The sequence below is a fragment of the Spinacia oleracea genome, chromosome 3 (assembly GCF_020520425.1).
Source record: "Spinacia oleracea cultivar Varoflay chromosome 3, BTI_SOV_V1, whole genome shotgun sequence".
In the NCBI taxonomy this organism is placed as follows: Eukaryota; Viridiplantae; Streptophyta; class Magnoliopsida; order Caryophyllales; family Amaranthaceae; genus Spinacia; species Spinacia oleracea.
Genome location: NC_079489.1, coordinates 28,274,865 through 28,335,812, shown reverse-complemented (window position 1 = coordinate 28,335,812; position 60,948 = coordinate 28,274,865). Strand labels below are relative to the sequence as shown.

Sequence of the window (60,948 nt, the reverse complement as noted above, 5' to 3'; positions counted from 1 at the left end):
TTTTTTGTTTGGACATATGAGTTCTGGTTTGAACATGATCTGGAGACTAGGACAAATCGGTTATGATCTGGATAAATCGATTCTGACCTGGACAAACCGGTTCTTATCTGGACAAGATCTGAAATTATCGTTTTGGTCAGATTACATAGGTTCTAATTTGGACATGATCTGGACAAGACATATAGGTTATGATCTGAACATGATCTAGACAAATCGATTCTAATTTGGACAGAACGGTTCTGATCTTGATAGATCGATTTTGATTTCGACATATGGTTTTGATATGGACCTATCGTTTTTGAGCTGGACATGATCTGGACAAATTAGTTCTGAGCGGGACATGATCTGTATAAATCGGTTCTAAACTGTACATGATCTGTATAAAACTGTACATTTTGATTTAGACATATAGGTTGTGATCTGGACATGATTAGACAGATTAGTTGTAATATTTACAGATCGATTTTAATCAGAATATATGGATTTTGATCTGGACATATCGATTAGACAGATCATTTCTGATCTGGTTATAATCTAGACATTTCTACACATATCAATTATAAAGTTTAATAATAATAATAATAATCATCTAATTTGATCTAAATTTACCAGATCAGAAATAAGTAATAAGGTTCTAAGTATGAAATTAGTATGAAATTGATTTTGAACCATAACCGAAAGAAATAAAGAAAATCTGTTTCCCAGTCATTTCGGAAGAACCCTAAACCCCTTAATCACACACTTCCAGACTAATTTGTTACATCAAAATTAATAGCAGAGATTCAGGAACAGAAATGGCGGGATCAGAAGCAGTAGGAGGTGGTGAAGTCTCTCTCAAAGATCAAGGCAATGGGTTTTTCAAAGCTGGTAACTATCTTAAAGCCGCTGCCTTATATACTCAAGCCATCAAGAAGGACCCTAACAACGCCACCCTTTTTAGGTTAATTTCTTCTTCATTTTTCGCATTGATTATTCATTTTGTTGATTCGTTTGTGTAAATTATTGAAAATTTGATACGGAAATTGTGACAGGACAAAGTTTTTGGTTAACAATTTATTGCTAAAATGCCACTGCATTTTTTGTTTTTTTTTGTAGTGATTGTTAAAAATGTTGTTTGTTGGTCTCGCTGACTATGGAATGAACTTGGGGAATTTATTTTCTGTTGTTGGTTGAGCTGGTTGATTATTGTGAACGTGGACGATATGATTTTTTGGTTGATTGATTATTGTTGTCTTGGCCTTACTGCATTTTCTATTGGAGTATGAAATAGCCTTGGGAAATCTACTGTTTTCTGATTGCTTTGCCCGGTTGAGCCTGTTGATGATTATCGGGACATTGATGAGAAAGTGTTCGGTTGGTTGGTTTGCTTACTCTATGTGTCCGGACCTGCAAACACATGTTCTAGCATTGGGACATTTGCTGTTCGAAGATTGTTGTTTGGTGTGAATGTGCTGTTGTTGTTTTGAACTGGAGAGATGATTTGTTACATAGAGTAAGTTGCCCTTTGATCCTTAATGCATATTGGAGGTTGTTGTAATGGTTATTAGAAAAACGAGAACTATGGGTTGTGAAGCAAATTTTGGTTAGTCAGGATAGAAGGGTTTACTCTTCTGGGCTAGAAATCATAATACCCTGTTTTCTAAGTCCTAACTCTTGAGCACAAATACCTTTCTCTTTGTTTCTGTTAACTTTTCTTTTCTGCATGGAGGACGAGGCTTGGCTTTTGTTTTTCCACATATGGTTGTGAAGCCTTGTGATCAGTGTAACATATTGTCCGTACTCATAGTAGTTTCACTAACACTCTAATCTAGTTTTCCTACATAAGCCTCATAAGTGGTTGAACTTGGAAGTTGGAATCTAGGGTCTTGATTCTGAATAGAGGAAAAAGAGGCAGATGGAAACTTTGATTCTGTCCATGGGCTTTGACAAAAAAAGAAACTTGCAGTCCACTCAAAATAGAAAAACTTACGAAGGTATGATTCAGTAGCTGTGTTAAGTAATAAGGTTAATATCTCATTTGGAAATTGGCGCACCCTGTGTTTTAAAAGGAGACGCTTAGAGCATGGTTATCAAACACCTTGCTTTGGTATTTAGGAGAGAGAAGTGAATAAAAAATAATAAAATAGGTAGAGGGATGAGTGAGAAAGAAAGAAAGAGAATGGAACCAAAGAAAAATTAGTGTTCATGAACACCAAATGGAAACCATTCTCTTGTATGGAGAGTTTGACATGTGGCATATGGGGGACCAAAAATATTAATTATATTTTTTATTTAATTGCAAAGTGATTTCAATGACCTAAATTTATTGTGTTAAATAAATGTAGATGGGTATGGATAATGTAGGAGAGAGATGATACTTTTGGTGTTTGATAAATGTTGTTAGTGTTGGGTTTGGTGTTGGGGAGAGAGAAAATGTAAAATATTATATTTTATTAGGTTGAAGCCCAACCTATTGGTGTTTGATAAACATGCTCTTAAATATCAAGGTGTTGCGCCTCTTCCACTTCTTGAAGTGCTACATATGGTTGTGGTAAAGAAATAGAAAAAAGAGAGGAATGGAATTAAAACAAAGAGCATGGGAGTATGTGATCATCTACAGTTATTAGTTTTCTATGCACACGATACGTGCTTATAATTTAAAAATGCACGCATAATAATACTTAATTGTTTAATTACTTTTTTCTTTTTTTTACTAATATGTTTTCTAGTTTTAATATCTTGAAATTTTGATAAATATGTTTTAAATTGATTCCCTAAATGTTTTTGTTTTTATTTTTCTGATTTAAGTGCAAGGTAAAATAAACAATCACTTTTTTGACGTCGCCTCAGACGTTCCCTTACATAATAGAAACACTCATCCCTCCTACAGTCCTACCTAGAATTAACTTTTATGCAAGGGAAATTTAAACCCTAACACCCATTTTAAAGGAAACTTAAAGGGAAAATTGAAGCTTCTTGTGGGAAATGGAAATCCTAAGGCTCGATTGAAGGGATTCACTAACGAAGTAGGTTCTTCTTTTTGCGTCCTGTTCTCTGTCCCTCATCATGAACCATCTACACCTGTTGGTTTTTGAACTGCCATCTGCCTTTGAGATTTCCTGTTTCCCAGTTTGATTCTTCTCACTTATCTAATCGATTCTCTTTCTCAGTCTTTTCATTGATTCTAGTCACTGTTATTGATTTTCCCGCTGTCTCGTCTCCCTTTATTCTCTTCTTTTTTAAGGACGGAGGAAGATGCTGATCTATATTGCTAATGAGATACACAAGGATCTTTAAATGGGTATGGAAATTAATACATGCCATGACATGTGGGGCCTTCTGCTTATGGTCAGCTTCCCCATAATCAATCAGGATATTCACTTTGCCTTCTCTCATCAATGGTTTCAGGGTCTTTTTTTTTTGTTTCCCATTTAAGATTTGTACATTAGTACTACTTTCTGTTCTTTTCTCACATTGTTTTGCTAGTAGTGTAAGTAGTTCTTGTAAGTTTCACATATTGCGGTTGTAAGCTTTTGCCATTTACTTCATGTATACGGGGTGCTTTCAAATCTCATCAAAGGCATTTCAAATAAACTTCTGATTGTTGATGTGTCATAGCATTACACCTGCTATTGGGAAGTCATTGCTCTTTTTGAAACAAGTCCTTAGTGGCTAAGCCTAAGGGGTTGCTTTGGCATAGAGGTATTTTAAAGTGGTGTTGTTACTGGATAAACAAATAATGGGTATCGGTCACCATAACAAAATTTGTACAAGGAGAATTTGTTTGACAATTTGTTGCTATGTTTGTAGAGAATCTAATTACTCCCTCCGTTTCACATTAATCACGACACTTTACTTTTCATCCGATTTTGATTAATTGCAACACTTCCCTTTTGCTTCACCAACTCCACTTTAAATTATAAAATTCCACTCTCCCCTTTCAAAAAATAAATAAATTACTCCACTAACTCTACTTTATATTATAAAATCCAACTTCCCCTTTTATAACAATATAAAAGCCTTCCGCTTACTCCACTTTATATTGAAATATTACCTACGTGATTCACACCCTATGTTTTTTTTGAACTCTGTGCAAGACCTACTATTGCGATTAATCTGAAACGGAGAGGTAGTAATTTACTTGTCCTTTTCAATGGTAGGTGAGTAGGTCACTAGGTCAAGACATGTCAACATTATGATTGATGATTAAGCATATTGTTTATTTGATGAGCTACTCCTCTCCATTACCTATTGAGAGTCACTGAGCTTTGATACCTGAAATATGTTAAACAGAGAGCCCCAGTAGGCTGGGTGATGAATAGCATACTGCCAAGGTGTAAAGTTATGTTATTGTTTGAGATTTGATTGATCAACCTAAGAATCTAAGATTTAATGGTAAGCTCCAAATTTTGTAATCAGCTTGAGGAAGTAGTTTATTTAGGATATTATATAACTTTGCTATCGACTCAAGCTCATTACTGCTTGAATGCACGGAAATTAATCATTCTCATTTATTCATAATAGTGATTATTTGGTTCGAGATAGACATAGGTGGATAACAAATATCAAAGTGGGAAACACATACTTGTAACTGTTATCATGTTAGATTAAGGAGTATAAGGGAAATACAAAGGAATTGGGCTAGCTTGTAATTTATGTTGAGTTTTTTTGTGAGGACACTTTGTCCTCTTTCTGTATAACCTTTTTCTGAAGATTAAATATTTATTTTTCCATATGAAAAAAAAGATGTAAATATAAAATCATGCTTCATAGATGGGGGACAGAGTTTGTTTGATTTGTGCTTATTATGGCTCCTTCCCCTTTGGTGGGATAAAAATAAACCATGAATGTGAACCTATTTTTGTGAATTTGAAGCCATATATCAACTATGATAAGCGTACTTTGAATGCGTTAGATATTTTTGGGGATTTCCATTTAGTAAGCTTGAGGTTTAATGGAATTCACAAGGTACCCAGGTTTTTAACTTTATGCATCAAATGACTAAGTTATTTCTTTATTCCTATAGTGCATCAAATACAAAATTTATCAAATGACTGAGTTATTCTTTGTTCCTACAGCGCAAATACAAAACTTAGGAAGCTGTAAAAGAGAATACACCGTTGTACCCTAAATATCCTGTAATGAACTAGCCTAAGGGGAGAGGTAGTCTATGCAATGCATAATTAGTTATTAGATAAAGTTAAAGGTAGCTTGAGAAACAACAAGAGCGGTGTTAGCTAGTCTATTAATGAAGGAGTTTAGGGAGAAAGAAAACATGATGCAAATTGATGAGAGTTAAATTTTACTTGTTTTACGCTAGCTAGTCTATTAATGAAGGAGTTAGGAGAAAAGAAAGCATGATGCAAATTGATGAGAGTTAAACTTTGCTTGTTTTATGCTAGCTAGTCTATAAATGAAGGAGCTTAGGGAGAAAGAAAGCATGATGCAAATTGATGAGAGTTAAATTTTACTTGTTTTATGCTTAGATTTTGCTAGTGTCCTGCCACTGCAAAGCTGGGATTGTAGATTAGGTGATTAAATCGCATCTAATTAATCATTCTTCTCCATATTGGAAATTTGGGACGTCATTATGTCAACCAAAGTCCCACTAAAATCAAGGAAGATTTATCTTGAATAAGAGTGTCCACCTATTCCATTAGTATTAGGCCTTTTGGAAAGGTGCCCAAAAGTAAATCCGTTTGGAATAGGCCCAAAGCGGACAATATCATACTAATATGGACTTAAGGTGACTTTTCGGCCATAATGCTCCAATTTCTCACTTATCCTTAATTTTTAATTATTCTGATAATTCCAGTATACAACGTAGCTGTTGTTGGGTGGAGCTTGCAATATTGATCAACCACACGTTTTATTTATGTGCAAAAGGTGCACAAAGTTGATTAAATTAAGGGTAACTACTAACAACAGTTTGAAGAATGTATATGTTGTGCCCAAAAGAAAAACCTCAGGAGTTTATTTTGCAAAGTTAAAAGGAGTGGGTAGTTAGGTACCATGTGAACTTTGTCGAATCCCAGGTACCCTATGAATTGTTCCAAAAGCTTTTAGTGCCCTTCTCTTGGTGTTTGGCTGAATTCCAGTGTTCTCTTCAGCTATTTTTTTTGTGATGTTTGTATATTGATACTTCTCTCCTTTCTTTCTTATTATGCATCAGCAACCGTGCTGCAGCTTTTCTTAACCTTGTCAAACTCACCAAAGCACTGTCTGATGCTGAGATGACAATCAGTCTTCGTCCAAACTGGGAGAAGGTATTTGTTGATTAACATAAATTATGAAATATTCAACGAAGTTCTAAAAGTATGTTTCTTTTCCATATAGGGTTATTTTAGAAAAGGATGCATTTTGGAAGCCATGGAGAAATATGATCAGGTATGCCTTATAATGGATGGCTCATAATCATAAAGTGCTCTAGCTTTGTCTGTTTGTAACGATTTTTTTAACACCTTGTAGGCTTTAGAGGCATTTCAAGTCGCATTGCAGTATAATCCACAAAGTACAGAGGTGTCTAAGAAAATCAAGAAACTTTCACAGTTGTCCAGAGATAAGAAGGAAGCCGAAGAGATCGAAAGGATGAGATCCAGTGTTGATGTGGCAAAGCACTTGGGCACAGTGAAATCTGAAATGGTAAGTCAGGGTTGCTTCTAGGTATTGTTTGTTTAGATTGTCTAAGTTGGGGTCATGTATGTATGAAACTGTGGTTCTTTTACTGCCTAGCAAGTGAAAAAACAACTTGACTTGATTCATATGGTGAGCATGTTTACTCTTATTCTGAAGACTTACGGATTCTTAACCATGGGATCTTTATGAAATAAATTTTTTTTGGTCACTAGACCACATGGGTTGGCCTGTGAGATGTGAAATGTTGAATTGAATTCCCGAATTCACAATAGGACAACAAATGATTATATGGACAAGTGTTGATGTGGCAAAGCACTTGGGTACAGTGAAATCTGAAATGGTAAGTCAGGGTTGCTTCTAGGTACTGTTTGTTTAGATTGTCTAAGTTGGGGTCATGTATGTATGAAACTGTGGTTCTTTTACTGCCTCGCAAGTGAAAAAACAAATTGACTTGATTCATATGGTGAGCATGTTTACTCTTATGCTGAAGACTTACGGATTCTTAACCATGGGATCTCTATGAAATAAATTTTTTTTGGTCACTAGACCACATGGGTTGGCCTGTGAGATGTGAAATGTTGAATTGAATTCCCGAATTCACAATAGGACAACAAATGATTATATGGACAAGTGTTGATGTGGCAAAGCACTTGGGTACAGTGAAATCTGAAATGGTAAGTCAGGGTTGCTTCTAGGTATTGTTTGTTTAGATTGTCTAAGTTGGGACTTGGGGTCATGTATGTATGAAACTGTGCTTCTTTTACTGCCTCGCAAGTGAAAAAACAACTTGACTTGATTCATATGGTGAGCATGTTTACTCTTATGCTGAAGACTTACGGATTCTTAACCATGGGATCTTTATGAAATAAATCTTTTTTTGGTCACTAGACCACATGGGTTGGCCTGTGAGATGTGGAATGTTTAATTGAATTCCCAAATTCACAATTGGACAACAAATGATTATATGGACAAGTGGTCATCAACTCATCACCAAGGTCATATCATTCACCAACTGTGGAACAGTTTTTGTTTCTATTGCCATTTTGAAATGGCTTTAATCTCACCAAGGTTATATCATTCACCAACTGTGGAATAGTTTTTGTTTCTATTGCTATTTTGAAATGGCTTTAACCTCACATAAGAGCTTGTCACCCCTGCCTGTCCCTCCTTAGACGACTTAAAAGCATTATATTATTTGAAGTTGAATTAAAATCACGATACTGCTGGCTAATTGGAAATCATCACTAGAAAAAGGCTTCAAAAAGCCTACTTGTCTACTTACAAGGACATCTTCCTACTTACAAGGACATCTTCCTGTAAAAAGCTTCGAGTTTTTGCTCTTCCCAATATACAGTGTAAATTTTCACTGTCTTCAGATGATGGCAACGGAAAATTCCTTTGGCTCCATTGTCCTTGAGGCTTGAATAATGCATGTTAGCTAGACCCATAACCCATTAAGAGACAAAGTCATATGTTGGAGGATAAAGTTTATAGTGTTTGGAGTTCAGACTTTAGAGTCTTTAGGCCTTTGGTCTGGGTATAACTTTTCAACCTTTAAGGCTGTAAATTTGCGTATCGTTGGGTTCTGTTTGGGTGCTGTCAAGATAGATCATACTCAGAAAAAACCATCCACTTTGTTCCATTTTATGGATGCCTTGCGTATCCTTGATTTTTTGTGTCATGGGTGATTCAAGATGCTAATGAAGAATGAGCCTTTTGAAAATCTTATTATGTGGATGCCAGCTCAAAGCAGATCTGGGCGACCACCTAATATGTGATATTAGATATTTTCTGATAAATTCGTTCCCTGTTCAATGTTAGGAAAATATATTGGTTGCAGTTCTGAGGTGCTTGTAGGCTCATCCATGTTAAATACTTCTGAAGTAAATCTCATGTCTAACTTGTTCTTTCTTCTACCACGTAAGCTTTTTGTTTTACTGTTGTGTCGTGTCACTAATGAAAGCTTCAGAACTTCAGAAGCTGTTAAGTTTACAGACTGAATTTGATGAGTCAAGTTGCTGTGTCCTTCTGTTCCAAAGAGATGTCCTGATCTGACTTATAAGGTCAAAGTAATAAATGATTCATGATACTTTTTGTCACAAAATGTGGTGAATTTATGTATCTGAAGAGTTGCAAACCAGACTGACAAAGTCAACTTTGTTATGCATGTTGTAAAATATTACAAATTATATTTTTTTTGACAAAAAACATTTTTCATTTCATCTTGGATATTGCAAGAAGTATATGAGGAAATTCTTTTTGGAAATATGAAAGTATATTTGAAGTTAGGGTTTTCTCATATGCCTTGATATAAGATATTATTCTATTCCCTCGTTCTTCTTGACATCAAGTTTACTGTGCTTGATTTCAGTTAGTCTATTTTTGCAGGCTGAGAAGTATGGAGGTGAAGAAATTGGCGGAGTATTGTTCTCATTTCTTGTTGAAACTATGGAAAATGCTGTCAAAACATGGCATGAAACCTCAAAAGTGGATCCACAAGTCTTCTTCCTTCTTGATAATGAAAAGACAGATACAGAGAAATATGCCCCTGCTGTGAACATAGATAAGGTTTGAACAGTTTTCATTTACTTATTATCTATTTTCTTTTTCTTTTTTGCCTTATCTTCTTGTGACTTACATTATTTCACAAGTCTTCTTGTAACAGTTTTCATTTACTTATGCCTTATCTTTTTGCTTATTGTTTTTCTGTCCCTTCATATTCCAGGCATTTGAATCACCCCATACACACAGCAATTGCTTTTCATTTCTTAGGCAATATGCAGTGGATTCATTCTCCAAAGCTGCTTGCTTAATCACCCCCAAAAGCATCATATCTTACCCTCAGGTACCTTGGAGTTGAGTCAGTTGACAGTAGGTTTTCTTGTTAATGCCTTTGAATGTCTCATGAATTCTTTTATACCAGAGTCTCTTTTATGCTCTGTTCATTTTCTATGAAATTGAGAATTTCGTTGTTCTTTGTCGTTGGATTATATTTGGCTTCATAAATTGATTTGTGTCATAAGTCGTAACTGACAGATTATTGTGACTAGTGGGCAGCTGTTGTTTTTCATGAGGATCTAATGGCTTCTTCTGATTACCTCTCAAAAGGCATTTAGAAAACGTTGCTTCTGATAATGCTATGTCATTTTTATGATAATCCGAGAATCACTTTTGTTTCAAAAAGGAAATATCTTTGATGACTTGTCTATAGGAGAGTGAGCCTGCGTTTTGTTTACGTTGAGGAAGATGAAGGTCATATCTTCTCACTTTGTCGATGACTTGATTTATCTGTTACTCCTTTTGTGTCCTTTTGTTTGCTCCATTGGGGTGAAATCACTTTTTTAGTTTTTGGTTGGGAGGAGTTGATGAGAGAGAAAAGTGGTGGAAGCAAATGTAAGTAGACGTGAGAGTAAAGTTGTGGTCCTCTACTGGTATTTACAATATGGGGGTAAACTCAAAGGGACAAACCAAAATGGAAACTGGAGCAAACTTTAAGGGACAGAGGGAGTAGTCAATAATAGAACAGTGTTAGGGACTAAATATTGAGCCATGGTGAACTAGACACTGACCCCTGTCACGCCTATACTCAATTTTTAAGATTAAATAAAATAGAATAATATATGCTGAACTTAGAGAACAGTGTTAGGGACTTAGGGTAAATCTTAAAATTGTACTTCGTAGCTATAAAGTTGTACTTAAACAAATTATTGTTGTCACAGACCACAGTATACAATTTGGATTTTATACAAGGGATGAAATTTGAATGGAGTCTTTCACAAAATATTAAACATCATTGCTTCTTTTTAAACGTTGAGACAATTCATTGTAGTCGAGCTAAATGTAAAACATTGAGACACTTTTTATCCTCTATTTATCACGTTAAATTATGTTTATTTAGAAAGTGTATAGCATTCTGATACAAAAAGGTTTTTAATTTACAGGTTTGGAAAGGTCAAGGATATAGGAAATGGAAACATGGGCAGAATGATGGATTCTTTGTACAATTTGAGTCTCCCTTTCTACGACATCTATGGTTCATCCCTTGTAACAATGAGAAAGGAAAGGCCTTGTGCAGGTGATGCTTTTTGACTTCTTTTTTAGTTTCTTAGTCTATTCTTTAGTCAGTGCATATGTGTCATTGTTCTTTTAACTGTTTTGACTTTCAAAAACTTGATTTTTGTGGCTCATTTTGATTGTTAGACGAGATAGAACGCTGTAATTGTATTTATTCTTTTTCAGTGAGGTCATCCTAGTATTTTTTGGTCACCCTGGCCTCGCTTCCTGTAACCGTGAAAACTTTTGTGATTGATTCTATAGGACAATAGTTATGTTTATGATGTACTCTTTCAGCGCACAGTTTTTCGTCCCTTTTATTACAATTGTCTGAATGTGGATTGGAAATGAGTAGAGATTTTCATGTTCCCATGTTTGATATAATTTTCAAATGCATATTAATATTTTTCAAACCTACATGATGTTATTTGTATTCAACTCATGGATTTTATGCTAATCATCTTCTTAGGGATCCTGAGGCTTTGGACATTGGCGCCCATGAACTGCTTCCACGTCTATTTAAAGAGTAGTAGCCGAGCAACCCTTAACAGTTTGACGTGGGTATTTTCATGATCTGGATTCAGATGAGACTGCAAATCTGGTTGAGTGTCGTAATTCCATGTTGAGTGTTTGTTCCGTGTTGCGGTCTTGCCATTTGTGGACGATCTTGGTGGATTGCAATGGAGAAGAGCATCACTTTTGAGTCATTGCTCAACAATTAATATTATGTTTGGTTGATCTTCCGTCTCATGGTTCATACTTTCTGCTGATGATTTGGTGTTTGGGTGAAGGGGTAACGATCTGATATTTAGGTTTGTCCATTCAATTTAGTCAGCAGGGTGCATTGTATATGAACTCAAAATGACGTAAGATACTTTTACGTGCATATCTGAGACGATACTGCATTGATGGTGATCAGTTTTTGAGGCTTTGTTTATGCAAGCTGAGGCAGTAGTTTTAAGAGCTGATATATTTCTTTCTACTTGCATTCTTATTGTTGTGATTTTGTTGTCAAATTCCTGTATATTTTTTACCAAATATATTTGTACCCGTGCATTGCATTAAGTCCTTATGTTTGGTCTTAATGTCTTATGTGACCAGATTCCTGTTTAACTTTGTTCTGAATTAAGACCGCCAGCTCCGAGTATTCAAGGACAGGACTAGAAATACACTGGGATTGATATAGTTAGTTGAACAATTTAGCTTTGTCAACTTTGTACCATCACTACTTAGGAATGATAAATTTTCCTAGACACCGGATTACCAGAAAATAGAATATGTGATGATTAGTTACAGTGAAGGAGTATCAGATTTATTCAAATGCCCCATTCTATTGATAGTCTTGATACTGCTCGTGCACATGCGTAATGGTTGGACAAGCATTCCCTGCTCCGCCACATGTGTATCACACATATTTTAGTAGCATTCTTGCAAAGTTGATTCATCGATAATCTTGATACGAGGTGGGCTACATCGTTGGTTACCAGCGATTGCATTTGTCCATACCCAGCCAAAAAAACAATAGTAACTTAAAAGAAATCATCTTCAACCTCCATCATCTTCAACCTCTTCCCCTTTACATTTTCTTTCTCCATCATCTTTCACTCTCTCTCCATTTTCCTCTATACAACTAATTTCATCCATTTCTAGTTTAACCCATTTGATTAAATAACAATCTTCTTGATTTATTTGCATCATTTGAGCTTTTAATTTTGTGGATGAGGTAATAATTCTTGTACAATTGTGAATTTCAACAAATTCATTATGCTTTAACATCACTTGTGTAAATTCGTGCCTTTTTAACTCGGTCTATTATGATTTTCATAATGGTTAGATCTTGAATTGGAATGATAATATATATGGCTACAATATGTCATTTGGATATACTGTCATTGATTATTTGGTTATTGTCATTGTTGAATTAATTTAGTCATTGATTATTTGGTTATTGTCATTGTTGTATTAGTTTGACAATATTTAGTCATTGACTATCTGGTTATTGTTGGTTTGTATTCGTTTTCTAGATGTGTTCTAGAATAATTATGTTTTTTAGTATGAATATTGTCATTGTTTTTATAAATATTGTTATTGTTTTTATAAATATTGTCATTGTTTTTACAAATATTGTCATTAACTCATTAAGGACAGGAGAAAGCATTCGTTGACTTGTCAACGGAAATACGCGAAATGACCAAAATACCCCGGGTATGGGGAAATACACCCACTGGTGACCAGCGATGTAGCCTGCCTCATCTCGATACTGCTTCACGCCCCCTGGCTGAGTAAGAATTCCCTTGCAGTAGACCTGTTTTGCTTGAGCTTTAGCTTAAACGAGCGATGAAATAAATGAGCTTTACCTACTTAATTTACCTTTAAAAGAAAACTATTAAAATACATTTAACTTGATTCAAGTCTTTTCCGATCTTCCTATCAAAAAACTACTTATTACAGAATTTTCATAGAAATGAAAAAAAAATTAAATTCATTTAAAAGATAAAGATATTTGAAAAGTAAATATTTTTGGAATTTGAACGAGCTTTACACAAGTCATATCCGAAGAGATGAGCTTACATGAGTTGTTGATGAACATTAGAAGTCGAACATGTACGTAGTTGTTTCCGCTTGGCACATTTACTTAACGAGCTAAATGCATGTTTCGTTCAAACTTATTTATTAACAAACAAGTTTGCATCGAGAGTAGTTGACGCGCGAATATATCAACCCATTTACACATCTACTTGCACCACGAATGTGCATGCTTTGACTGCTTCAGCCACCGTGAGATGTATGTGCTCCTCACCAAAGGTTTTAATAGAGTTGGAAAGATGTATTTTCTTGATCACCTCACTTCCTGGGTTTGCTAGTATAAGCTGCAGCAATAACATCACTTAGTAAATGTGAAATACAGAGAAAAAGTGTAGTATAAACTTTCAAGCTAAGCATGAAACTGTACCTTTATACCCTTTCTTTCGATGAATTTCTGTACTTCTTCCATTAGGCTGATCCCACTAGTATCGATGCTGCCTACGGCTGTGAAGAAACGTCAGATTGTTATGTAGGTATTGTATTCAACTAATTGATTTGTGTGTGTGTGTGTGTGTCTGTGCGAGAATCAGTTGGCGCAAAACAAATTACAAATTACAAATGGGGGAGGGATGACTTATCACTAGACTAAGATCTTATTGGTAAGGAATTGAAACATTTAAAGGGGTATGTATATTTACCTCCTAAATCAAGTATCACATATTGCAGACTTTTTTCTCCACAAGATTTTATCCTATCTTCTTCCTCGTCAACCCATCTCATGATTCTGCATGTGGTTTAGAGCATCAGTATGAATGTGACAACTAATTTCCGATAAGTTAAATGATACAAGTACCTTTCTCTTAAGTAGTTAGTGCAAGCGAAGTTGATAGGGCCATCAATTTGTAGGATGAGAATACCACTAACTCTTTGGGCAAAATCATAGTGTTGGATGCTTCTGTAGGACGTAGTGTTTGGTATGTTTCCTAGCACCAAGGTCTTAGGCCTTGCCACTACTAGTAGAAGTCTTACTACAGATAGGCAAACCTGCAAATATACATACATAATTTATTTATGAAAAGCTAGAATATCTTATACGAATTGAAGTACTCCCTTGACATATATATATATATAGTCATTAGTCACATACCGCGGTAATCAAGCCATTCTCGACACTCCCAAAGACGACCCCGACATAAGAACATATACAAATGACGAAGTCGAATTTGTCAACCTTCCAAAGATGAATGACTTGTTCATATTTGATCAGTCCAAGCATAGCATTCATTATAATTGATGAAAGAACCACAAGCGGTGTGACACTAAAAAATGGTATTAGAAATAACAACGTCAACATCACTCCTATTGACATTATTATGTTCGATACCACTGTTTGACACCCTGCGTTAAAATTCACTGCTGTTTTTGAAAATATTCCTGTAAAACACAAAACCAATTTAAGTTTAATTTGTCTGATCAAAACTCGACAAACATGCATAAAATCAATTGAAAGATGTTAACCTGAAGTGAGATAGCAGGAAGTGGTAGAGCCAACAATGTTCATTAGCCCAAATGCTAGCATCTCTTTGTTCCCATCGATGTGGTAGTTCTTAACCAGTGCAAAGCTTCGACCAACTGCCACACCTTCCTATTGTTACAATTGTTAAGATCTAGCTACAGCTTTTCAACATAAACATTTAGGTAAAACACTAAAGGTTTAAGACGTTCAAAAATTATTGCATTATGCGTACTAATCAAAGTGTTAATATATATACTTCGCAGTAGTGAGATGGGGTGATCCGAATGCAATGATTCCAAGCTTGTTAAGAAGACTTACAGCTAATGCAATGATTCCAGTAATGGCACCCGTTTTAATCGCAGTAGTGAGATGGGGTGATCCGAATGCCAAATCCCTATAAGATGGTGGGTTTAGTCCTTTCTTCAAGTGTCCAATCTATAAGAATATTACCGACAAAATTAATTAATAAACTGTTTTCAAAATCAATATGATTATTTACAACGTATGTAGAATATTGTATTCTGCGTTTTACTTACCACTTGGATGCCATGTTTCTCGGCGTGAGTCAAGTAGACGATCAAGCTTCCTAGAATAACAGATGTAAGGGGAGCCATTGCACTTATCCAAAAATATATCGGTTTTCTCTTACTCTGTTTATTTCAATAAATTCAAAACGATTAATCACTTTACTCTAACATAAACTATACATTAATTTCATAACTTTTGTGATAAAATATTGAGCAAATTAAATATGATTTACTTATAACTATAAAATACTTTACTCTAACATAAACTATACATTAATTTCATAACTTTTGTGATAAAATATTGAGCAAATATGATTTACTTATAACTATAAAATGGGTAGAGAGAGCCATAAAAAATAAATGGTGTAAACGGGATTTGATCTCAAGTCTTGAGTATCACCTTTCACATTTTACCAATTAATTAAGTTAATTTGAAGTTGACATCTACAAAACAATTTATAACTTTCGTCCAACAAAATTCAGTTTTAATAATCTGCTATATATTACTATCTCCGTTTCGTAATAGATGCATCGTTTCTTTTTTTTACGTATTCCAACATGTTTCTTTGAACATTATCAATACCTCTAATTGCGTGTAAGTAAAAGTTATAAAAAATTGATATTTGAAATCCTCACATTGATACGAATTTAACAACATCGAATAATTATCAAAGTTAGTTAATAAACAGTGTCCAAAAAAGAAACGATGCATCTATTGAGGAACGGATCGAGAAAGTATAAATAAATGATTGATAACTTTAGCCTCGCAAAAACTTTAAAATTATGCGTACTTAAAACAACATTTTTTGACCTTTTTTTTATACTAAATACGTAGTGCAAGAAAGTGATGAAAATACTCACGTAGAATCTTGCCAAGACCATATAGAAGAGAAAGCCACAACCTAGAATCGCAGGTTGCCATCTCCACTGTAACAAAAAAAAAAAAGCAATTAAAGTCAATTGCTTCATAATTATAAAAAGTCAACTGCTAAATCGGAAAACGTTGGTTGACTGAGTAGTGGTCAGTAGATTTTTTTTCCCCTTTTAAGCCCCTAAACCCTGCACATAACTACCCTTTTTTCTTACATAATTTTGAACTTTTTCCAATTATTAATTAATAGGATTTTTTTGTTGTTGTGAATGACCATTTAAAGTCGAAAATTGTAATAAAGGATCTTATACAAAAACTGTTGTAAGATGATAACTTTACCCATTTTTTTTATGGTTGACTCTTATTTCTCGGCGTTGACTCGCGTGCCGGTCACGCGCTTGTTAAAAAATAATTTCAGATAGAACCCTAACTTTGTGAAAAATTGGGGGTTTTGCTCTTAACTTGTCCAAATAGCAATGAATTGTTATGGAAAACAACAATTTTGTTTAAGGTATCGTGCAACAGAGTTTTGGGAAGGAGAAAGCAGAGGTTTTTTTTTTAAGTTTTTAGTTTAGGTAAAGGGGCGGGGAATTGGAGGAAAACTTATGGAAAATAATAATAAAAAATCATTTTTTAATAAGTACGTGATCGATATTCGCGAGTCAACGGCATCGAAAAATGGGTAAAGGTCTTATCTCACAAAAAAAAAAAAATCTATTTTAGGTCTTACTCTGTATTTCACAACATTTATTAATAACGTCAAAATTCTAAGTGAAATATATTGTGAAATGGAGATAGTATGAGAGAATTACCAGATGAGTTTGGGAAAAAATAGCCTTAAGAACAGAAATGATATCGGATTTATGTGTGAAATGTTGTAATCCCAAAATGCCTTTAAATTGCTGAAAACAAACATTTGTCGCAACTCCTCCCATGAAGCCTACTATGGTTGCGTGCGATAATAGGTCCACAATAAATCCCAGTCTGCAAATTCATAAAACAAGTTAAATATTAAATATAAGAATGAATTAAGAAGGGAGATAATATTAATTATTAAAATAATGAATTACCTGAGGAGGCCAAGAGAAGCTTGAATAAGTCCGGCAAAGAAAGTAGCTGTAAAAGCTAAGTGTAAATATTCTGTAGGATTATCAGTAGGACTGACAACCTTACCCAATATATCAGTAAACAAAAGAGATGCAACTGCAACTGTGCCTATTGCCAAATCTCTTGAACTTCCCATCATTGCGTATACCAATGGTGGTACCAAGCTTGAGTCTGCATCCGCTCCCACAATACTATCAACCATTAGCATTACCCATTACCTTGTCAACAAATGCGGCAACTCGGTGTGCAATAAATTTATTGTAAATAGAGATTATTTATTTTCATAATAAATACATCATTTTCACTATTAATTAATACTAACTTTACCACATTTTGTTACTCATATTCAAAGATAAATTTTGTATTTTTTTTGGGTTAATCTTAATATATATGTTAAATACAGGACTTGGGTCGGCCCGTCATCAAGAGAGAGTCCACTTCACAAGTCCAAAGGAGATTTCACCTTAAATCATGTGACAATAAGGGGAGTAGCAATTTCGCCTTATTAAGTGATTAACAACGTGGGACATTCACATGTGTTGTTTAGGAAGACTTGCTTCAACAATATAATTTCAGAATATCTACGGAGTATTAATTTTGATCAATGTGTAATTAAAGATATTGATGGTCAAAATTAGTATTCCGTATATAAATATAGCAGAAAGTCAATGGATGTAAAACAGAGGAAGTACCAAAAAATTACGTAAACGGATGTAACATGTACGCGAATTTCTAATTAAAAGTTTAAATATACTGAAAGGTAATTGTGGTATAAATCGTCCAAATTCCAAAACTATCAACTTGTGGTATATTTTCCAATTTCCATGTTTGATGACTTTATCCTATAATTTGCTGGTTTATTTCCATCTTTCAATGCAAATTATCTTGCAAATTCCAACACCCCAAATACAAACATAAATTTGGATACATTAAAATAAATAAATTGTAATAAGATTCTATTTAAGTTAAAAAATGAACTTGATAAGATAAATTTAGGAAAAATAAAGGTTATCCAAATACAATTACGTAGTAATAATTAAAATAAGGGTATATTTTGTTAACCTTATTTCACTCATTTCAAAAAAAAGTTCAAATAATTTCAAATAAGATAAGAGCAAAAAATAAGAGTGGATAAGTTCAGATAAATGCTGTTAGGTTCAGATAAGTTCGGATAATATATAACTTCCGGAAAAATAAACGAAAATTAGATGAATATAATTTTATTTTTTTAAATTTAGCGACCGTTTTTTGGGTCGGAGATAATATATAGGCGGTTATTAAAATTTTAAATTTATTTTGAAAATAGTCGGAATTTACCGACTGCTCAATAGTCGGAATAAAGGTAAAAGCAGCCGATAAATTTACGACCGTTGTGAAAGCGGTTGGTAAATTTAAAATTTACCAACCGCTCTACATTCAATCGGTAAATTTAGCGACCATTTCTTTTTCGGTCGGTAAATTCATTTTTACTGACTACTTTCACGGCGGTCGATAAAATCAGTTGGTAATTAAGCGCTTTCTTGTAGTGTAGGTTCAGATAATATATATTCATGAAAAATAAGTGAAATACACGTGAATAGAAGGCATTCTAATTACACTATAATGACTTTTGACTCCATATATTTTAAATGTGTAGATGAGATTAATTAACACTTCCTAATATGTCTCCTCTATGAGTCTATGATTCGGAAAAGAACTTTGAGATAAATAAAGTTTATATGATAGGAAATATATTAAATAAAACATGCAAATTTGTTTTCTCAAAATGAGTGTTTGTAGATGAGAAATTTGTGTGCATTATTCTCAAAATTTGTAACGTAACTCCTATGTTCAATTAGTCCTCTAAACTCGTCATGAATCCAAATAACAAAAAAAAAAAGAAAAAGTAGTCACCTAAAAGTTTCACGAATTGAATGAAAGTCATCTTAATTATATTGCATCGTATGAATCTTCATATATTGGATTTCCTATGGAAAATGTATACGCAAGACATGTAGAGAAAGAAGTGTCTAGGGTAGGAAACAACTTACAAAGGCCAATAAGGGGAGGTAAGGTAGCCAAATTAGCATAGCTAATTCCTTGAGGAATAGCAAGACTAGCAATTGTTACACCCGCAATTAGATCTGCTCTAAACAACTTGAATGTGTAACGAGGTGCCCATTCGAATATTGGTACAAAATATTGCAATCCTAACAACAATTTTCTTTGTAATGGTTGTTTTTTCAATCTTCTAAAAGGATCATCAGGGAAAAATGTCTCCTTTAGGTTAGCCTTCAAGGTTGTAACGAACGGTTTATTATCAGGAATCGGCACTCGTGTACCGCTTCCTGTACCCATTCTTCGTTTAAACTAATTGGCTAGCAATTCAATGGAGGTTTTGTGTAATATGTTTATCCAGAAAACAGCAAAAGGAAAGAGATTAAGGTGAATTTAACGAAACTGCTAGGCTAGCCAATTGCTGTATCTATGTGTATATATAGGATAATTGTTTCGTAATTGATTTTGCCACATCATTAAGTCGTACTTTTATCTATTTGTTTTACCATAACATAACAAACACTTATCCGTAAATTTAACCCAATGGAAATTTGTTATTGATTAAGCTAATATTCCTTATGGGATAAACACACAAATTTTATTAATATGGGAGTAGTGATTTTCTTCTATTCTTGATTTCATTGTGTTGAAGTAATTTGTTAAGCCATTTGGCCATCAAAAATACAAAATATCTTAAAGTTTTTTATATTTCATCTTGAATATAAATGCCCTTAGTTTTATGTTCCATATTTCCTTTCATATGATAGAGTTATGAGAAAGCTTGATTATATTGATTTTTGTGAGGGAGTATTTATACACCCATCAAAATATTACAAAGATAATAATTAACATAAATAGGAAGATTACAACTAACTATATATCGTAGCAAATACATTAGAATAAATCTATATACTAAATTAAGTTATTTTAATTGATTCTGAATGATTGTAAATAATCAATTAATTTATTCTAAGTCTATAATCAAGGAGATGGTATCTCCTTGATATTATCCTCAATATCATACACTGAAAAATATTCAAACTAAGGGTGAGTTTATCCCCAGACTCACCTCCAATCTTCAGACTCTACCACATCAGCTTTCCACTAACTTTTTCATTATCTAGACTCACACAAAACTCACCCTATTTTTACACATTATCCCCAGACTCACCTCAGACTCACCTAACTCCTAAAACAATATTTTATGTATATTTTTTGGGTACATTTTCCAAATAATATTGAAATTATGTTTTCTTATATACAAACAAAGTAATTTATAATTCGAGAAAAAAATGAAAAAATAAAATAGAAAATGTTAATTTCGAAATTGACATATATTCCGTACTAATTAGAAACAATAATACAACATATTAAATTAAAAAGATCTAGAACATAAATTTAAAGGCAAATGAAACAAAATAATACATAAATTATCAATAATTTAGTTAGCCGCTCCTCCAAAACGAGACCAAATGTGTTCCATCAAGTCATGTTGAAGTTGATGACATTGAGTACGATTACGAATTCGGAAATGATTTGCAAAGTATTGTTCCCGATTTGCATAACCGTTTAAAGTTGCAGAAAAATGAATTAAAAATATAATTAACTTTTTTTTTGGGTGAAATAAAGGCAAATTTGCCAAATACAACCTAATAAAGTTCTCCATTTGTCAATTACAACCTCAAATTTCTAATTCTGCCAATTACAACCTTAAACTTGTACATCTATTTTAAATTACAACCCGAAACCATTTTTCGGCAAAAATCACCGGAAGATGATGTCATAACGTTATTAAAAAAAATTACGAAGTACATAATATCTATAAAAATAATTTTTTTTTTCGATTATTTTATTTTATTTGTTTTAATTCTTATGTATCGATTTAATTTTTTCATAGACATTATGTAATTATTATTTTTAATAACATTATGACATCATCTTCCGGTGGTTTTTGCCGGAAAATAATTTTGGATTGTAATTTAAAATGGATGTATAAGTTTAAGGTTGTAATTGGCAAAATTAGAAAGTTGAGGTTGTAATTGGCAAATAGAGAACTTTATTAGGTTGTATTTGGCAAATTTTTCTGAAATAAAATAAATTAAGTTTGATGATGTGGCATGATTTGATTGGAGGGAGAAAAAAGTGGAGTCTTAAGCGAGTCTTGAGTGAGTCTTGGATTTTCAAACTCACTTCAAGACTCGAGGTAGTCTTTTACCACATTATCCCAAGACTTAAGCTTAAGACTCATCTTGAGACTCATCTTAAGAATAGGGATAAACACACCCTAAACTACTTATTCCCACGCCCCAAAAGGAAGCTAGGCTCATTATATTTCAAACTCTTTGGAGTCATTGTGCTTTTTTTTACGCATAGCACACCCGGTTCATCGGAGCTTAGCTTCGACTACATCCGGATCGACCCGTGTCGCACACCTTGCTTATGGTGGGTGAGTCTCCCAACAAGAGTTTCTGCATACGGTGTAAAATCTACGGTTTTTTTCACTGACCAATGTAGAGATTTGTTATACTCAGCAAATATTCACTACAATATTGACATTACACGGACCAATTTTTGTATCATAGTAAAAGAAACACTGAGAATATTTATCATAAACTACGAAAATTATAAAGGTCGCAACTTGCGACTTTTAAGCCGTTTTACAATAATGACATGACATTCTTATGTGTTATGAACGTAATTGAGAACTAAAATATTTAATTTATATGACCTATTATACTGTTATAAAAAAGGTAGAAAAATATTAACATTCTAATTTATTATAAAAATAGTAAATATTTGTTTCCTTTTTGTATCTTCTACTTTATTTACATATTTTCATAGTAAACATATTATGTTGATAGTAAACACATTTTGATGACGCATGACTTACATGACATCTATGTGTACCATTTAAAATCCGACGCGTAGGAACTTGCGACCTTTATCATCACCCCATAAACTATATGAAAGGATTTGAGAATACAAACTCTCATTGACGTAGGATTGAGGATTTTAATTTACATATTTTATAGGATAAAAATGGAAAGATTTGAATTGTTATTTAGTAAAAGAATATCAAAACCTTTTACGTTTTATAATACCATTACGTATACTACTACAAAAATAGGCAAAGAGACCTGTCCAAATTGTGAAATAGAGACCCGTGATGTTAGACAAGGGGTCTCTTCTTTTTTTCAAGACAATCTCTATGTGGATAAGAGACCCGTTTTTTCGAACATTAGATCTCTTATATTAAAGAGACCCGTTATGCCGATCAAAGGGTCTCTTATTAAGTATCTCTTTACCCATTTTTGTAGTAGTGCACCCACATTATTATATAAATATGGATACATAATACACCACATATGCTTTACGTTTTTGCAACTTGCAAGATATCTCATTGTTTATTAAGGGACGGAGGGAGTATATTTATTACAAATACCACTTAGATTTTTCACATTTCCCAAAAAACCAAACTATCTAAAAATGGGCCAAAAAATTGTAGAAGTGAACATTGACTTACATTGGCTCTTACATGAAGTGATGAAGTAGTTTCTCTACATCAAACTATAAGAGGTGTCTGAACCATTCAAGAATTAATTTTCCATTAACAATTAACAAAATTGAATAAACCAATCAATAAAAAATGAAACAAAATAATATATCTAGCTCACCTGTTTATGGAGATTTAAGGCTCACGACGTCTTTCCCTTTTAGTTGATCTCCTTCTAGAAAATATCATTTGTAAAATGGGGGTAGCTAGGATTGTATTGATATCGCGATCCTATGTCGATCCTAGAGATCTCTATTTTATAGAGGTGACACGGCTAGAAATTTTATACCGCCTTCTGATCCTAAATGTTGTGGGATCTTTTACGGTGATGACGTGTCACGCGTTCCTCGGAGGTATCAAGTATGACCTGGCACGAACTTCTGGCAACCTGCAAAACAAGAATATTCCCGTAGGAATATTCCCTCCGATGCTTAAGTAAGTATATGCTAGAGAGAGAAATAAGTTGTAGAGAGAGGGCAGAGCAAAGTTAATGCTAAGTTGGTGGGAATGAATTGATTCCCCTTTCCTTGGGATCTGAGCCCTATTTATAGTGCTAGGGTTTTTTGGGAGCTGGTCCTGCTTTGATTGCATAGTTTCTTGAGATCAAGACACGTGCCTTGCGTAAATACTGGGGGATTGATATGAGTCTGGCGGGCTTATTAAGCGTTTTGGGCTTCTTGTAATCAGTGGAGATGGGTCCCTTCTGAGTAAGAGAGCCTAAAGACCTTCTAGAAGGTCTTTTAGACTTTGTTAATGGGCCTTTACAGTTTGGCTTAGGTTGCGTTTATTTTAGGCCACATCATTTGCCCCTCAAGGAGGATGCCCCTCGCCCATGTGGGGTAGGCTGCTTGTCTTGGGACCGTGCCACGTGTGAGGGATTTTCAGAGCTCAGTTTTTCCTTTAAAACCTTCAGAACTTCTTTCATTTTTCCTTTGTTACCTCAGAGCAATTTTCCTAGAGAGAGAAAGAGAATTCGATTTCCAAAGATCTGCTTGTATTTGCGTTTGAGTGTTCTTGGATTCTTTGTTCAGTGTTCTTGAGGATTTAGAAGATTTGCCAAGACTTTTCATCAGTTTGATCATTTTCTGGTAAGTTCTCTATCAAAACTTTTGTTTTCTGCATGCTCATGGGTCTCCTTTCTTTTATCGTTTATAGTGTCCTAGGGAGGCGTCCTGTGGGTTATGACGCCCATCTCGTTCTTTATTTTGCTAAAGTCAGACGTCTTGTTCCTTATACAGGACGGCATGGCTCGAATTAGGCAAACAACCAACGTGCGTGCATGGGATGCACCGCGAGAGGGGGACGATAGGGTTCCTTTTTCGAACCCGTCCCATGGAGATAGGAGTGGAGTCCTCTCCGCTCGTAATATAGGAGACGGGGCCGTAAGAACGACACATTCTTCTAGGAGAAGGAAAAATGTAGCTTGCCGTCCTCGCGTTCCGCGCGAGGATTTGAAGATGACTTCTCTAGCTCTTCGGACGAGGAGTTTGCAAAAAAATCTTCCTCCTATGGTCCGGGGGAAGGAGGATGTCAATTTGTTTCCTTCTGACATCTTTCCCAGCATGAAATGGCTAAGGTATCTGAGGGAGCAGGGACGTGACTTTGAGCGTTTTCTTCTTCTTCCCCCAGGTTTTAGTCTTAGGAGCCCTCGACCCCATGATTCCGTGGACCAACTCTCTCAGGGAGAGGTTGCTGTCTATACTGCTGCCTTTAGATTGGGTCTTAGATTTCCTTTGCATCCTTTGTGATGGACGTCTTGGAGGGGTATGATATTGGCCTTGCTCAATTGACGCCTAACTCTTGGGCAAACGTTTTTGGATTTATTGCCAAATGTGCTTTGAGCGGCATCGCCCCTTCCTTTCCTGCTTTCCTTTGTCTTGTAGTTATTGCCCCTTCCTCTCGTTCTCCCCAGGGATGGTTCACCCTTTACAGCCGTCGGGGATATAAGACGGTGGTGGGTAAGACTTCTAGCTGGGTTTGGTGGAGGAAGAAGTGGTCTGTTGTTCGAATGGAAGACCTCTCTCTTTCAAGGCGTCTTTCTAGGTGGAACCGTCGGCCCCGTTATTTATCTAGAGACGACGCCTTTCCCCGCCTTTCGTCAAGGGATTGGGGACTAGTAAAGCCCTTGTTCCAGGCCGAGATGTATCGGCTGTCGTCAAAGAGCCATGCCTGGGTGCCTAATGCTTGGCTTCCCCATGTAGGCCAGTTTACCAACATAGTCTTTCTTTCGGCCGTCGGTCTTTGTTCCTATTTAAGTAGAGGTAGGTTTTCATAGACTTTCACTCAACTCCGTTCTTCTTTTTTCTTCTACTAACCCTTGATGGGCTTATTGTAATCAGTGGAGATGGGTCCCTTCTGAGTAAGAGGGCCTAAAGACCTTCCAGAAGGTCTTTTAGACTTTGTTAATGGGCCTTTACAGTTTGGTTTAGGTGGCGTTTATTTTAGGCCACATCACTAAAGATGAAGAGGACATAGAAGGTGCTTGTTCCTAATTAAAACGGTTCATTTTTACTGGGAAATTGTTGTAGTTCCATGGGAAGCCTGATCTTGAAAGTCCTATGCCTACAGTTGTCCAAAAGCAGTACATGATTTGCTGAATGGTTAGAAGCCATTAGTCGATGGAGCTTTGAAGCTTTCTCCCTCCTAGCTTTCGTGGCTTTGGCTTCTACCGATATCATTTCTAAAATGTAGTACCTTGGAATTCACAATGCAAATTAAAATATTTTGTTAGTAATCTTTAATGAACCATGCTATGAAATGTTGACTTAGACTCATGAGTATAATACTACCTCTGCTCCCCTTTGTTTTTCTCAGTTGGAATCAAGGAGGGGATTAAGAAAAATTCATGATATAACTGGTGTAACAATAATGATTAAAGTAAGAATATTATACTTTAAGAATAAATGAAAGAGAGATAAAAGAATAAAGAAAGTATGTAAGTGAGAATAATGAACTAAATAAGGCGGGTGGGAAAATCAATAGGAAAAAGTGGGTAGATGAATGGAATAAAGGTAGGATATGGCAGGAAAATAAAATGTAAAATGAGGTACTTTAGGGAAAAAAGTTTGCCAAAAAAAGAAAAAGATTCACAATGGGAAGAACAAAAGAGACCGTCAGTTTGAGAAACGGGAAAAACTTTAAGGAAATGAGGGAGAACCCAAGTGTAATACCCCGAATTTTTAAAACTCGATTAATTATGCTTAAATTATTTTTATTTAGCTTAAAACCGTTTTAAATCCTAATTTCGAACTTTATTTTAATTAACGAATCACTTGAATTTTTAATATTGTTACACGATTTTTTTTATTCAGATTTTATAATTTAATATTTACGAGTTTAAGCTACATTTTAAATCTTGATTATTTCATAATTAAAAAAAAAAAAGATTTTCAAAACGTTTATATTAAAGATAAATTTTATTTTAAAACTAAATTTATTCTATTAACACCTTGTATTAAGAATTATTTTGGAAATAAATTTTACCCAAAGTCATTATTCTATATCCCTCTAATGTCCAAAAATTAGCAATAGAAATTCTGAAAATTGTCTAACAAATACACAATTACTAGAATGCCCTTATTCTACCAAAGAAACAAAGTCAGTTTCATCATCCACCTTCTTCTTCTCCTTCACGACACTTCTTCAGCCATGGAAGTCAAAATTCAACTTTCCATTTGTCACCACCATTTTCAATCTCGTACTGACTCATCAATTCATGGACACTAATCTGAATTCTAATGCCTTAGTCACCATATTCTTGATTTTTCTCTTGACATTTGTCATCCAAATAAGCTTCAATTAGCTCATCAATTATGTCATTCAACCCCATTAATCCCTATAAATAGCCTCCTAATTGAGCAGAAATTCAAGCTCAAACCATCAACAAACAATAAACATTTCAATTTCAGTTTCAATTTTGATATTGACTTTTGATTTTAATTTCTATTTACCTCTTAAATTAAATTCAAAAATCCCCACCGCCACCACCGAATGTCGTCGCCACCACCACTACTGCAACCACCAGACCCAACCACAACCACGGACTCCCTTCCTCCGCGCCCAAGCCCCCCTGCCTCCCTCCTCACTCGACCCTCCCTGCCTTCGCGCCCAGCCTGCACCACCGTGCTGCTGTGCTGGCGACACTCCACCCCTTTCCTCCCTCCTGCCGCCGCGCCACCCAGGCACGCCGCCCTTACCCTGCCGCCGGCCACCACTCAGCTCCTTATTTTTCTTCTCCCTCTGTCGTGAGATCGCTTTGCTTCCCTCCTCTTCTTTGCTCGACACCTAGAATCCCAATATTTGGGTTCCTGACTTTTGTCTTTTCTATTAAACCCAAAACAAAAGGGTTGGGCCCAATTTTAATATATGGGTAAGTTTATTTCCTATTTCTTTTTCAGATTTAAAAACTTATCTTTCATGTTTTTCTAAACGAATAATTTTGGTAAAACATTTCAATACTTTGTTTATATAAATGATTAATAATAATTAATTATCATTTTCGGGTATATATATATATATATATATATATATATATATATATATATATATATATATATATATATATATATATATATATATATATATATATATATATATATATATCGATTTTACTAAAATGAGTTTCTTGCTTTATTTATTAAGAATGAAATTTAAATAATATTCATGTAAATCGTTTTATGAAATATATATATATATATATATATATATATATATATATATATATATATATATATATATATATATATATATATATATATATTCTGATTAAAATTTCGTTTAATAATATTTTCATCAAATTATGAAATTATATTCTTTTATTAAAATTCTCTATTTATAAAAGTCATTACTTATAAACTTATTATTTATAAAATATTGATTTTTAAATTATTTATCGTTTAATACTAAGTCAATAATTTAATATTTTGAAAGAATTCGGACTCGGAGCTCAGGAAGAACGAACCAACGAAAATGCTTAGCAAATCGTGGAATTGAGGTAACGGTTATTGCTAGTACCCGCAATCCCTTCGAAATGTATTTATGAATGACGTTATGAATGATTGGTGTTTTATAATGATGTTTTATGATTTTCGGGATTACAAGTATGATTTGATTGAATTGTTTTACGATAATGCAGCTTTATGCGAAGTATTGATTTAATGAATTATTATTCCTGAAAGAATGCTTTTATGAAGTAACAAGATCTACTGGTTTTACTGAACTATCCTGATTGAATAAGATTTTCCTGATTAATGTTCCATTAAAAGAAATGTAAACATGATAAATGAAAGTGTAAGAACTGGTCAAGTTCCCCCGATATGGAGCCCAAGCTCCCCCTGATAAGAAGCACTGGCTTCCCCTGATATGGAACCAAGGTTCCCCCTGATAAGAAGCACTGGCTTCCCCTGATATGGAACCAAGGTTCCCCCTGATAAGAAGCACTGGCTTCCCCTGTTATGGAGCACTGGCTCCCCCTGTTATGAAGCACTGGCTTCCCCTGTTCGTATGAGACGTCCTACCATGTTTCCTGTAAAGTCCTGACGACCAGAATAATACTGTTAAAAGGAAAAAGATTAATGAAATGATGTTCCTGAAATAATGTTCCTGAAATGATATTCCTGAAATAATGTTTCTGAAATGACGTTTCTAAAATTATGTTTCTGAAATGTTGATGCTTCTGAAATGATGATTTATTAAATGTTTTACTATATTCTATTCTCCCTGTTTATTAAATAAAATGAATTGAAACGATGTTACGATGCTAGGGTAACTCGTTACTGAGTCTTCGGCTCACCGTTTTGTTTTCCGTTTTAGGTACTGCTGGGGACCGCGGAAACGAGTAGTGGCGAGGATTTCACTATTACAAAGTTCACCTAAGTTAATGTTAAGTTGTAACAAGTTTAAGTACAGATTCTTGATTAAGTTACGTACTTTTATTAAGGAAATAAAAAGGATTATTATGTTAATTTTGGAGTTTAATAGCTTATGATTGATAGTTTCCTTGTAATTCCCAAGAGGGAGTTATGGCAGGTAATGTCCCGACCGAATTAGGTTAATTCCGCTGCTAAGTATTCCTTATTAAGTGAATTAGAGGTCGGGGTGTTACACCAAGTCTAACAAATGTTATAAAATCTATGGCATGGGTATTATGTAAATTGGACTTTTGCATTTACTGCAAATTACACAAAATTATTTAATTTAGATTTCTTTTTAGTTGAAATATGAATATACAATCATGATATATCATTTTAATTATTCCTTTTATCAAATTTGTAGGATTGTAACAATCCAATCATACACCCTCACCGAATACAACCTCATAAAGTTATCTATTTGTAAATACAACCTTAAAATTTTAATTTTGTCAATTACAACGTTAAACTTATACATCCATTTTAAATTATAACCCGAATTTATTTTTCAGCAAAAATCACCGAAAAATGATGTCAAAATGTTATTAAAAAAAAATTACATAATTTCTATAAAAAAAAATTAAATCGATAAATAAGAATTAAAACAAATTAAATAAAATAATTTTTTTTTTAATAGATACTATGTACTTTGTAAGTTTTTTTAATAACGTTATGACATCATCTTCCGGTGATTTTTTCCAGAAAATGGTTTCGGGTTGTAATTTAAAATAGATGTACATGTTTAAGGTTGTAATTGACAAAATTAGAAATTTGAGGTTGTAATTGGCAAATAGTCAACTTTATTAGGTTGTATTTGGCAAATTTGCCATAAAGTTACCCAAAAATTGGGTAAAGGTGAAGTACAATAATTCAATTTATTGTACACCTATTGCGTGTAAGACCTGTTGAAACTTTATTAGTTATGAGTTAATCATTATCGATTATTAAACTAAGTTATATACAATATACTCACTAACTTATACTACTGATCTTTAATTGTTAATACTTTTAAAAGTTAGTTATTGCTTTTGTCCCCCTAATTAAGTCATCGATAATATAATTGCAGTCATATTGAAACATAATGTGGAACCGAGTTGACCCTACCAAGATGACAACCTACCCAACACGATATGAACCCGAACCTGATGTAACATGGCTAAACCTGTTTTAATTCCACCATTTTCAGACTGCTACTTGATTAATCCGATCTAATATATGAACTCAACCCATTATGAGTCTTACCCAATATGAACTTGAACCCGGTATAATCCGGCCAAATATGTTTACAAGCCAACGTGTTCCAACCCGATCTGAATTGATCAAACCCTACTACAACCCGATCCATGTATAACCCAATCTGATATGAACCCGAGAATAAAAAACCTGACTCAATCAATCCGCTAAGTTTCAAACCCGATCTGATCTGGCCCGTTAACCAAATGAATCCATTTCAACCCAGATCCGATAAGCCGGACCCAAACCGTTGATCCAAAATGACTTCCCTATATGTAACACGTCAATTTGGGAATAGTGTTAATAAATAAATTTGGTAAATTGGAGAAAGAAATGTCACAATCCGTGTTTTTGGTGAGAATTGGGTGTTTTAATTTTTAGAGGAAGAAATTCAACACGCCAACTAACAAACTTTAAATTTCAACCATGCATGCCAGCCAATTTCATTCCCTACTAATTTAATACAACAAGATTATGTTTTAGTAACTGTACTCTTATTAATATACACAAGATCATCTTGCTGATCTTGTCTTCTTCAAAACTCCATTTTAAATGTATTGATGTTTCAACTACTATAGTACATTCCACATTTCCTTTCGAATAGATGAAAAACCAAAGTAGACTTAGTCACATTATGTGGACTTTTTATTAAATATTTAATTATTTAATAATTAAATAGTTAACTACGGGTATTAATTTATACTTTCTTTGTTTTTTCGTAATTTACACAATTTGTCTTTTCACACTATTCAATTCACATCAGACTATCTATGTAGTATTATCCAATCACAACTTACAAAGACTGAAAGACTCTTTTGTGCATGATGGTGCACCTTTCTCCCGTGTAATATATGGTGGTGATTTATTCACAAGGAAAAACATATGAGGTTGGATGTTTTCTCATATGAGGTTGTTGTAGTTTCTGATAAAGTTTGATTTCTGATAAGTGGATGTTTTCAGGATGTCCTATGTGGGATGGCCTAATTTGAAAAGCTGGAGTAAGAGTGTTAGGTCCAGGAATAGGTTTATGGAGGTAATCTGAATCAATGGCATTTCCTTGTTTGGGCATTGGAGTTTTTAGGTGGAGGAATGTCCTTGTGTGATGTTAGTAACTAACCTTGGAATTTTGGGTGATATATTGAGGAAAGGAGGCATCTGAGGGAGAGGGTTTGGGTATTTATGGGACATGGTTGTCAGGTCGTCTTTGGGATTAACTTGCGTTAATTCTCATTTTAGGTTCACGATGATTTTATTTGTCTCTTTCAAAACCTTATATTTCAACGCTACTTCCAATTCTATGGGGGCTCATATATAGCATGCTTTTCGAGTCACTTTTATTTACTTATGTCGCTTGTGAGAAAATCAGAAGTCGTTTGCAACTGCCTCGTATCGTTACTACTATTCCGGCTCTTTCCTTGGATTTCAAGATTTACTGGTTCTTAAGGGAGTCTCTAGTTTATCTCCCCAACAATCAATCTTTTACAAGGAAACCATTCATGTCAATAATCGGGGTCCAGAGGAGAAGATCTTTTTACCATTTAAGTTTTAAGTAGTTTCTTATAGTTTGTTATGTAAGCTCGTTATGTAATTTATAGACCTTGTTTATTTATGCAAATTAAGTTTGTGTCAAATAATAATAATAATAAAAAAATAAATCATTGTATGGTATGTGGAGAATAATTTAAGATCGTATTACTCCTAACTCTCATCATATGAATGGTTTTGACTTACATTCTTAAATAGATATAGAAGGAAAAGACGACCGTATTTTATATTATATTGCCTACTCTGGTATTCCAAATGTTCTAAATACATAAAGTGACAAACTTCCTTTTTATCAAGAACTTGTCAAGTGTTAGTATGTTACTTTAGCTATTTAATTTTGGCAAATTCGTCTACAATTAACTACTTTTAGTAGAGTAATTAGTGTGACCTGAATTAACTACTTTTAATAGAGTAATTAGTGTGATCTGGACAATGCCCCGATTGCTATTTTGAATAATTAAAATTCGAGATTATTTTTCAACTCAATATTTGACCAAAATGCATTTAGTCTATAAGATTGAAAAGATTCATTAAGTTCATCAATTATACATGTACGTTACGTCATTTATCATGCCAAATAATTTTTCAGTTAGATCTTCTTACAATTCATTTAATTTATTTTCTAATGGAACTACGTGCTTCAAATTAATAAGATTCCGGAAAAAGGTGGTCTCTAAAATAAATAAATTATAAATCAGGTTTATACTCATGACTTTTTTTTAAAAGGTGATTTCTTGCAAAATCACTCTTCTGAAATGTGGTTTTTCACAAATTCGTCTTTAATTTTCAATATAAAATTTCAACCGAAACCGATAGTTTTAACAAAATTGAATCCAAAATCATACCGAGGTAAATTATTGGTCAAAATTGGCACTGTTGTTGATTGATCAAGGCATTCAAAACTAGGTGATATTTGGTTGCACTTGGGAAGTTATATTTCCTTTCTATTTTCAATTTTCATGTATTTTAACTTTCTAGGAATTGAGTATTCTTGTTTGGTTGAATATATGAAGTTAGAATTTCCATGGAAAGTTCTACTTACATAGGGTGGACTAGGTAAGCAACTTCCCCCATTTTGGGGAAGTAGAACTTCCTAGGAAGTTTCACTTCCTATGCACATGTCAACCAAACAACTTCTTTGCTCTTCACTTCCTAGGAAATGAAACTTCCCATGTATTAGAGTGTCAACCAAACTAGCCCGAAGACTTACTACCTTGGAAAAACCACTAGTTAACAAAACATGGTCTTAAGCTCTTATTTTACCTTATGTACTCCCTCCGTATTTTAAAAAGAGATACACTTTCCTTAAACGATCGTATTTTAGAAAGAGATACACTTTCCTTTTTTGATATGTCTTGGTCCCACTTCCAATTATATTAATAATTCTCTCTTTCTTGTGGTCCACACACTTACTCACATCATCTTTTTACTATAATAAATATTTCACCCACAACACCACTTTCATTTTATTTTAATAAATTCAACTCACACGGCTAAAACTACGTAGCGATCAAAGTATATCTCTTTTTAAAATACGGAGGGAGTACTTTTTTCATACCATGCATGTCAACTAGCTAGAGAGTGAAAGATTTTACTAAGAATTCAATGGAACGAGGGTATAAGGCTCATTTAGCTCCCTCCTCCCAACTTATGCCATTTGCCATGTTCGACCAGTAGGGTTTTGAATGACAAAAAAATATGGGACAAATATATTATCTTATAACTTGATCCAAAGGGAGTATATGGTACTCTCTTTGTCTCACAAATTAAGATTCAAAAGAGGAAGAACGAACGAACGAAAGATTTCTTTCTCGAAAATTAAACTAATGCTATTTGAAAGAAGTTGATTCATATCCTCTTGGAAACTATAGAACCAAACACATCCATGACAAATTTCTTTTGTCCACGTGATTCTTTACTAAATAGTTACGACATTTAGGACAGTAGGCATGGAGCATATATACTTGGCTTGTCACATTTTCAAAATAAATTATAGCTCAGGAGTCAATTTTAATTTTACGATAACATACGGTAGTACATCCTAGTGGATAAAAACAAGTGGACATATATATACTTTTTTCCTGTATTTGGCACACGCAAAAACTTGTGTGATATATATACTTAGCTTCAATTGTTTAGTTTAATTCCAAATTGCTAGTCAACAACAACTCTCCAAACATATACTCTTCTATATAAATCCCCAAAACACAATTAAATCCTTCATCCCCATAAATCATTATCCCACTACAATTATGAGGACTAACCTTAAACCACCAGCAATCATTTGGGTCAGTTTCTCTCTCCTACTATCCCTCCCAATTCCATCACTACAACAGACACCAGTCAACAACCAGGCCTTTCCCGGTGGCATAAGGCTACAAAATGCCTATATAGCCCTTGAAGCATGGAAAAAGTCAATAACCTCGGACCCAAACGGGTTCACCTCAAATTGGAAGGGTCATGATGTGTGTAGCTACAACGGAGTTTATTGTGCAACATCACCTGATGACTCTTACGTTAAGACAGTTGCAGGGATCGATCTTAATCACGCAAACATCTCCGGTTATTTACCCGAAGAACTCGGCCTTTTAACTGATCTCGCCCTCTTACACCTTAACTCAAACCGCTTCTTTGGTGTCATACCTTCTTCTTTTGCTCATTTTAAGCTCCTACATGAGCTTGACGTGAGTAACAACTTGTTTTGTGGACAATTCCCTAAGGTTCTTTTATGTCTTCCTTCCCTTAAATTCCTCGATATTCGTTACAATCATTTCGATGGTTCCATCCCCTCAGCCGTGTTTGACTTAAAACTCGACGCTCTTTTCCTAAACAACAACAACTTCTCCTCCACAATTCCTAAAAACATCGCCAACTCCTCTGTTTCGGTTCTCGTTGTTGCTAATAACAACCTCAACGGGTGTTTCCCAACGGAAATCACGAAAATGGGAGCAACTCTACAGGAGATTATTCTCATGAACACCGGGCTTAAAGGGTGTTTGCCTTCGAGCATTGGGGAGTTAAAGCAAGCCACGGTTTTCGACGTTAGCAACAATGATCTAACCGGGACATTGCCGGAGAGTATGGGGAAAATGGAGAGCTTAGAGCAGTTAAACGTCGCACATAACAAGTTTTATGGAGAAATACCAACCAGCATTTGTAGTTTGCCTAAGTTGGAGAACTTCACGTACGCAAACAATTATTTTTGTGGAGAGCCAATTCAGTGTAAGAGGGTGCAGGATAAGGATGATAACTATAATTGTCTTCCTTTAAGACCATTTCAACGTTCTCTTGAAGAATGTACACGCTTCTTAGTACACCCCCCAAATTGCAACTCTTTTGGTTGTCCAGGAAGTCCACTGCCACGGCCAACACCACCATCACCACCAATGAAATATATTCCACACGTTCAAGTTCAACTACCATATATTAATACACCTTAGAATTGTGTACAAGTTATATTATTATGTGTTGTCCAGCTAGTTATTAGTTTAAACTACCATTTAATTTGGGATTATTTTAACCAAGAAAAAGTAAAAGGGTGGTGGGGGGGAATGCTATGGAATGAAAAGGTCAATGTTGGTTTGCAAATACATTGGTGTGTTATAATATTTTTTTGGTTTCTTCGTAGAAGGAGGTTGTCTCCTATATTTTGATATTAATAAGAATTTAATGTAAATACATGAACTATCAATTACTGGCCGGCCTATTTTTTTTTTTTTTTAGGACTGGGATACTCTTCTTTATTGTTTTTAATGTATTTGCGGTGGTTAGTTAGCTTGGTTGTCTTGTTTGTTAGAATTGGGGTCCGTTGTTTTTGGTTGTTGTCTTTGGGTGCTTAATTTCTTGGCGAAATTGGGTTTTAATTAGTGCAATGCAGGTGTATGTGTGTATGCCTCAAGTGGATGAAAGGGATGTGGTTCTTGGTTTTTTTAGTTGGGTGTGTGTTTAGTTCTTGGTTTTAGGAGGATTGTAGGCTCTCTGTGATGTTCGGGATTAATGTCCTTGGGATGGAAGGTGAAGGAGATGGCCTTTTCGAATATGGTTTGCCTCCTATTAGGGTGAGTTTATCCCAAGTTTTAAGGTGAGTCTCAAGTCTAAGTCTTAGGATATTTTGGTAAAAGATTACAACAAGTCTTGAAGTGAGCTTAAAAATCCAAAATTCACTCAAGACTCACTCAATACTCCACTTTTCCCCCAACCAAATCAAATATAATTATACCACATCATCATACTTTATCCTATTTAATTATCTTTTTTTAGGAGCTTAGTTGAGTCTGGAGCGAGTCTGGGAATAATTTGTAAAAATAGGGAGAGTCTTGTGTGAGTCTGAATAATGAAAAAGTTACTGAGTGGAAAAGTCAGATCGAAGATGGGAAGTGAGTCTGAGGGATAAACTCACCCTTAGGTTCTGTTGGTTTGGTGGATTGATGAATTTCAAGTCTTGGTCTCTAGTCGTGGTGTCTGTTGACTTGAAAGGTTCAAGTCAAATAGTATGTGGAGAGGGTTCTTTTTTGAACTCTCGATTTAGCTTGATTGGCAATGGTGTTGATTGCCTTCTAAAAATGTTGAGGGTTCATAGCACTCCAAGGAGTCTAAGTCCCTTTGAGGAGAGACATACAATATCCTGTGTTAAGGGTACCAAGTCACAAGTTATTGTGACTCTGTTTGACATCGCGCAATCAGGCTGGGTTGAATCAATCCTACCACTCCTTCCATCTCCTAAATCTCGCGGTTAGTCTTTTGTTGAGTTATGTTTGGCCATCCAAGGAACTTCATTATCCATGTCTTTTCCCCAATTGCATCCCAAGCGTCATGGTTATCGGATAGCAATGATATGGTTGTTTTTGCAGGTGTTATGTCCAAATCAGGCAAGCGTGGTTCGCTTATAGCAGCCGAGCATCCTCGATCAAAATAATACTAAGCTTATGTTGATATTTTGTGTTTCAGTGTGTAAGAGCTAATAAAGGTCATAGTGGTAGTTTTAGTTTACTCTTTAATTTGTAATATATACGTTTGAGCCTATAATAAAAAAAAAAGCCTATATATCCTTTCAAACGTATGAAATGGAAAATGTCCTTTCAAATAGTAATGACATGCATATTACACACTGAAACACAATAATGACATGCATATTACAAAAATAACACTAAGTACGTTTCCATATATTCCTTTATAATGTAAAATGTTTCCATCATTGAGAGAGTTAGAAATAAAAAAAAATCACCCCTAGCTATACCAAACAACATAAAATCAGTAAACAAAGGAAAATCGTTTTCCATTAAAACGTTTTACGCCAAACCAAACACTCTTATAGCCATTCTCGTATACACACCTCAAGTCGAAACTATGCAGTTCAGATCTTGAACTTTTTATTTAGTGCCGCCAATAGAAGAATTAAGGTATAGTAACATGAGATTTACACAAATTATACTCAAATTTTAGGGGGAGGGGGCGGATGAACAAAAAAAAATACACTATAAAATTTTTCACCAAGGAGGTCAGCCCTCTTAGGCCATCACTAAGATATGCCACTTGCAACTATGGATGGCATTGGTCCAAGACTTGACAAGATCTAATTGGACCTGGGCCATTTTAACGGGTTGGGTCTAAAATAATTAGACATTGAATCTGGTTCACATATGATTCTATCTCCATTTTATAAGGAAAACTTGAGATCTATGGATTTTGGTGTCCCATCTCAAATACCGAGTACCTGGTATACCTTTATTAAGTGTTAATTAAATATAATAAAATGAAAAAAATTCCTATTTCTATTAAAGATCATTTCAAACCCAAAAACACAGAGTCTTTCCATTTATCTAATCAGCTACATACTTAATATGCCCTTTATTTTATAAAATTACAATATTCATTTAAAATATTATGCACACATCACATGCATAAACACTAGTATTCAATGGGATTGGTTTTGGTCTGAGACCAGGAAGTTTAGACCCAAATCGGTCAATGTCATCAATTTGAGCATTAGGAGATTCCGGACAAGATTTTGAAGATTCACAATGCAAGGAGTTTTGAGAATCGGCATGGGGGGAACGGTTATCATCAAGCTCATGAGCATTAACATTAGAGACATGAGGAAAATCATTTACATTCATGCAAGGATGCGACAAATCGTGAGAGTAAGCATGAGTGTCAAAATATTGAACTCTAGCGAACCATGAAAATAAAGGCATGGCATCTCTCTAATGCATGTTTTAAAGCTCTCCATTACAATTGGATTGAATAATCTCAAAAATTTCCCTATTCACACCATTATATATGACCTTACAAGTGTCCCATGCCGTTAAACCACTAAGAGTTTCATGGGTGCGACGATATTCAATCACCGCATTCACTCTATTATAATACATCCAAAATGGTTCATGAACACCTTGAGGAAATGAGAACACTCTTGACATTTTTTTGATTTTATTTGACAATGAAAAGAATAGAAATAGAACTAGACTAGTGTAGAATGAAAAATTAAACAATGATGCCATTCCTCGGCAACGAGCTTTCTCTTTGATTGAGCGGTATCCGTCCATCCAAGTGGTCGTCCGGTCGAGGATGGCTGTTTCCACGATGTCGATGCTTTTGTTATGTTTTACTTCCAAGAATACATGACGTGGAGTATCACAAGATGATGAGCTGGCCAGTTTGGAAAAGGCATCTGCTTTGTTGTTCTCAGCCCGGGGTATTCGCCGTACCGCAAAGTTCTTTAGTGGTCGTATCTCTTGATGGACGATCTCCAGATATTTGATCATGGTGGCGTCTTTTTCCACATAATCACCATTCACTTGGCTGACGATTAGCTGGGAATATGATAAGGCTAAAATTTCCGCTGCCCGGTCGCCTTGCTCATTTGGATCCCACATATTAGTGCTTTGTATTCAGCCTCATTATTTGATGCTTGGAACTTAAAACACATGGCATACTCATATATGTCTCCTTTTGGTGATTCACAGATGATGCCTTCCCCACACCCATTTTGAGTGGCGGATCCGTCCACGTGAACTATCCATTGCGTCCTGTCATTTTTTGCGTAGACATGGCGAGTCATTTCTACAATAAAATCAGCGAATGCCTGCCCCTTCACCGCTTTCCTTGGTACATATATAATGTCAAATGCATTAAGTTCGATTGCCCAGTTCAACATTCTCCCAGACGCCTCTAGCTTGGTGAACGACCGTTTTAGAGGATGATAAGTGTAGACTATCATTCGATAAGCCAGAAAGTAAGGGCGAAGCTTCTTGCTCGCCAAAAATAGGGCTAGGCCAAATTTCTCCACAATGGAGTACTTGAGCTCGGCAATCTGTAGTACATGACTTAATTATGAAGTAAACAAGCAATTGTATTCCATCCCTTTCTGTGAGAAAAACGGCACTAAGAGCGTGATCTAAGATTGCTAGGTATATGCATAAGACTTCTCCTTGGAGGGGACTGACGAGGCGAGGTAAATTATGTAGGTGGTCTTTCAATCGGAGGAATGCGGCTTCTGCATTTGGGGTCCATTGAAACTGAGCACCCTTTTTAATAGTGCTGGAGAAATAATGACATTTGACCCCTGCTCTTGAGAGAAAACGTCCTAAAGCGGCCAGGAAGCCCGTTAAACGTTGCACATCTTTAACCTTCTTTGGGGACGCCATAATAATGACGGCTTGCACCTTGTCAGGCTTCAATACCTCGTTCGTCTATAAGAAAACCCAAGACCTTGCCAGAGGTAACTCCGAAGATACATTTTTTGGGGTTGAGTCTCATTTGATATGTTCGAAGTGTCTCGAAAGTTTCCCTCAATTCATCGAGGTGTAACACTCGCTGCTTTCTTTTCACTATCATGTCATAAATATAAGCTTCTATGTTTCTACCGAGCTGTTTAGCAAAGACTGTGTTTACCAGGCGTTGGAAGGTGGCTGGTGCATTTTTTAGGCCAAATGGCATAACCTTGTAACATTACAAACCTTGCTCTATGACAAAGGAGGTTTTTTCTTGATCATCAGGCCACAGGGAAATTTGGTGAAAACCAGAGTAGGCATCCATAAAACTCATCATTGCGTGACCGGCGGTGGATTCTACGAGCCAATCTATCTTTGGCAAAAGAAAGCTGTCTTTTGGGTAGGCCTTGTTTAAGTCAGTATAATTGATGCACATCCTCCATGTTCCATTTGGTTTAGGCACAAGAACCACATTGGCCACCCAATCAGGAAACTGACAAGGACGTATAAAACCCGCTTCCATCAGTTTTTGTACTTTAGCCGCGGCAGCTAAGTTCCTAGCTTCACCGTGGTTTCTTTTCTTCTAATGTACTGGTTTCGTGGTAGTATCCACGTTTAACTTGTGCACTGCCACAGCTGGGTCGATGCCCGACATTTCTTCCACTGTGAAGGCAAATATTTCCTTACATTCCCGCAATAGTCGTACCAATTTTTCGGCCATTGGGTCATCGGGAGGAATTCCTATCGGAACAGTTCGAGACGGTTCTTCAAGGTTTAAGACCACGTCATAGTGAGTCCCCACCGGCTCGGTGCGCCTATCAGTATTGTGGGCCATGGGCAATTCCATAGTTCTACGTTCTTTCTTTGGCAAGCTGGTGTATCCATCCTTTTTAGGGGTCGCGCCCCAGGCTGTGGGATCCAACGTAGTGAGATAGCAATCCCTGGCTAGCTGTTGGTTCCCATATATGGTGTCGATTCCTCCATTGCTTCCCATAAATTTGAGCAGTAATAAATGAGGGGCTATCACTACTCTCGTATTGTTAAGCGCTGGACAGCCTAATATAACATTTGATGCAGTAAGGTCCTGCACAATCACAAAGCGGATGACGTTGTCGCTAATTACTGGGGTCGTGGCCCATCAAAACAGGGAGGGAAATCGAGCCTATAGGACGGATGACGCTTCCCCCGAAACTCACCAGTGGCTCATGGACATCTTCTATTGTGTTCGGATCGTGCCGCAACTTTTGTAGACACTGTAAACTTATTATATCGGAAGAGCTTCATATGTCGACTAGAACTCTTTTTACTTTGAGGTTGGCCACTTTAATTTCTACGACTAACGGGTCGTCATCATACGGGGTGGCGAACTTGCGGTAGTCATCTTCTGATATTTCCATTCGGGGCATATTTGCTTGTTTGTGGTGGAAACCAGACGCATAGGTTTGACGTCCCACATTGGTAGGCCCTTCAGATGCCATCCCTCCTGAGATCACAGCTACAAATTCTCCATCTGAAGGGATGTCATCATTAACGGGAAAGGACGTCCGTGACCTCGTGCACTTTTGAGTATTTCCCTTGCTTGTCGAGCAAAGGTATTGCTTTAGATGACCCCTGGCTGCATAGCTATCTAATGTCCTTTTTAATTTCCGACAGTCTTGGGTGTCATGTCCGATCCCCTCATGGAAAGTGCAAAAGGAGCCTGGATTTCGGCTTCCCATAGGTGACTTGATTGTAGACGGTCGTGCTATCCCCAGGCTAGTTCCCTCTTTCAGGAGGATGTCCCCAAGGTCGTTGTTGTAGTCGAACAAGCTATCGTCTGATGGCCATTTTCGTTTCACCCGAATTGACTCCGATATTTCTATATTCATGGCCCAAATTTTGCTAGTTCGAAATGTTAAGAGATTACTTTTGTATTTCAGACACTCGTCGGGATTGGCGTTCATGCGTGGAGGTTTTATTTTGAAATCTTTTGGTGCAGACATGATGGTGGCACCACAAGGGGATGTATAGCCTTTTTACGCCGGCAGGGTGTGAGGGGGTCGAAAAAAGCATGAGGCTAATGCGTGACCTCGTCCCTCGTGGGCGTGACGTCTCTTTTTGTCAAATCAAGTGTAATTGGATTTCCTGTGAGTTTACACCCAATTGACTAGTAATATAGGAGTCGCCATTCAGTTTTTAACGACAATGATTAAAACTGACAAAACCCGGTTATCGTGACATAAAGGGAGTGCAATTATGTTCGACCACGACGGCCATAGGTTCCCTTGTGATCCCTGGTGTGGTGATCGCTCAACGTACACCCGCAGGGCAGAGATTGAGAGTTCGGGGGACTGTAACTACCGAGAGGAGTACTCGCTCTTCGATAACTCCAGAGGCAGGATATCCTTACTAGCTCAGCATAAATAATTGAAGGGACATGCGTTAACTATTAAACTAATCTGAATTGATTATAACAATATGCAACACATAGTACTAGATCGATCGTGATTATCTTGTTTAGATTGATTTAAAGGACCTAGCATGATAGTTCAATTTTCCAAGATATTATCTTTATTAGGCGTGATAGAACAATCAGATTTAATAGTTTAACAATTTTATAAAAGGGTGATGAAAGCGATTAAATCATGCGAAGGGACACATTACGACGCACCCTTGAGAGGTGCGTCGCGGTTCTCAGAAAACTAACCACTTTGGCTTTGCTATTTCTCCTTTTATTTAACGAATCTCAAGTTTCCGGGCTTAATTCTTCAGCTACAAGGGACAGGATACGTTCTGTTCGATTTTCGGATCGATTGCGACAGAACGCGGGATCAATTTCGCAGCGTGAGGCTTAGGCTTTGGGGTTGGAGTCAATACTCAGAATATGAATTGTGTCTGTTTTCACGTCGAATTTGGGGCTGTATTTATAGAAAAGAGTTCGTGGAAAGATAGAATTTTAGAGCACTAATCCAAGAAGAATTAGGAGAGAACACGTACCCAGGTAATTTCAGCGCCCAGGGCTGGGCGCCGAAGATTTCGGCGCCCAGAGCCAGGCGTTGAAAATAGGGTCTGGGCCGTATTTCCTTGTCAGATTTGGACTCGTGGAATATGGAGTCTTTGAGACTTATCCGAGTTTTTTAGTGCGTATTAACTTTATGACGGAATGCGTCTGGGCCCGTTACGAACTCTAGGTTCGTTAGGATTTTAATTAGTACGTAACTCTTATTTTCGAATTATAAGAGGAACAGGATTCCTCTTGCAAATTCTATCTCTTTTAGGATTTATGTTGGAGTGCAACACCTAATTCTGACAGGTTTCTATCTTTTATGACTTGCCACTTTTAGCAACTACCCGTTACGTTAGTTACTATTTTTAGCAGGTTTCTATAAATAGCAGGTTCGGGTGAAATGAAAAGGGTGATCGAGATTCGTTATTTTATAGGAGATGCGTTGCCAAGTGGAGATTTTATGTTCTCATCATCGAACCTTCCCTTTCGGGAACGGGGGCAAAAGTAGGTGTCTACACATGGTCCTTTCTGTGCTGAGCTCATCCGCCGCCTTGGGTATTCTTCTATTATGTGGTAGCTAAGTGTCTCATTTGGACGAGTCGCCTGGGGTACGCCGCTGACTTCTATCACTTCGTCTGCAATCTGATTGTTGAGCCAATATGGTTTTGATGATGACAAACTAACGTAATCAACTAACGTGGTTTTCAAGTTGTATGTGTGCAAGGATGATTAATGAATAGTTGTGCCCAAGTCATCAATAATAAAGCTTACTGGAAGTTGATGATTGTGAGATGCTTATAACAAAGAAGCATAAAATCAAGAGCTGAAATTGCAGAGCAGTTCCTAAGGATGAACTCTAGAGAAGCTGGGAGTTATAAAGTTCCTTCGGAAGAACTAGAACTCCAAATGAGCTAGAGGAATCCCGAAAGAGATGGTTGATCCTCAAAGACGTCTGTTCCCAAAGACGGTTGTTCCTAGAGATGGTTGTTCCTAAAGATGGTTGTTCCTAAAGATGGCTGTTTCTAGAGATGGTTGTTCCTAAAGATGGATGTTCCTAAAGATGCTTGTTCCTGAGGATCAACCATTGTTCCCGAGGAGCACTTGTTCCCGAGGAACAACCAACATGCGGAGCACTTGTTCCTGAGGAACAACCAACATGCGGAGCAGCATGAAACATGAAGACAAGAAACAAGATTTTATTTTCTAGGATTCATGTGAGTATGTGGAAACGTGAAAGGTAATGGAACAAGGTATCAAAAGGAACTCGTGGAACTCGTGTCTAGGAACTTGGTCTGCATCCTAAATATAATGTCAGTATGCATTAATCTAATTGTCAGTAAGTTTAGAATATAAACGTGATTTAGGATAGTTTATTTAAGAGTTTTAATTTGATTAAAAGTCCTTAAATAAATAGGTAATTGACTAAGTCTAGGATTCTTAATAAGATAAATATGTTTTATATTTTGGAATTAATTAGTGAATTAATTGGAGTCCTATTAAGTTGGGTATCTTGGAATTAACTAATTAATTAATTAGAGTCATATTTATTTGGGTATCCTAGGTTAGTCAAATATTAATTTACGTTCATCAGTAGATTAATTAGGTAGGTTCCTATTAACTTGGGCATCCTATGAAATCAGTTATTAAATCACGTTTAATATATCACGTTTAATATAACTGACATATTAGTTATTGATGTTAGGATCACGCGTAGAAACTAGGATGCATTACTTGGTATTAGCTTGTTCCCCAAGTACATTATATCCACGTTCATATACCACGTTCTCATGAACTATAGAGGTCATGGGTACATACCTAGGAACATGGGAATATGGTTGTTAGTTGAAGAGATTATGGGGAAAGCAGTTAGGAGTTCCAACACTATAAAAGAGGATCTTAACATTCATTCCAAGGTGTCTGACTTCTCACTCATTCCACAGAGTCTGGTTTACGTGGAAGGTAATTAAAGTAAATATATTTGTTCCACGTTTATGAGTCAGTTCCTCAGTTCCAAGTTCCTTCAGTTCCTACACTAAAGTTCTTGTTCCTTTACAGTTCTTCTACGCTTCTCATATATTGTAACAAGTTTGGGTTAGGAACTTGAGTGAGTTCCTATTGTATTTGGAAAGGCTTTGAGTGAAGTCTTGAGAGAGTATTAAACACAACTGAGCGTGAATGTTATACTCTTTGTATGGGATCCTAAGTTCACGGGGAACTTGGGTTGATAGAGTTTCCAATTAAGTTAGTAACAGGGTCGTTCGCTTGATGAATGAGAGCTCGTCGTTAAAATCCCCCGTGGTCGTGGTTTTGTCTTCTTGATAATTTTCAAGAAGATTTCCACGCTAAATTCTCTCTTGCATTATTTTCTATACTTGATTTTAAGTTTCTTTTATAATTCCGCAAAAAGTTAGAAGCAAGTTCCAAATTACAATTCACCCCTCCCCCCCTCTTGTACGTGTTCCATTCGAATAACAGTTGGTATCAGAGCCGGAACTCGCTGATAAGCAGGCAACCCTGTTGAGTTAAGTTCCTGGAAGGAGGAACAATTACAAGAAACTTGACGAAGGAACTCGGTCCTACATATTCAAAGGAACAAGGGGAGATCTGAATTTCATTGTTAAATAAAGGTCACTCAAGGTGTACGTAACAGACGATCTTCTAAGGTAAATATATCTTCCTTTAGACTTTATTTGTGTGCATACATTAATTTATTGCTTGTTCCTTGCATTGTTTCTAATGGAACTACTGTTTTATTTTGATTTAAAATCGAATTTGAAAAATATAAAATATGTTTTTATTATACAATTTTTCAATTTATTTTTAAAACTCCAGTATATTTAAATTAGTTCAAGGAAACGACTTTTGAGAAAATGCACACAAGAATCTGTTTAACTTGAAATTTTTAATTTTTAGGCAACGTTATACACTGCTAATTTTTTTGCCTAAGAATTATTATTTTATATGCTTCATGAATATATTGAATATCATTTATATGAATGAAAATTGTATCTTGGTAGTAGTAGTTGGTTTAATTATATTTTTAACAGTTATTACTAACAAGAAGGGACCCAAATCATGTTGGGTTCCCTTGCCTAAGGAATTGGTACAGGAACAAACAAAGGTAAACACTTATCTGTCAGAAACTTGACGTACCAGTTTTTTCCTTGTTCATGTGAGTTCAAGTTCAACATTGAGGAACTCGTTGGTTCATTGATGACCAGTGAGTTATTCTTAGGAATTCATGATGGTGCGGCATTTTAGATGGCATATTACATCAGCACCTTAAATGGGAACATAGATCAAAATCCGAAGAGGAACTTTCAGACAAAGGAACACCTCAAGATTCACAACTATGTTTAATGGAAAATTTTGACTTTAAGTCGAATCTAAGGTATGTTTATTTCAATAGTCTGTTATTTGTTTCAATACGGAACCCAAGCAAAGTAGTGTTCCTTGATTTAATAACTAGACCATATGAATACTTAAGTGAGGGGGAACAACGCATGGCACTAGTTGTTCCTAGTGATTCATTAGAAATATATTTTATTCTCTCACTAAAAGGCTTATTAATAATGTAGGGAAATCTTATACAAGTTTGAAATTCGTTGAAGTTTCCTCGAATTTCCCTTAAGACTCATTGAAGTGTGTATTATATGTGTAGAGTTTATGTGAAAAGTCTTTCTTATAAAATTGACACCACAATCTTTCTATGTCTTGTACGTAGTCATGAGCTAGAATTGAATTAAGGACTCACTGATATCTTTGTAATATTACCCTTAGTTTCTAAACTGCTTATGCGTTAATAAAATGGAAAAAGAAGCAAAAAGTGAAGTTCCATTTCCTTATGGATCAAAACAAGGCTTTTTCATTCGATCCATGTGCACTCTTAAGAATATCCAAATCCTGTAAACGTGTGATAATTTATTTCTTCCATGATATCCACCAATTAAACTCCTATTCCTCACAAAAATGTTTCCTACAATTTTCCTACCGTGTCTCTACAACATATTAGAGATCACAAAATCAATTTCATATCACACAATAATTTCTTTTTCTCTTCAAAAACATTCTCAAAAATTCATCACTGTATAAAAATCCTCTACTAAATATTCCTCCTTTGTCACTTAAATGATTTAGCAATTGTTGAGGGGGAACTAATGAGGAGGGTGATTAATAGAGCTGTCATGCATAATTTTGGAAAGAAAAAATTAAAGGAGATAAAAAAAAAAAAAGGAGACGGAAGAAAAATGAAAAGAAAGGGAGAGGAATAAAAGGAGAGGTATTTAAAGGGATAAGAAGTTCCTACAAGCAGTTAAGTTTACAAGTTGATATGCAAATGAAGCTATCAGTATCTCAAAGAATTATCTTTCAAAAATATCTAGTTCTTTAGTGATTCACAAGGGAATTTACACCATAAAAGTAAGTTCCTACAAAAATTGAATCAAGGAACTATCAAAAAGCTTCAAAGAAATTATACGAAGTAAAGGAAATTGTGTACTGCTTAGAAGAAGAAAATGAAGGAACAATGAAGTATTTTATGAAGAGGAACTTCAGTTGAAAGTTTGAGAAAAGGGAGGCATGCAAACAAGTGACAAAGGAATACATCTATTCATCCCATAAGCCCGCCTATCTTACCTCATAAATTAGCCTTCTATTATCTATTTTCATTGGAACTCATTGGACATTTGACTTATTCTTTTTAATGTGTTACACTTTGGTGAAAATGAGATTATACTTGTTGACAACTACACTTTAGCTTCTTTGACTGATTTATTGACGTATGCGTGAGGATGACTAATATTACTAGATTGACGTTTGAGCAAATTAATACTTTCTTTTGCCTCATGTTTGACCATTAACTATATGTTCTTGGTGGTGTGGTGTCAATGTACATCTGGAAAATTGTTTATAAATCCTTGAAATGAAGTACACTTTTTGATGATGTCAAAGGGGGGAGAGAAAAGGCAAAGATACTTATTTCCTACTTTTATAAGATGATTAATAGTTATTTATGTTTTATTCTCTACTAAATAATGATCTTGCTACTAAGTTCCTGTTAGTTTTATTATTACTTTGCCTTGGTTTGTCATCACCAAAAAGGGGGACATTGTTGAGCCAATATGGTTTTGATGATGACAAACTAACGTAATCAACTAACGTGGTTTTCAAGTTGTATGTGTGCAAGGATCATTAATGAATAGTTGTGCCCAAGTCATCAATAATAAAGCTTACTGGAAGTTGATGATATATTGTGAGATGCTTATAACAAAGAAGCATAAAATCCAGAGCTGGAATTGCAGAGCAGTTCCTAAGGATGAACTCTAGAGAAGCTGGGAGTTATAAAGTTCCTTCGGAAGAACTAGAACTCCAGATGAGCTAGAGGAATCCCGAAAGAGATGGTTGATCCCCAAAGACGTCTGTTCCCAAAGACGGTTGTTCCCAAAGACGGTTGTTCCTAGAGATGGTTGTTCCTAAAGATGGTTGTTCCTAAAGATGGTTGTTCCTAGAGATGGTTGTTCCTAAAGATGGCTGTTCCTAAAGATGCTTGTTCCTGAGGATCAACCATTGTTCCCGAGGAGCACTTGTTCCCGAGGAACAACCAACATGCGGAGCACTTGTTCCTGAGGAACAACCAACATGCGGAGCAGCATGAAACATGAAGACAAGAAACAAGATTTTATTTTCTAGGATTCATGTGAGTATGTGGAAACGTGAAAGGTAATGGAACAAGGTATCAAAAAGAACTCGTGGAACTCGTGTCTAGGAACTTGGTCTGCATCCTAAATATAATGTCAGTATGCATTAATCTAATTGTCAGTAAGTTTAGAATATAAACGTGATTTAGGATAGTTTATTTAAGAGTATTAATTTGATTAAAAGTCCTTAAATAAATAGGTAATTGACTAAGTCTAGGATTCTTAATAAGATCAATATGTTTTATATTTTGGAATTAATTAGTTAATTAATTAGAGTCCTATTAAGTTGGGTATCTTGGAATTAACTAATTAATTAGAGTCCTATTAATTTGGGTATCCTAGGTTAGTCAAATATTAATTTACGTTCATCAGTAGATTAATTAGGTAGGTTCCTATTAACTTGGGCATCCTATGAAATCAGTTATTAAATCACGTTTAATATATCACGTTTAATATAACTGACATATTAGTTATTGATGTTAGGATCACGCGTAGAAACTAGGATGCATTACTTGGTATTAGCTTGTTCCCCAAGTACATTATATCCACGTTCATATACCACGTTCTCATGAACTATAGAGGTCATGGGTACATGCCTAGGAACATGGGAATATGGTTGTTAGTTGAAGAGATTATGGGGAAAGCAGTTAGGAGTTCCAACACTATAAAAGAGGATCTTAACATTCATTCCAAGGTGTCTGACTTCTCACTCATTCCACAGAGTCTGGTTTACGTGGAAGGTAATTAAAGTAAATATATTTGTTCCACGTTTATGAGTCAGTTCCTCAGTTCCAAGTTCCTTCGGTTCCTACACTAAAGTTCTTGTTCCTTTACAGTTCTTCTACGCTTCTCATATATTGTAACAAGTTTGGATTAGGAACTTGAGTGAGTTCCTATTGTATTTGGAAAGGCTTTGAGTGAAGTCTTGAGAGAGTATTAAACACAACTGAGCGTGAATGTTATACTCTTTGTATGGGATCCTAAGTTCACGGGGAACTTGGGTTGATAGAGTTTCCAATTAAGTTAGTAACAGGGTCGTTCGCTTGATGAATGAGAGCTCGTCGTTAAAATCCCCCGTGGTCGTGGTTTTGTCTTCTTGATAATTTTCAAGAAGATTTCCACGCTAAATTCTCTCTTGCATTATTTTCTATACTTGATTTTAAGTTTCTTTTATAATTCCGCAAAAAGTTAGAAGCAAGTTCCAAATTACAATTCACCCCCCCCCCTCTTGTACGTGTTCCATTCGAATAACACTTATTCTTGCAAATTTGTAATATTTTAACCATGTTTATGCAATTTAGATTATGAAAATAATAAGAGGCTCGTGATACCACTATTAGGTTATGATACATATGACAATTCATAAATCATGCGGAAAAGCCATAAAGCCAGGAAAGCATATTATTTACACATAATCATTTAGCATAGAATGGATGCATACATGTTGTAGCGTGCCTTCCCTAGCTGCGCCCGAACCGAACAAGAATAAGTCTTTAGGACTCCAAATGTCGTCCCTCCGTAGATAGTCCACAGTACGTCCGGATCCGCCTCAAGTTAGACCAACTAGAATCGCCCTTAAGGTGCTTAGGAATTTCGGCTAGTGTTTGCAAGTGTATGGCTGATTTTTATTTCAAAAACTTACCCTTTGAATACTTCAATCGTACCCATAAATTGTGACCCTAGGCACCTATTTATAGGAATATGGAAAAGGAATTGTAATCCTACTAGGATGTGGATTTGCTAGTTAGAACTTTATTAGGACTCTAAATAACAAAACAAATCTAATAGGATTAGGATTTTAATCTTTGCACAAATCCTAATAGGATTAGGATTTCCCGCACAAGCATTGCACAAGCCGTGCACCCGCGCAAGCCTTGCGGCCCACGACAGGCGCACAGCCCACGCTGCTGTGCTCTCGCGCGAGCGCGCCCTTGGCTGGGCCTGGCCTTACGCTGGGCCTGGTCGAGGCGTGCGTTGGTGCGTGCGGCTCGCTGGGCGATGGCTTGGCTTCGTGCTGGGCCTTCGTCTAGCGGGCCTCGTCCGATGCTAATTCGTACGATACGCTTCCGATTAAATTCCCGATTTCGGAATTCATTTCCGATACGAACAATATTTAATATTTCCAATTCCGGAATTAATTTCCGTTTCGAACAAATATTTAATATTTCCGTTTCCGGAATTATTTTCCGATTCCGATAATATTTCCGATTCTGACAATATTTCCGTTTCCGGCAATATTTCCGATTTCGGCAATATTTCCATTTCCGATAATATTTTTCGATACGTACCATGTTTCCGTTTCCGGCAACATCTACGACTTGGATAATATTTATATTTCCGATACGATCCATATTTCCGTTTCCGGCAATATCATCGTTTCCGGAGTATTCATTTCTTGCTTGTGACGATCTCAGCTCCGACTGAAACCAAGATCCGTCGATTCCGAATATCCATAGATAGAGTATTTAATGCCATTAAATACTTGATCCGTTTACGTACTATTTGTGTGACCCTACGGGTTCAGTCAAGAGTAAGCTGTGGATTAATATCATTAATTCCACTTGAACTGAAGCGGCCTCTAGCTAGGCATTCAGCTCACTTGATCTCACTGAATTATTAACTTGTTAATTAATACTGAACCGCATTTATTAGACTTAACATAGAATGCATACTTGGACCAAGGGCATTATTTCCTTCATTCTCCCACTTGTCCTTAGGGACAAGTGTGCATTTCCTAATTCCTTTGTCGCTCGATGCTTGCTCTTGGACATAAGGTAAGAGTTGTCATCCTTATTATGTCCAGAGGTGTTTCTCGGTTTCAGAGTTCAACCGATCAAATAAACAGATAATCATAACCTATGATTCATCCGAGCACGGCCATGCATTTCACAGTTTCTAGCTCTCCGAGTGGCCTTGTACAACTTTTAAGCATCTCATCCCGATTTATGGGAGGACAATCCCAATCTTGCGATCTTGAGATTAGAATTCGTTTGATAGGTGATTACCTGAGCGTTGCCTTTATAGCCTCCTTTTACGGTGCGACGGTTGGCCAACGTCAAAGCAACCAGTTCTCAAACAAGTAATCTCAAATCACTCAGGTATTGAGGATTTAGTGTCTAATAATTTTAATGAAATTTACTTATGACAAATTTTCATCTCTTACAGTAAAGTTTCATAGGTTTGTCCGATACTAGTCTTCCCAAAGTAAGTATCTATGCAAATGATTATGACATTGCCATGTCCACATAGTTCAAGAAACAGAACTACTAGTCATCTTGCATTCTAGTCGTCTAACGTTTTCTATGCGTCCAGTTTTATAGAAAACTCCGACCAGGGACCATTTTCAACTTTTGACATTCAAGTTCACTTGATAGACATTTCTTAGTCACAGGACTGGTCCTGACAGTCTATCTTGAATATATCGTCAAATATGAAGGGACTCATCATTTAATACTAAACCAAGATTAAATGGAATATGAAAATATATTTCATATATGATAAATGTTCAACCCCAATGTTTTACAACCATGGGCCTCAAACCCATCTTTAAAACAGTTCATGGAATTCAAAGCTATGCTTGATTTCCAGTGCTACAACGTGAGTGTTGCTTCTCACTTGTTGCATAGGTTTAGTTATCATGCTTTGCCAATCTTAATATCCTTTTCATCGAATAATATTCGAGATATGATGATAAGATCTTTTGAGTTTGTTTATTATGTGATCTAGTCTTTCTTACTTCGATAGTGGTTCTACGCATTTTGCAATGAAGAACCATCAAGTTAGCAGACATGTGATCCACCCAAGTTCAGTGAAGAACTCTTTAACTTAAACAACCTTGTTTCATTGCTTCTTAGGCAATAATTACTTTTACTTCAACTATTTAGGTTGCTAGTGATGCTTTGTTTGGAATTACTTATCCAAGAAGTTCACAGATATGTGGAATACTTTCCAGCTGTATCTTAGAACATAGAAATTAATATTTTAATATCCCACGCAACAACTCATGGTCTCCAATCCATGTTGCCATTTCAAAACACGATGCTCTATAGCTCGTCCTTATCAATGGTTAACTCCAAAGGGATCTTGCTTGATCCTTTGCCAGTGTTTATGCGTGTAGCATCAAAGTTTAGGATATCTTTATTTCCTTGAATCAAGAACTAATCCTATGTACCTTTTTAAGTACCATAAGTTTTTCTTGATCTCAATCTAGTTGATCTTTACTTAGATCAATAGAGATTGGTATATGTTCGTCATGCCCAAAGTCATACGATACGTTTTTGGCGATCCTCATATTATATCATACATGATAAATTCTTTTGCAGAATAATTCCCAATTGAATTCTATTCATGTAACTTTAGCTCATCTAGTTTTAGTGGATACTAAATCCAGCTAAATTCTTTGACATATAATATAGGTTAAGAATCTTACTTAGATCCTTTGATGTTTAACTTAGTAAATGCTTATACATAGTTCAAACATTCTTTATTTAGATTTATTCACATGGGTCGAATATCTCCAATGGAGTATTTCGTGTTTGATTTAGTAAATGTCATTACTTAATCCAAAACAATATTATAAGATCTTTGTAAATAGATCTTAATACCCAGTATGTACTAAGTTTCGCCTTGGTCCATCATTGATAAATAATTTCAAACCTAACTTATTAGCATTTGAATGTTATTTCACAATAGAGAGATATGTGTGTGATACACATAGGACCAATTAAGTTTTATGTACTCCCACTAAACTTCTTATATATCTATAAGAATCATGTACATTTTATGAAACTAAAATACTTATTAGCTTCATTAAAATATAATTCTAATTCCCAATTGCTTGCTTAAATCTGTACTTAGATTTCATAAGCTAGCTTTCCTTTCAAGCATTATTTGGATCCACAAATCCTATGACATGCTATGTACATAGTTTTCTTCCAACATTTGATTGAGGAATACGTTTTGTCATCTAATTGCCATATGTACCAATATGTAATCATTGCTTGGACTATAGACTTAAGCATTACGATTTTGCATGAGGTTTCAACACAATCCGCACCGTGAATTTGCTTGTAACCTTTAGCAACTAATCTAGCTTTGTGTGTGAACACAATTTCATGTTTGATGGTTTTTATTCTTAAAACAAACTTGCAACCAATAGGTGTGAAACTATTCTTGCAAATCAACAAAATTTCAATTTTGTCATCAAAACATTGAGTATGTTTTATGGCCTCTAACCATTTAAAACATTGAGTATATATATGGCCTCTAACCATTTTAGGGAATCTAGGTTTCGTCATATCTTTCTTACAAGTCACAAACTCATTAATCTACATGATAATAGTTTGACTGCAAGTTGTAGGTTTCTTTACTATCTAATAGAAGAATCGCATAGCTTCAGTGACCTGAACTCTATGCCTACTTGGGTATAGAACATCAAACAATAGAATATTAATAGCCACTTGAAAGTCCTTTGAATATTCTGTTCTTCCTTGGAGCACTTGTAAAGTCTTCTAAGAGATGTCTATTCTTTAAAGCTACTTCTAAAGTCCTCAAAGAATAAGTTCGGATTTTCTGAAGCACTTCGAAAAGCCTCCGGAATGTCCGTTTATCTTTGTTGTTCGCCTCGAAGACTTTCGAGGTCTATTTTCTCCCACTTGTCATTTTGGAAACGAATCTCCAAAAGGACATTATTTCGAGCAAACAAACATTATGTTCTCAAAAATTCGTGGTAGAAACAATACCCTTGTGTCTCATTTGAATAAATCACAATGAAACATATATCTATACTTGGGCCTTAGTTTGTCGAATGACAAACACTAAGCTCCCACTGAGTTTTGCAACTCTCTAGATATATTTTATGAAAAGTTAATCTGAAATTACTTTTCAATAGCTTTGACGAATTTGGTTTAGTTTGGTGGTAGTTGAGCATTATAGGAAAAGTCTTTATGATTCATCATTAATCGAATCAAGTACTAATTGACTTCGATTATTCCAACTAAGATATGCCATATCTTATGGACCTAGATTGTGAAATTACAACACACAATCATTGATGATCATATTTGGTCTCAAGTAATCATCAACATGATCTAACCTAGATCTTTATGATTTCTTGCCAAGTGGATTTTATACTTCTGAATCTTTGAACTAGCCAAACAGATTAAACTTATATCACATTTGAGTAAATAAACCTATATTCACTCAAATCCATGTGAAATAATAAAGTCATAAAATCTTTCTTTAGCTTTGAACTCTATTGTCTAGGCGTTCTAACAATAGTTCATATCTTTTGTTACTTTCAACAAGTAAGACTAGTTGTCTTAAATTGATCTAGAAATCAATGAACTTTCAAAAGTCCATCGAAATAGAGCTTTTGAATGTTAACTTGTTGATATGGTCTAAGCAACAATGCCAAAGATTAGTGGAACTCAAATCAAGGGGTTGATTTGAACCTAGTAAAGTTCTTTAAAGAGTTGTTTGTTTTAATCAAGTATATTGACTCAACCTGTAATTGACCATTTCATTCAAATAAACAAACAAACATTGTTTTTGTTTTTCTTGAATGTGAGTCTTTTTGTGTTTGAAAACAGAAATTTAGGTATGTTGATTATGGAACAAAATAGCCATTAAGTTCCAGCCTTTGAAAGGACTTAAAACAAACTAGATGACCCTACAACTAATGTAGCATTGCCATGCTTCATTTCCCACTTGTAGGTCATTAGTGTATCCTAGCTTCCATTGTTTGAGTTAGTACCGAAGTAAGAACCTCAAGCGGTATATGATACCAAGGAAGTTTGATTGTTAGGTCACTTCTCTTTAAACATAAACTATAGGTAGAAACGGAATCGTAAATTCCTTTCATTTGTTCCTCGTTTTCCTATTTCTTGTACCCTTTCTTATAGTCTTAAGAATTGAATTCTTTAGTGTTGACTTTTATACTTTGTTAGACATGTCCTATGTCACTCCAACAAGGTTCTTACCATTTAATTTATGTTGTATATTCTGTTTCAACTAGATGATCTTACCAGAAGCTTCTAAAGTTCTCTAAGCATCGATCTATTCGAATGTCTAGGGACTAGACTCATTCGAGAATTAAATGGACAAAGATATTAGGTTGTTAACCATTGGTAAAGCTGAGTGTTTAAACTCAATGCTTTATGATCTCAAAACTACATTGTATTTTGAATTCACAAGCACCAATCGGTTTGCCATTCGATTTTGATATTCGAAAACAACCATAAAAGTCGATATAAGAAACGTACATTTTATATTGCTCACTTTCTCTTTTTCCGTGAATCGTTCTTGGATTCGCTACCAATCGAGGAAATTTACTTTTACCTTTATAAAAGGATTTAGTGCAGTGCAAGATATTTAATTATAAACAATAATTAAAACATACATTGAAGCATGCAAAGTCTAAACATTTATCATGAATAATAACTTGAAATTAAAGCAATCATGCAATTTTAAACAAGTCATTAGAATTTTATTCGAATTTATTGTTCCGGCAGGTGTGAATAAAATGATTCCAAGACCCTAAAACCATTGAAGAATTAAGCACAGTTTGTCGACTCAATTCTAAAACATTTTAGATAAGCAAAAACCTTTTGCTAATAGTATAGAAACTACTCTTGGTTGATAGGTACGTCTAAGAACTTATTAGGTAAACCTATCAATTTTTCCACGACATAAAAGGACTCCTTACATATATCGTTGAGTTTCACCAAAACTAACATGTACTCACAATTATTTGTGTACCTTGCCCCTTTAGGACCAATAAGTAACACCTCGCTGAGCGAAAACTATTACTAGATTGATGTAAAGGATATCCAAGCAAGTGTATATTTTGGCATGGCACCTTATAACTCAATTTTTTAAGTTTGGAACTTAAGGCTCTTACTATGTTGGTTAGATTTTAAGTGAACTAAAATCCTTAATCATGCAACATAATCAAGCTTTGATCTCATGCATATTTAAGACATATTTAAAAGCAATAAATAACTTAAAACATGCATAAGATAAATGTGATCTAGTATGGCCCGACTTCATCTTGAAGCTTCAACTTCAAAGTCCGTCTCGAAAATCTCCATGGGAGGCACCATTTTCTTAAAATAGGATAAGCTATAATTAAACTAATTACAACTATTTGATGGTACGCAGACCATATTTGAATTGAAAAAACAATTTTGGTACTTTAGACCAATTACATTCAAATTAATGGTACGCATACCATATTTTCTATCTCATTTGGGCCATACTAGTCACTTCATAACCTGCAAAAACGTACATATACAATATATACCATTCACCCATTCATTATCATGAATGGCCCACATAGCTGGTTAGTAAAACACGTTATGCATCACATAAATATTTGCTGCAATTAATCAAGGGCACCAATAATCTACCAATTATTCAGTCCTTATTAATTCTAATCAAGTTGTTTTAACCTTAAGGATTTGTAGACCTAATCAAGAGTTTATGACTAAAAGGGCTCCCACTTAAACCAATAAATTCATATGCTTTACTAATTTTAAACATAAAAATGTATTTCTAGTCTAACCGGAAATATACAAATTTAATTAAAATTTAAAGCTCATATAAATTTGTAATTGAATCCACAAATTAATTTATTTTCAGTCGTATTTAAAATAATTCATTATTTTAATTTTAGTAAAATAATTAGAATAAATAAAATTTATTATAATTACAATATTCAAAATTAAAATCCAAGAAAATAATTTAAATTATTAATTTTAAAATTAATTAAAATCACGTAAACTGAAAATTTCAAATTAAAATTTTAAGAACGATCTAATCGTGACGCAACATCACCACGCAACGCACAGCCATGGGCCACACGCACGCAGCCATCGCTGGCCATGTGCGCGCAGCCCATGCGCTGCGTCGCATCTGCTGCTGTATTCCATCGCAAGGCATCCGAGGCACGCTTGGCCTCTGGCTCGCTGCGCGCCTGCCCTCGTCGCACGTGAGCTTGCGCTCATCGCACGAGGCAGTAGCATGCGAGCAAGCGCTCGCTGCGCGCGAGCGATCGATGCTGGGCGTAGCGCTCGTGGCACGCGAGCTTGCGCTCGCTGCGCGCGAGGATTCGCACGCTTGCGCGAGGCAGTGCGCGCTGTGGCGCAGCTCGCTTGCTGCCCACACGCGACTGCTCGTGCCTTGCTCTCTCCCTCGCCCATTACCCCATCGCACACAGCCCACGACACAAGGCAGGGCTGCTGCCTTGTGCTCGTGCACCATGGCCTTGCTCACTGCATTCGTACCGCATGGGCGACGAGCTCCCTTGCTCGTCGTCGCATGCCCGCACTATACAACACCCCTTAAGGGTAACACGTAGCGTCCATTGCTTTGTGCGTGCAAGTTATATGAGCGAATCGCATAAAAATTAAAAAAAAATTATTCAAAATTAATGACAAATTAATAAAACATATTAATTTCATAATTTTAGGGCAAAAAATCGAAAATTTATTAATTTATTGATTTCCGATTAACATGGATTCAAGTCTAGGTCATAAAAATTTAAAATTTAACATAAATTTACAATTTTTATGGTGGTTTTTAATCATAGGTATCTAATTAAATTATAAATTAATTATGAAAATCAAATCAATTCTAAATTATTCGAATTTCAACAAATTAATCATAATTACAAATTAGATTGCATAATTAACAAGGCTAGGCATTCAAACTTGTCAAACATATACAGTAGGTCAATCAAAAATTCAAGATTTATCAACAAGAATCGCAAATATTTAATTTAACATCTTAAATTTACAAAATTTTGCGTTCGAAAAACTAAAACCTCCGAAAAGTCATAGTTAGCCTTCGAATTCGAGAATTCTGGGTTCGGCCGAAAAAACCTATTTTTGTCAAAATTTTAGAATGCCTTTTACATGCGGAATTGACACAAAATTCACTCGATTTGGATGAGTAACGAAGAAACTGCCGAAAAACTGCGTACGTATAATTAAATAAACGCAATTTGCAATTAATTAACAATTACGGAAATTAATCACCCCTTTTAATTCTTGCAAATTTGTAATATTTAACCATGTTTATGCAATTTAGATTATGAAAATAATAAGAGGCTCGTGATACCACTGTTAGGTTATGATACATATGACAATTCATAAATCATGCGGAAAAACCATAAAGCCAGGAAAGCATATTATTTACACATAATCATTTAGCATAGAATGGATGCATACATGTTGTAGCGTGACTTCCCTAGCTGCGCCCGAACCGAACAAGAACAAGTCTTTAGGACTCCAAATGTCGTCCCTCCGTAGATAGTCCACAGTACGTCCGGATCCGCCTCAAGTTAGACCAACTAGAATCGCCCTTAAGGTGCTTAGGAATTTCGGCTAGTGTTTGCAAGTGTATGGCTGATTTTTATTTCAAAAACTTACCCTTTGAATACTTCAATCGTACCCATAAATTGTGACCCTAGGCACCTATTTATAGGAGTATGGAAAAGGAATTGTAATCCCACTAGGATGTGGATTTGCTAGTTAGAACTTTATTAGGACTCTAAATAACAAAACAAATCTAATAGGATTAGGATTTTAATCTTTGCACAAATCCTAATAGGATTAGGATTTCCCGTACAAGCATTGCACAAGCCGTGCACCCGCGCAAGCCTTGCGGCCCACGACAGGCGCACAGCCCACGCTGCTGTGCTCTCGCGCGCGCGCGCCCTTGGCTGGGCCTGGCCTTGCGCTGGGCCTGGTCGAGGCGTGCGTTGGTGCGTGCGGCTCGCTGGGCGATGGCCTGGCTTCGTGCTGGGCCTTCGTCTAGCGGGCCTCGTCCGATGCTAATTCGTACGATACGCTTCCGATTAAATCCCCGATTCCGGAATTCATTTCCGATACGAACAATATTTAATATTTCCGATTCCGGAATTAATTTCCGTTTCGAACAAATATTTAATATTTCCGTTTCCGGAATTATTTTCCGATTCCGATAATATTTCCGATTCTGACAATATTTCCGTTTCCGGCAATATTTCCGATTTCGGTAATATTTCCATTTCCGATAATATTTTCCGATACGTACCATGTTTCCGTTTCCGGCAACATCTACGACTTGGATAATATTTATATTTCCGATACGATCCATATTTCCGTTTCCGGCAATATCATCGTTTCCGGAGTATTCATTTCTTGCTTGTGACGATCTCAGCTCCGACTGAAACCAAGATCCGTCGATTCCGAATATCCATAGATAGAGTATTTAATGCCATTAAATACTTGATCCGTTTACGTACTATTTGTGTGACCCTACGGGTTCAGTCAAGAGTAAGCTGTGGATTAATATCATTAATTCCACTTGAACTGAAGCGGCCTCTAGCTAGGCATTCAGCTCACTTGATCTCACTGAATTATTAACTTGTTAATTAATACTGAACCGCATTTATTAGACTTAACATAGAATGCATACTTGGACCAAGGGCATTATTTCCTTCAGGTTGTGAGATTATTTCCAAGAATAGCAGATCTTAAGGGTGAATGATATGAGATTGAAAGGGTTAGGAGAAGAAACTGTTGTTTATGAAGCCTTTGATAAATGGGAGAAACCTTGGATTGATCAATTGAATCGTGGAATAGCACCTAAACTTTAGCTTTGTGTAGGTGCAAGGGTGATGCTATTAAAGAACTCAAATGTGAAGGGCATGTTGGTTGGTGCTGCTGGTACAATTACAGGTTTTAGAAAGTCACGTAAGAGCGACGTTGCTATGATATGTGAACATAAACTGTTGCCAGTTTGTAATTTTAGTGTGCTAATTTGAAGTTAAGAGAAGTAGTACATAACATTTACAGTTCTTTCTTTTTTTTCGACATAATAGATTATTGTATATTATTTTGAAGTTATGTGACAGTGAGACACTTATAAAGTATATGTGACATTAGACAATTACAAAAAAGCATTTTTAATATAAAAATCACATTGTATAATCTTAAAACTTTTGCAATATTTAATTTATAAGAATGGTTGACAATCAAAAAATCACGTGGTAAAAACTAATATTTGTAATAAACAAAAGTAGTAAATATAGGAGGAAAACAAGATTAATCATATGTAGAATTATTTTGTTTTATTCTGTTGCATGCGAGCTTTCGTTGTACTTCACATTGCGAGATGCAGTGCAATTCAACTCACACAAACTTGTCTATATAAATCCTTACAAATGACAAAGCATTCCTTAAACGCATGAATTAATCATGAAATATAACCTTAAACCAACAATGATTATAGCCCTTTGGGTTATCTTTTCTCTTTTAGTTTCCCTCCCAACTCCCTCACTTGAACAATCATCCTCATTTCAACAATCCTCATCCAATCGAACTTCTTCATCCCAACAAACAACAGTTAATCAAAACGGCTCCTCGTTTCAACGATCATCATCGTTCAATCGAACTAGTTCCTCTTCCTTGAACCGAACTACCACATTTCAACAATCACCAAACAGTCCAGCAGCATTTGGAGGCGTAAGGCTTCAAAATGCTCACACTGCACTTCAAGCATGGAAGAAAACATTTACCTCCGACCCATTCGGGTTCACCTCAAATTGGGTTGGCAACGATGTGTGTATCTACCAAGGAATCTTCTGTGCACCAGCACCAGACAATGCTAAGGTTAAAACTGTTGCTGGAATCGATCTCAACCACGCCACCATCTCGGGTTCCTTACCGGATAAACTCGGCCTCTTACCCGATCTTGCCCTTCTCCACCTTAGCTCAAACAAATTCGGTGGGACTATCCCTACCTCATTCTCTCGATTCAAGCTTCTCTTCGAGCTTGACTTAAGCAACAACATGTTCCATGGCCCCTTCCCTTCTGTTCTTTTCAATCTCCCTTCTTTAAAATTCCTCGATATTCGATACAATCAGTTCGAGGGTGTGATCCCTCCGGCACTCTTTAACTTAAAACTAGAAGCTCTTTTCCTAAACAACAACAAGTTCTCCTCTTCTCTTCCTAACACCATTGGAAACTCCCCTGTTTCCGTGCTCGTTGTAGCTAATAACAACCTCAAAGGGTGTT

The 60,948-nt window shown here is 35.6% G+C and overlaps 4 protein-coding genes and 1 long non-coding RNA gene across 5 annotated transcripts in view; 4 read left to right on the top strand and 1 right to left on the bottom strand.

Annotated features, from left to right (window-relative positions):
* Window positions 1-656: 656 nt before the first annotated feature.
* On the top strand, window positions 657-11,768 carry LOC110803709 (uncharacterized). Its single transcript, XM_022009247.2, has 8 exons — window positions 657-940; window positions 6,152-6,245; window positions 6,316-6,366; window positions 6,448-6,621; window positions 9,004-9,183; window positions 9,341-9,460; window positions 10,557-10,690; window positions 11,138-11,768. The coding sequence occupies exons 1-8, from the start codon at window positions 795-797 to the stop codon at window positions 11,196-11,198; spliced, it is 960 nt and encodes a 319-aa protein (XP_021864939.1). The 5' UTR covers window positions 657-794; the 3' UTR covers window positions 11,199-11,768.
* Window positions 11,769-13,006: 1,238 nt separating this feature from the next.
* LOC110803703 (sulfate transporter 3.1) lies at window positions 13,007-19,644 on the bottom strand. Its single transcript, XM_022009241.2, has 12 exons — window positions 19,246-19,644; window positions 17,179-17,386; window positions 16,921-17,092; window positions 16,099-16,164; window positions 15,247-15,360; window positions 15,029-15,145; window positions 14,713-14,839; window positions 14,342-14,628; window positions 14,048-14,238; window positions 13,893-13,978; window positions 13,622-13,698; window positions 13,007-13,538 (listed from the first exon to the last, which is right to left on the bottom strand). Exons 1-12 carry the CDS (start codon window positions 19,550-19,552, stop codon window positions 13,395-13,397), a joined length of 1,896 nt encoding a protein of 631 aa, XP_021864933.1. The 5' UTR covers window positions 19,553-19,644; the 3' UTR covers window positions 13,007-13,394.
* Window positions 19,645-26,447: 6,803 nt separating this feature from the next.
* On the top strand, window positions 26,448-28,970 carry LOC130470745 (uncharacterized). Its single transcript, XR_008931468.1, has 3 exons — window positions 26,448-27,174; window positions 27,735-27,798; window positions 28,617-28,970. It is a non-coding gene; the product is annotated as an uncharacterized lncRNA (long non-coding RNA).
* Window positions 28,971-33,698: 4,728 nt separating this feature from the next.
* LOC110803707 (leucine-rich repeat extensin-like protein 6) lies at window positions 33,699-36,429 on the top strand. Its single transcript, XM_022009245.2, has one exon. The coding sequence runs from the start codon at window positions 33,745-33,747 to the stop codon at window positions 34,930-34,932; it is 1,188 nt and encodes a 395-aa protein (XP_021864937.1). The 5' UTR covers window positions 33,699-33,744; the 3' UTR covers window positions 34,933-36,429.
* A 23,592-nt stretch (window positions 36,430-60,021) lies between these two features.
* LOC110803708 (leucine-rich repeat extensin-like protein 6) overlaps window positions 60,022-60,948 on the top strand; it is a 1,755-nt gene continuing 828 nt past the window's right edge. Inside the window, exon 1 of the mRNA XM_022009246.2 lies at window positions 60,022-60,948. This exon is cut by the window's right edge and continues 828 nt beyond it. Coding sequence (XP_021864938.2) covers window positions 60,129-60,948 — 820 coding nt within the window. The 5' untranslated portion in view covers window positions 60,022-60,128.

Bases quoted from the DNA above. Each gene is read 5' to 3' on its own strand.
- LOC110803709 (XM_022009247.2), top strand. From the start codon at position 795: ATGGCGGGATCAGAAGCAGTAGGAGGTGGTGAAGTCTCTCTCAAAGAT. The intron at 6,367-6,447 runs GTATGCCTTATA...AACACCTTGTAG, and splicing joins CCATGGAGAAATATGATCAG to GCTTTAGAGGCATTTCAAGT. The intron at 9,184-9,340 runs GTTTGAACAGTT...TTCATATTCCAG, and splicing joins CTGCTGTGAACATAGATAAG to GCATTTGAATCACCCCATAC.
- LOC110803703 (XM_022009241.2), bottom strand. From the start codon at position 19,552: ATGGGTACAGGAAGCGGTACACGAGTGCCGATTCCTGATAATAAACCG. The intron at 17,093-17,178 runs GTAATTCATTAT...ATGAATTTGCAG, and splicing joins GCTTCTCTTGGCCTCCTCAG to ACTGGGATTTATTGTGGACC. The intron at 14,629-14,712 runs GTTAACATCTTT...TGTGTTTTACAG, and splicing joins TTCCTGCTATCTCACTTCAG to GAATATTTTCAAAAACAGCA.
- LOC110803707 (XM_022009245.2), top strand. From the start codon at position 33,745: ATGAGGACTAACCTTAAACCACCAGCAATCATTTGGGTCAGTTTCTCT.